The following is a 60,948-nucleotide window of genomic DNA, read 5'->3' on the forward strand; positions in this document are numbered from 1 at the left end:
TTGAATATAAAGCTGAACAATTTCAGCGCGTTCTTTTGGAGTGTACTGTTCCATGGTATAAATTGTCTTCGAATGACGCTTCTAACGCGGTATGACATTAGCCGATTTGTCAGCGCTGTTAAAAGTTACAGCGTTGCCAGATGGGTCAACTTTAAATGGCCTACCCTGTATTTCTGTTTATTTTATATTTCATCGAAAAATTTAGTAACAGCTAAAAAATGTATGGTACATTGTCGGCTGGAGCCGGAATTCGTTGCGGGAAGAGGAAGAAATCGGTTCGGCAAATTACTCGAAAAAATGGAAATGTGGACACGGAAATCACGCAATAGAAGGAAGTTCTCCAAATGAAATTTATAAACTTGCTTGCGTCGTACAAACTTGTGTGTGTTATACTTATTTAATATTCCTGAAATGACTGTGATTTTATTTATTAAATATTAACAGCATACACACATATTAGGTTTTTTTAATTTTTTTTTTTAACTCTTACCCCCTCAAATGTTAGTGTTTGACAAACAAAAAATCCTCCCTCAAGCCAGGCGCTGTAGCTTAATTCTAAGGGATCGCTATTTTTTTTTTTTTTTTGGTTCCCATACATTTTACATATGTTTTTGTTTTTTTATTCAAACTAAAATTTTACCAACTAATTTTCGTTTCTTTCAGAGGATCGAAGGTTGAGGTTTTGTTCTTTAAAGTATTTTTCTGTTTTTATTCGTGCAAGTTGCAAGAGTATAAAATGTTCGGTTGCGAACTTAGCCTTTCCTTACTTGTTTTGAATCGTTGATAATTGTAACTGTACACTAACTTTTCCGGGAAAGACGCAGTGAATTGCACGGAAATATCTTCTGGAGTTTACTTTAGTTAATATCAAAAGCGAAACATGAAATCATCTACGATTAGCCTCAACATATCCAGTGTAGTGACTTTCGACTTTCCGTTTGACATTATATGTATGACTGTCAATATTTTTAGTGATATTTATATGAAATTAAATGGATACGTTTTCTTCTCCACAATGTTATTTTATAATCAGTAAGATTTCACAATTGATATGTATTTTCTAACTTCCATTGAAAGTGATTTGCACATTTCCAAAATCTCGATACACAAAGAATTTAGGACAATAATACATGAGTAATGGATAATTAATGGCATTTTCACTTAATTTTTAAATGAAAACCTAATGCATTCAAAAATAGATTTTTTTTGAATAGGAATAACGGACATTTTCAAGATGAACGATAGTGAAAAGGAAAAACTCATTTGAGCGGTTAAAATTTTTTGTGATATACATATATGTACATATGTATTATATATCTATACTTACTCAATTATCGTCTTGGCGCCCGACGTTAGTAAATAAACCCCGCCAATGACTCCGATAACTGCGCTGATGCCTGCTAACAGGTTGTTGCATTTGTTGTGTGGTGAAATTTCCGCGACTTGCATTTGATGGCAGATTATATAAACTATTCGGATTCGTATGTTAACACACAGAGAGAGTGAGAGAAGTTACATACTATAAACATACATACTTTCACATTTACATATGTACATACATATATTATATACAGCTGATATTTTTGATGTAGTCAATTGTGCAGCACTTTTCTTTTAGCCGTTTTACGTAATATATAGATTTTTTTTAAATTTCTGATTTATAAATATTTTGTAATTTGACCTTTACAAAAATGGTAGCACTACCGCAAAAAGATTTTTGTGCTTTATCTATAACCTATTTAGCACATCTACCAAACAATTTGTTTTAAAAAAATATGATTATCCAAAAATACTTAAAACGGGAACATGTAACGTTTTCTATGTGTGCGATAAAATAGTAGGTAAGTTGGTAAGACCGCTGTAAGCGTCCCCACACTGCAACTGAACTAAGCAACATAACGTGTGCCGCGCTCTTTCTTAGTAGAGTGCATCTGCATTTTAGAAGCAGCTTTAGTAGATTAAAAATTAGGGAGTGGTAATAAACATAATCATTGCCTAAAATGTATGGTTTTCAATAACTTTTTACATTCGGGTTCATAATCTCATAATACTAAAATTTAGTCATAATGGAAAAACGCTAAGCTGTTTGAATGATTTATGCAAATATTTTAACTGTTGTTTTTTTTTATTTACTCCGTGTATCGTGTGTAAACAAAACTGTTCCAGTTTATTGGTCTATCTCATTTGCTGCTTTTAAATAATGGATATATTTTGTACGGTAACATATGTACATACATATGTATACGCCAGTTGAATGTGAGTACGTGAAATATTTTAACTAAATGACAGCGCTGTAAAAGTAAATAAACTATTGTACGAGGTCTGTTCGAAAAATAAGTGAATTTTCAAATTTCGCGGGCTACAAACATTCGTTTATCGATTTTTATTATGTTTTGTTGGCCACCCGTCTCGAACATATCGCTCATTTACATGAACAGTGTCATAACTCAAACAGGTTGATTTTGTAAGGTGATTGATTTAAAGTTTTCAATTATCTCTCATTTAGCAAAAATAGAAAAACACAATAAGTTTATTGAATAATAATATGTAATATATTAAATAAAATATATCAGAAGTGGACTAAAAAGGGCGTAAAAAACTTTTGTTTTGGCAAAAACGTCTTCTACTTTGATTTATGACGTTATTTGTGAAAAATACATTTTTGCAGAGAAAAGGTCATGAAAATTTACACACAAAATATCTCCAAACTTCATCCTGGCACAACTGAGATGTATGTTTGTTGTGGTTCAAAAATGATATGACATACGAAGAGGAATACGTCGCATTCTTAAGTATCTCGTCTGTTTATTTTTCTACGCATCATATCGTCACCTGAAATGCGAAATAACGTAACAACATTTTCGGAAATTCACAGTGGCATGAATGAAACCCGAAATAAAATGGAACATGAGTAAAAAAAATTTAATAGTGGTTAAAACTGGTTTATATCTGAGCGCAGATCCTAAAAATGTTGAACATATTTAATATTACGTATATAATTTGATGTAGTGAAGCGTAATCAATAAGACACTCAATTTCGAATTTTTTGATGATACGTTATTTTGCATTTCAGGTGACGAAATGTACTTATACGCAAAATGGACAATGACATTGTGCACATTTCTGCATACTCAACTTAAAAATCGTGTTTTTTGAGTTACTCGTATGATGGTTATAAACCACATTATGGATTAGTTATTTCTTCTTCAAATATTACTTTGTAGACATACGTCATATTATAAGCTTAACGTTTTATGTTTAATTGACTGATTACGGCGAGGAGTTTAGAAAATGTAATATTAGCGTAATTGCATAATTTTGAAATAGTTTCTATCGTCGTTTGCATTACTTTTTAGGTAATTATGTACATATGCATGAAAAGGTCTATGTATCTATGTATGTATATATGTATGTACCATATGAATGTATGTTTGTATATTATTACCAATTTTTCCCACACAATAGTTAAATATGCAATGTTTGAAGACACTTTATAAACATTTGTTGATTAATGGCCAGAGTAGAGTATTTAATTAAAATTATATTACATAACTACGCATGTTGAAAAATAAATTAAACGTGCTGATTTTACCGTCGAGAATATATGTACATATGTATGTATTTGAGCGCACATATACGCTTATCCCAATTTATTTATGTGTGTATATGTAGAATTGTATATAGGTACATATGCATATGTATGGATGTAGTATGTATATTCTTTCGAAATAATATTGGCTTATTACGTTAACACAAATTTTGAAACGCACTATAGCTTTAAAGAGGCTAATTGAAATCGAGCATAGACTTTCTTACCGCGAATATGTTATTTACGTAAGTTTAAAATAAAACCAAAAATATATCGCGGAGTTGTTCACCGTACTTATCGTGATTCACAACTAGTCCAGCAAGCCGTGTCTCGTTTATCACTAAGCACTGAATTTAGAAGCTTTTCTTTAAACTTTCATGTTTATTAATTTCTTATTCTTATTTGGATTATCTCTATTAGATTTTTTGTTCACTACTAATAAATTGCGGAAAGAGCGTCACACAAACACGAACACAACTTCATTAATGCGAATGCCCAGAAGCCGATTGCATTTCCACATAATACGTATACGTGCAGTTATTTGATAAACAATTAGTTTTTAAACATACATATATAGATCCTCATAAAGTTGATATATGAACAAATTCTGTAGATAAGAATAAAAGTTCCACAAAAAGTCAAATGACTGAGTAAGATAAGGAAAGCTTTTATTTCAATTAAGATTACCTGTAGAAAGCTCTCAATTGTAGCAATGAAGTTAAAGGTTTATTAATACCGTGTTGGCTTTAGCGGCGAGTTAATTTTGTTTCAAAATACTTTAAATGCTTCTTATTGAGAAGTAAATTTGTTAACAATTAAAACGACATCTTTTATATTATAGGTAATGAATTACATACTTATTTTCTTCTTTACAAGAATGAAATTACATTATAATCTATAGGTATGCTTTTCTTCTGTTTTATATTTTTTCAATAATGACACTCTTTTAATAAAAAAGGAGTATATATAGATTATACAACATATTTTTTTAACGTAATAAATAGTTCACGTTTTCGTTGAACTGCAAAAACCGAACTGTTTTAAATTGTCGATCTGACTTTTCAACCCTTTGAACTTTTACTATTCAAAATACATTTACATTGAATTGTTGGAAAAGTAAAGGTAAACTAAAGCCTACATACATATACATATATTATTAATAAGTGTAAACTGAAAGTGTAGTCGCGTGATTTGAAAAACAGTCGCTTGCTCATTTGAGAAACGTTTGTCTCACACATATTACTACATTATGTTTAATTTACATATTATAATGACAATCTGCTACTTTGAATGAATTGTATTGTTTAGATTTTGATATTCAACAGTCCCGAACTTCAAAAGATTTTCGTTCTTATGGAGTGTAGGCATTATCGAAGACTTATTTAAAGCATTTTCATCATATCCTAATACACTAACCTGCACTGTTAAGGGAAATTCTAAGTCTTCAAGAAAATCTAAGCATATAGACCAGGCAAGTTCAAAAGAGACAAAAAGTGGTTCCGAAATAATTTACTGCTGTGAATACATATGTACATATGTATTTTAAAATAATGAAATGGAATAAAGCCACACAAAAATGTCATCCATCACATCTTACTATTGCATAGCTAGACAAAAAATCGATAAGCAAAACCTTAAAGAGGCATTTTAACGCTTACCATATTAGTATCTCAAGTAACATTTTTGCAATTTATGTAGGTATAGATACATATATGTAAAGGGTGATTTTTTAAGAGCTTGATAACTTTTTTTTTAAAAAAAACGCATAAAATTTGCAAAATCTCATCGGTTCTTTATTTGAAACGTTAGATTGGTTCATGACATTTACTTTTTGAAGATAATTTCATTTAAATGTTGACCGCGGCTGCGTCTTAGGTGGTCCATTCGGAAAGTCCAATTTTGGGCAACTTTTTCGAGCATTTCGGCCGGAATAGCCCGAATTTCTTCGGAAATGTTGTCTTCCAAAGCTGGAATAGTTGCTGGCTTATTTCTGTAGACTTTAGACTTGACGTAGCCCCACAAAAAATAGTCTAAAGGCGTTAAATCGCATGATCTTGGTGGCCAACTTACGGGTCCATTTCTTGAGATGAATTGTTGTCCGAAGTTTTCCCTCAAAATGGCCATAGAATCGCGAGCTGTGTGGCATGTAGCGCCATCTTGTTGAAACCACATGTCAACCAAGTTCAGTTCTTCCATTTTTGGCAACAAAAAGTTTGTTAGCATCGAACGATAGCGATCGCCATTCACCGTAACGTTGCGTCCAACAGCATCTTTGAAAAAATACGGTCCAATGATTCCACCAGCGTACAAACCACACCAAACAGTGCATTTTTCGGGATGCATGGGCAGTTCTTGAACGGCTTCTGGTTGCTCTTCACCCCAAATGCGGCAATTTTGCTTATTTACGTAGCCATTCAACCAGAAATGAGCCTCATCGCTGAACAAAATTTGTCGATAAAAAAGCGGATTTTCTGCCACTGATTTTGGTAATAAAATTCAATGATTTGCAAGCGTTGCTCGTTAGTAAGTCTATTCATGATGAAATGTCAAAGCATACTGAGCATCTTTCTCTTTGACACCATGTCTGAAATCCCACGTGATCTGTCAAATACTAATGCATGAAAATCCTAACCTCAAAAAAATCACCCGTTATGTATACGATATTATCTTAAATTGCACACAGTAGGATTATGTACATGGTTTTTAAACTGATTATAATTTATTTAATAGTTGCATACTTGAAATATAGGTGTCAGAAATATATTGATCTTTAAATGTAATGATTGTAATTAAGAGGTAACTATAACTCACCTGAGACGTTCGCGCAACTGTCGGTATTGGGTTTGCTGCCGATCTAACGCGAATAGGATGAGACGACACTGTTGCAGCCGCTCGTATCTCAATTTCCAACTTATTTCTTCTTTAGAGTATTTGCTGATGCCATTGTCGATGCTAACGAAAGTGGCAAGTTTACCATTAAAGTCAACGGCATCATTGCCACTCACGCTATCAATATCTGTACCGATAATATCAGTGCCACTCTTAAGTGTTTTAATATTTTCTGTTTTAGAGGTTAATTTTTCATCCACTACTGAAACATTACCAGTAAAGCTGCTGGAGCCCATACCTATGCCGCTATCGAAGCTGTATTCAAGTAAAGCTGGACTGCATGATATTTTTCCTCTTTCCGTATCGATTTTCAGTTTTGAACTTCTACGGCTACGGATTTGACCGTTGAGCTCTGTGTTACAAGCTGTATCTGCACTAGTAGGATAACAGTTGGAGGTGTTGACAGTGATGTTGCTGTTACTAAATCCCCGCTGTGATGAAATGGTAGAGACTTTGTCTCTTGGAGCTATTGAAGATGTGACACCAACTATAAATCTCGCTAATGCAGACATTCCTTATTTTCACTTTCTAACAAAATTGTGCCATATGTACCCACATTTATTCATAATGATAGGCATTATCCCGTAGTGCTTTGTCTCACAAATTGCGAATAGTTTAATACTTGATTGGAAGATATAAATATCGTTTCACTTTCCTTAGTCATAATCAATAGTAAATTAATTGGAATTGGAAGTCTTCACTTTTTCACATAATTTCATTATACGGAAATTTCAGATGCGAGTGACCCATGTAATTAGTTGCGCCACTATGCCAAGACATCTTTGGTCTGTCTCAATTAAATACCTTCACACAATTATCTTACGCTCTCATACCAATGAATATATTGTACACACTTTTGTACACATACTATATTCAATTGAATCTATACAAATTGTCTGTTTTTTTTCATTCTTCACTGAATTTGTCTCTTACTTGTTTCGTTTACTTGCTTTTGTAGCATCCAGTATATATGTAAGTACATACATACATATGACTGTACTTATTATTTATATTTAACTTCTACATCTCTCCGTGATAAGGGAAAACTTGGTCAAAAGTACGTTAGTAAACAAGAAGATCTTATAAATACTTAACGTAATCGCTTACTATGCGTAATATCAAAAATGTACGCCCGCAAAATAATAATTTACTCTAAAAGGTTTTGATAACAGGTTTAAATGTGCGAGGAAAAGTCAAGTATGTACAAGTATGTATATGGATAAAGTACCGTCCTTCTGTAGTGGCAACGTAGTTGTTACTACAAGTATTCTCATTTGAGCAATGTTGCTGTTTCAATGTAAAAGAAAACTCACCACCGCTTCTAGCATCCGTAAATTGGATTTTTTCGGTAGAAACGAGTCAGCTCTCTCAAACGCAGGGTTGTCAGTCCCCATATTTTGTACTAATTAAAAAATAAACTTGAATATATCTGAAATATTCTTAAATAAACTCAAAATTACAGTAGAATACAATTATTTATAAATAGATAGATTATTTTTATACTCTGGCAACACGTTGCTACAATAATAAACAATAATAACTGATCAGGATGATGAGACGAGTTGAAATCCGTGCAATCTATATATGAATAAAAATTGAGATATGTCGATGAAAGTTGGAATAGGTAAAAACGTAAAAAACGTACGAGTTCGTAGATGGACGTAATCAGCCCATTGCCACGACTTTAAATTTTTGTCTGGTATTCAATTAATTAAATGCATTTGTAAAGTTAACAGAAACTAAATAAAATACTACTGTGACAGAAAAATTTGTACCAGACAGAAAAGTTGACATTTTTGTCGTACCAAGACCATACTCTCCCATTAGATTCTAAACGATTTATTTTATTTTATATAATTAGCCTATCTAATTGAGCCAATATCACATACAATTAGCATGTCACATTACAATTAAATGTTCTCTGAATTTTACTAAGGTTCTTCACATTCCACCACCAATTAACATGAGTAAAGTCAGCCAAATGTTTGAAAATTCGATTATAAGTTATGTACTTGTAGATATTAAGTCAAGTTTTCACCTGATTAGGCCCAAAACTTTTAGTAAAATACGTATTCTGTTTTCATTAAGATAATTCACAATTGACCGGTATGATATTATCCGAAAGTTCGAAAATCTTTATATAAGGAGTATGGGAGACCCGATTCAACCAATTTCTGACATTCAGACAAACTATTATCAGGAATGGACTTTCTCCAAATGTAAATTATATATCTCACATTTCACATATTTTCGGTAAACAAAGGCCCACATACTCGGTAACCAGGGGATTGAATAGTTTTGGTTAGATTTGGAAAACTTTTGGACATATAGTGGCACACTTGAAAGACATTATTTATGGAAAGTTTTATCTCGTTATATTAATTGGTGCTTTATTTGTATACCGAACGTGAAATAATTACAAATTGTATTATATGGGAAGAAAGAGTTGTTGAAGTCAGATTTTCGTAGTTGTTATCACACGATGACATAGGAATATCAAAAAAAAATGTACATATGTACCAACTTTGGTTGAAATCGGTCGGGTAGGTCTCGAGATATGGACTTACACCTAAATGTATGTAGGTATTTCTCATAGTCTAAATTTGATACCAGCTCGTATAAAGCCTTCTCATACCATCTCGAGTGTAAAATTGAATATCTCTGACGCAGTCATTTACTGATTTATCGCCCTTTTAGTAGTTTTTAAGAAACCCAATATGTGGGAAGTGGACAGGGCTATCACCCGGTTTAAATTTTCATATTATTGAAGAAGGGTTGCAAAGTTTTGTCCTATGTAAATTTAGGTGATATTGCTTATTGGTATTTATTGATAAATACCACTTTTCAAAGGTTTTTAAATCGCAGGTATCCCTCCTTTTTGTGATACAGTTTTCACGGACAGACAGTCTCTCGGATTTCAACTCGTCTCCTCATTGTGATCATTTAAGTATATATAACCATATATGTATATCTCCTTTAGTTTTAGGCGATACATACAACCATAAGGTGAAACAAGTAAGGAAGGGCTAAGTTCGGGTGTCACCGAACATTTTATACTCTCGCATGATGAAGTGATAATCGAGATTTCATTATCCGTCATTTACATATTTTTTTAAACGTGATACCTCAGCTCAAATACCGTATTTGTGTAAAGTTTTATTCCGCTATCATCATTGGTTCCTAATGTATATATTATACAGAGAAGACATCAGATGGAATTCAAAATAGCGTTATATTGGAAGAAGGCGTGGTTGTGAACCGATTGCACCCATATTTCGTACATATTATCAGGGTGCTAAGAAAATATTATGTACCGAATTTCATTGAAATCGGTTGAGTAGTTCCTGAGATATGGTTTTTGGTCCATAAGTGGGCGACGCCACACCCATTTTCAATTTTTAAAAAAAGCCTGGATGCAGCTTCCTTCTGCCAATTCTTCCGTAAAATTTTGTGTTTCTGACGTTTTTTGTTAGTCGGTTAACGCACTTTTAGTGATTTTCAACATAACCTTTGTATGAGAGGTGGGCGTGGTTATTATCCGATTTCTTCCATTTTTGAATTGTATATGGAAATGCTTAAAGAAAACGATTCTGTAGAGTTTGGTTGACATAGCTATAGTAGTTTCCGAGATATATACAAAAAACTTAGTAGGGGGCGGGGCCACGCCCACTTTTCCAAAAAAATTACGTCCAAATATGCCCCTCCCTAATGCGATCCTTTGTGCCAAATTTCACTTTAATATCTTTATTTATGGCTTAGTTATGACACTTTATAGGTTTTCGGTTTCCGCCATTTTGTGGGCGTGGCAGTGGGCCGATTTTGCCCATCTTCGAACTTAACCTTCTTATGGAGCCAAGAAATACGTGTACCAAGTTTCATTACGATATCTCAATTTTTACTCAAGTTACAGCTTGCACGGACGGACGGACAGACGGACGGACGGACAGACAGACATCCGGATTTCAACTCTACTCGTCATCCTGATCACTTTGGTATATATAACCCTATATCTAACTCTTTTAGTTTTAGGACTTACAAACAACCGTTATGTGAACAAAACTATAATACTCTCTTTAGCAACTTTGTTGCGAGAGTATAAAAAACTACTATACTTGTACTCTGTAGCAACATGTTGCAAGAATATAAAAATTTAATTTTAATTAACACTTTGGTGGCTCACTGTATATACATATACATATGTACATAACAATATTCATATTCAGTTTTGAAAGAATCTTTGGGGGATACTTGTTCTTCCGACAGTTCCAACACGTTCACAAAAGATGTGCAAATTTCATATTTTCTGCCAAATTAAATTGAAGCGCTTTAAATGAAGCGCTTATTTCAAAGGTACATTGTTTTTATTGATGTTAAGTTTGTTAAATGTTGTTTTCTTTTGATACATGACAACTAACTGTAAAATGTATAAATTAATGTGATGTTTTAACTATTTTAACTGTCATGGTTTCGTCGATACCCTTCTGGTAATTTTTATGTCAACAATGCACCACTTTCTTGTTTCTTTTTGTAACCAGAAGTTAACTGACAGATGGCTGTTAACCAGACATTCAGAAAACGGCTTAAATTGATTTCGCGATGTACGTCTGCTCTTTCGTCAGTTTATCTGTACATCCGATTACTCGTGTAAAAAAAGAACAGAATTATAATTAGGAAGCTCGCTATCTTAAATGAGCGGGATAGGGTGACTATCGCCCCACGAAATAATTTTTATTGAAATTCACTTAAACTGTAATGAAACTCAAATTTGACACAGAGAGTCACAGAATGAGATCGAACATATCGTTATGCACTTTTCGGATGGGAGCGTTCAAAAATATTGTACAATGGATATTGAACTCCATGTACCGAATTTATAGATTTCTTATTTCAGTTTTATTTAACTTAATAAGTGTATTGACAATACCTCTAATATTTAATAAATTTATGTAAGATTGTTGCATTTGGGTAATTTGGTACCATGAATGCATTCAATCCACTATTATCTTTCCTTAGTTACCATATGATGAAAACACCGATATCCATTTGTTCGTTTCAATATTTTTACATCGTATTGGAACTCCATTAGTATGAACATGATATATAAGTATATCATGTTAGTATACTATACATGTACATATGTATATATGTACATACATATGATATTTTATAACAATTGTCAAGTTTCCAAGATTGTCTTATACATACATACTTATGTACGTATCCATACCACCTTACCTAAAATCAAATGTATATACATATATCAAAAAGGAGTTCTTCGCGAAAAGAGTACAACCCGGTGTTGGATCGGCCAGGATTGAAATTGAGTAGAATTGAAATTTTATTTAATTTTACTGAAATTCTATGAAACAAGCCATTCCAATAATACAACATATAAATACATATGTATGCGGTCAAAAAGTAAGAACCATCGGATCCACCTAAAATACTTTCTTTTTATATACATACATGTATATACATATGTACAATGTACGTTGGGTAGTCGAAAAAGTATTTTCGTATATTGTCAATAGATGTCATTGCAGTCGTACATATGTACATATATCTCCAGGGCTGCTCACATTTTGTCATACCATATAGTGTTGGAAAGGTGAGATTTTAAGCTTCATTTTACCAAAAAAATAAATTCGGGGAAGTTAAAAAAAGTTACAGCTGTTCAAAAATGAGTGAAAATAATGAAGAAATTCGCAATATAATATAATATATAAAAATTAAATGAAAATGGTACATATTTGCTTATTTATTTATTATTAAAAATAAAAAAAAGTAAGTTTGATTAGAAATACGAAAAGACTTTTACACTACAAAATACATATATAGCTTATATCCTAACATGCAATATATACATATGTATGTACAGGTACATGGTTGTGCACACATAATTCAAATTAAACTGGTGTGTTTTCATAATACCCCACCCGTCCTCTTGGTACCAATTAGTTTATTTGCACTAATGGATTTACATATATCTTAAATTAACTAGTGAATTCAAGGTTCTGAGGTTTTCCTGAGGATCAGTAGTTTATGGCAAAGTAAATGAGAAAAAGAGAACGTTATTTACCATACGTTATTTTATTGAAATTATGTATGTACATATATAGCTTGCGTGGGCGTAGTGGCCAATTCACATACGACTTTCCTCGCTTTGCTTGACAACTCATATTTTAACAAAGAAGCGAAGAAAGCAAAGGGTATGTCAGAAAGAAAACTATACAGTCCGCGTTTCTCTCTAATAAAAATGGCTACTGTTTCTTGGCAAAGCGTAAAATGGTGAAAGTTTTGCTTCGCTTTGCTTCGTTTTGCCTCGATTTGAACGAATTCTTTCAAAAGCATATATCGAATTTAAGTATCAAAACAAACGTCTGAAACAAAGCCAAAGTTGTGTGTGAATAAACCTTAGTCGTAGTATTGCGCTTAATAAGCTTCAAAGAACACCATAGCATGAGTTTGATTACGTTGACAGTCCTCATCGTTTGTTGTGTTGTTTTGTCGGATAGAAGTAATTCAGCTAGCGTATTACTATGTACACTTACGCAAGTTGTGTAGTTTCAGCTTTAGTCACATTTAAGGCCTTATTCATATCGGGTATTTCTTAAAAATAAAATTAAATGTTTTCTAAAAACTTTCGTCGATGTTAAACAGCAATATTCATTATTGTATATTAAACGATTACTAGTGATTTTCATGTTAAAGCAACTGATGCTCTATGCTAAATACTTGTAGGCTCAAGTCATGTTGATCACTTATGCAAAATATAGTGTGCAGCATTATATTCCTCCCATCATTGAATTGATGTAAACCATTCCTATTGCTTATATACATACATACATATCTACTCAGTATGTGTGTATGTACATTCATGCTCACCTTTTTTATTCCCACAAATTTACATATAAGAGTTTGCGACAGTATTGTAATGCGAGGAATGTACTAACATAAATATGTACATTGTAACATATGTATGTTTTTATTAGTTTGTTCTCTGAATTTCATTACGTGCTATAGTCATTCTTTACATTTGACCGCAGTACATACTTAGTTTTTTTTTCATTTTCATGTATAAAGTTACTATGAGTATTTATATGAAATACCTAAAGCAAGCACAACAATGAGAAAATGCCAGAGAATCACAATGATATTATACGTGTCCGTAGCCGAAAATTACATCCCAAACAAGTTTTTCAATATTCAAAACCGTACGAACACTAAACGATCACACGAGCTTGTCTGACTTAACCAACAGACTGGTAGTGGCATACTAACCATAAAGCGCGGCAATGAGGACGGGAACTTTTGGAGTAATGGAGGTACTGCAAATGACATACCGGCGACGCGCAATCGCTATTGCTGGTGAAAAAGCAACTGGTAATGTAAATAGATCCGTTGTTGCTATTGTAATGTTGTCGTTAGTATTTTTGCCGCATCTGCTTTGGACGTATTTGTCGTCACTGCTAACTTCGTAGCCATAGCATGCTATACCCATTATTTTCATATACTGTTATCGTTTCTACTTATTTATCTTTACTTCCCTTTTCTGTTAGTTACGCCTTTAGGTATATACAACTGTAAAAAAACAGTGTTGCCGCAACGTCGAAAAGTATCTACATTTCATTTTCATAATCTCGCAACATGTTGCAATAGAGTATAATAGTTTTCTTCTCCTAACGGTACCTAAGGTCAAACGAAACCGTCATGTACTCGTATATGTATACAGCTGTATTCATTCAAATAGCAGTGCAGATGACCTGTATGTTTTAGAAGTGATAAATTATTTATTTTTACATTATTTAGAAATTCTTTTGTTACTTTTTTAATATTAAAATATTTAAAAAAATCAACATAACTCATTAATTAGCTCATTTATTCTAAATAACATTTTGGTATTGTTTGAATACTTTACTGTGTATCCTTTATTGACTATTACAGCCTCGCACCTACGTGGCATGGAGTCGACCAAATCGTGGCAGGCTTAAGGGAATCTACGTCCATGCCTCTCGAACAACCTGTCAAAACTGCGGCTTAGAAGATGGGGATTGCTTTGAAATAAAGCTCTTGACGTCTCCCCATAAGTTTTCTGTGAGGTTGAGATCCAGGGATTGAACTTGTCATGGCATCAAATTTCTTTTTTCTTGGCTGAGCCCATTTTGGGCCAATTTGCTGGTGTGCTTTGGATCGTTATCGTGCTGGAGTGTCCATTTTAAGGGCATATTCCAACTGGGATATGGCAGGATAGCGTTCCTTAATATCTCCATGTACACATTTTGATTCATGATCCCTACGATCATATGTATTGGGCCCACACCGCTATAGGAAAACAGGTCCATATCAAAATTTTAAAGCTACCGTGCTTTACAGTCTTGACCGTATACCGGTAGACCGGTCCTTGTCATTTAACTTACAATAGTAAACTTAATCGAACTCACTATTCAAAAATTAAAAATTTTTCTCAGCACTTTTCGTTGAGAAAAATTAAAAACTGCTATTTCAGTGAACAGCCAAAAAGTTGTGGATTTTCGCAAAAGATATTAAAAAAACCATCAAATACACCAAATCCAACGGGGTTTTTATTTTTTTTTTATTCTCTATATTCCATTTTACAAAAACAATGCGCAAGCCATCAACTAACAGATAGGAGTATGCAAAAAAACCGTTATATATTTTCGCATCTGCTATTTTAATATCTCCATGTACACATTTTGATTCATGATCCCTACGATCATATGTATTGGGCCCACACCGCTATAGGAAAACAGGTCCATATCAAAATTTTAAAGCTACCGTGCTTTACAGTCTTGACCGTATACCGGTAGACCGGTCCTTGTCATTTAACTTACAATAGTAAACTTAATCGAACTCACTATTCAAAAATTAAAAATTTTTCTCAGCACTTTTCGTTGAGAAAAATTAAAAACTGCTATTTCAGTGAACAGCCAAAAAGTTGTGGATTTTCGCAAAAGATATTAAAAAAACCATCAAATACACCAAATCCAACGGGGTTTTTATTTTTTTTTTATTCTCTATATTCCATTTTACAAAAACAATGCGCAAGCCATCAACTAACAGATAGGAGTATGCAAAAAACCGTTATATATTTTCGCATCTGCTATTTTAATGAACACAGCTGTACATACATATATATAAATGATCAGTATCCAGATGACTGGAATCGAACACTGTAATTTGGTACAAGAGATCGAAGTGTGGAGACCCATCTGCAGTTGAAAAGTTTTTAATTTGCAAAAATCACTTACATAATAACATTAATCGAGAACGTATAAATTGCGATAACTAAATCGTAAATTAAGAGACAATGTTGTAATCTCGTAGAATGAATCATTGAAATGAGACACTTTGGTTTTCAAATCTTTAAAAAATGGGTGCGACCCCGAAATAAAACAAGTTTAATGTACATACATACCTAACAAACTATTTTAAAAATTATTAAAAATGTTTCAATCTACTCTACAATATGAAGAACATTCTTATACAAAAAAATTGCAAACGAAAATTGTTTCATTACTTAAGAATTCTTCAATATATTTTTCAATACGAATAATATTCTTATCATAGATAAATCGTTTCAAACGAAAATAAGATGTGTATTTGCTATGACAGAAAAATCGGTTAATTAAAAAACTGGTCCTTTTCTTGTAACAATTTACTGAACGATAATGTACTGTGGTACAGTAACAAGCTGCTAACTATCAGGTCAAAAATTTGAGACAATATTTTGTGACTAAAAACTACAAATTAAGACATTACCTCAAAATGTCTTAAATAGGAATTTAAAATTGCAAAGAAATCCGTTACATAATTTTTGGATGGCGGTTGAATTATTTCTTCTTCAGAATCCTCATCGTACTCCATGGCGCTTAGTTGAGTCTGAAATAATCGGTTCTACAATATCATATGTCATAAAACCGGGTGAACAAATCTCATTGTCCCTTTTAATATAATCTGTAACAGTAACATGCCATCTCCAACGATTTTTCCAGTCCTCGAAGCACTTTTCATAAGCACTTTTTGGGATGGTCTTCAGCTCCTTCAACGAATTTTGTTTTATTTTATCGATCAACTGAAAATTAATGGATTCCATTCCTATGATTGTTGACTTTTAATAATGTGCTTCAAAAATGTGGGATTGGAACTCGCACGATCAATCATGCCCAAAGAGAGCAAGAATCCACCAAAATCATTCGAACGTACTCGCGAGAGATGTCTAGCTCTCTTGTTATCTCTCTTACACTTGCCTAAAGATTTTCAAGTACCAATTCCTTCACTTTTTTAATATTTTCATCAATTGAAGAGTTCGAAGGTCGTTCAGAACGAGGCATGTCTTCAACCATCTCTCGACAGTTTTTGAAGGCTTTGTACTACTCGTCGGTTTATGTTTTTGATCAAAGTGAAGCATCGTAAACCTTTTCCAATATTCGCAACAATTCCGCCCATGAAATTTGATTAGAAATACAAAACTCAAATCACCCGAGGAATTTAATTAAATTTGCGACGGTTTTTTTGTATATAATAATTTTGTTCATAAATTTACTAATTTTAATGAAGCAATTTTTCGATGTACATATTACAATATTCAATTCACTAATTATTATATACTTATATCACTACATGTTTTAGTAGTTATTGTAAAACTACAAAACAAAATTATTTTGATTCAATTCGATTTAATACTACTCGATGCAAACCCTGAATTCGGGAGTTCCTATACTCAAGTTTACCCACAATTCACACCTTTTAACAACAAAGCGAAAAAAGCAAATGCTATCTCAGAAATGAAAAATGCCTAAAGTTGAACATCTATTTATCACCAGAGTGTGTTTCGTCCTCGCTGTCAACGTCCTTTATGTTTCAATTAGTCACTGAGGTGCCGCCCTTCCGTAGTGACAACATAGTTGTTATTGTTTTCCACAAGTTGAAATCCGGGTGACTGTCTATATGTTCGTTCGTCCGTCCGTGCAAGCTGTAATTTGCATAAAAATTGAGATATCTTGATGAAACCTTGTTGATAAAGGGGATCGCAGTAGCAGGGCGCACCAGTGGGCAAACAATTTTGAGAAAGGGGGTGAGGCACCGCCATCTAATAACTTTAATGTACATTTCTCCTAAACTATTAGAACTACAAAAACTAAATTTGCCGAATGCAAATATAATAAGAGCTTCTACTGATAACTTCGCTCACTCTCAATATAGCGGTACGATTAAAACTTACTAACAGCTGGGCAAATTAATAACTAAATACCCCAGAGGCATTATAATTTACCTCCGAAATAATATGAGAAGGCTTTATGGGAGTTGGTGTCAAAAATGGACGATCTCGGGACCCGACCGACCAATCTCGATACGAAAAATTTAGTACGTAGCATTCTTCTTATAGTCCTATCCCCTATAAAAATATTTGAGTTATCTCAATGAAAATTTCAGAACTTGTTTTACTTATAACTGCACATTTTAATGCCTAAAATATATGCAATTGGGCGAAAACTTGACCTAGCCCCATATAACCAGGATTGTCGAACATACGGCTGACTTTACCCCATGTGATTGGTTACTGTATGTTAGGTACCTTAATGAAACCCAGGGAATATTTTTTAGTATGTAGCATGATAATAGTTAATTGATAAAATTGGGTCGGCACTACCCCAATTCTCATTATACGTACGAGTATACTACGTATAATGATTTTCGTTTTTCTAACAAATCACATGCCAAATTTTTCGGTCAGTGCATGAGTTATATAGAATATGTGTATACATATATAAAATTGCTTAGATTCTGATCTTCTGGTTGACATTCTACATTTTAAGGTATTTCCCAGGCTTTGATTCTTGCAAGTTGCAAGATTATAAAATGTTCGGTTGCACCCAAACTTAAACATTTCTTACTTGTTAATAATTGGATTTTAATTTTGATGTTTTACATTATGAAAAATTATAATTAAAAAGCTAGATGTATTCAATGGCAACACTGCCAAATGTGATCAAGAGGGAACAACAACAAATACGTTCTCACTACGAAAGGGCGCCACGTTGGTGACTAAATAAGCATTCGACTATGTTGTCCTCTTGTGAACAGAGTCTTATACAACCAAGGTAAAACACGAGCCATAAAATGTCAACATAAAAACCGCTTTCCCAATGTCTGGCTAGCTATTATCTACTAGTTAAATTGTGGTTAACTTAACCAAGATTTCTTCTTTCGGTAAAGAGTCTTGTTTTTTTAACCAGAACTTAACTGACAGACGGCTGTTTACCAGATATTGAGAAAACGTCCCTAAGTCAGTGTTGATACAACACACGAAAAAATGGTATAAGAGTCTTAAATGAACAAGTTGCATCCTTCGTTTCCCGATGTGTGTAAATACTTATGTATGTGTGTACAGATTTTTTTCGAAAAAATGTTTCGATGTCTCTTGAACTATTCAAGAAATTCACAAGGTTCACTGTCAAATTACAAACATTGAAGCTGCTATATACATATGTATGGGTATATATGTACATATGTACATATATATCGCGCTTAACCACCGACGCACCTCAACCCCAATTGAGTTATTTCAATTTGTTTGTACTTGCGCTGTGAACTTTTTGGCCGTGCAAATTTAGCTGTAGAAAATAATAATAGGGAAGGCTATCGTTCCTGCGAATGTACATTTAACTATTTTCATCATATTAACATTTTACAATCCCAAGTGTATTTTGAATTCTAGTTCGGTGTTTATATCAGAAAATAATAATATAGTATAGTTATATTCTTAGATAAACCAATTTAAATACATGTGTATTTTAAAGTATCATTTGCATATTTGGACTTAGTACATATCCGAAATTTTTGCCATATTTTCCATCAGCTTTACAGCGTTGTCGCGAAATGATAGACTGTCGAAATATAATGAGATTTAAAATTCATCTAAATATTCATTTTTAAATCTCAGAATAGGTAAACGAAGCCAAGAATGTAAACAAACAATTTGACAGAAGAATTATCGCTTTCACAATATTTTACTCTCACACTTATACAAATATTTCTTGTTTAGACAGAAAAGTTCACGAATAAAGCTTCGGAAAATCAACCCCTAAAAAGATGCTGCTCAACATGGTTTCGAGAGTGTCAAATTCGTTTTGTGCTTTTATTGACATTGCTGCTGGACCATAGAAAAGGTAATGTAACACAATTCTCTCATCTGTGGCCTTACGGTGAAATCAGTGGCTTCCGCTTGACAGCTCATTCCATTCACTCACATTAATTCTCGTTTTATAAGTTTATTTTAACAGATTTACCCGGTGCTCTGTAGGTGGCGCCAAAAGCATGAATACAAATAGTTAGGCTCATGCGAATAAATTTTAGTACGACTTCGACAATCGAGAATAATGTTGCACACTGTTAGTTACTTTTGCAGCAGCGACAAATTCTTCCAAATTCTAAGTATACTCTCTACAAATTTATAATTAACAAGTGTTAGTGATTTGGGCTACTATTTAAGTGATAATAGAAAGAATTAATAACACTAAGGGAGTAGTATCCGAAAACATTTGATATACACTCTGTGTTTCTTCGTCTTCAGATGCACAGAATTTGGTAGCTGTATACTACGTGCATTAGTAAAATCATTCACTAACAAAATATTTTCGCCAATAACCAAACGTCAACGTCTTGCCTGATAAGTTCGCTGAGGCAACGAAAGTCACCAAACTTATTGTTTTTTTTATATAATATCCATTACAATTGTCAGAGTCATAACACTCATAATTGATTGAATAAAATTTTGGCAGACTATCAAAACATAAATATATTAAATGATTACGTTTTTCATATTACTGTAAAAAATACATAAATCACTTAAATCAAATTTCGCAAGTTTCTAATTTACTTGTTCACACATCATAAACATTTCGAGATTTACTAGCGCTTCCGCACAATCATTCAATTTAATATTTAATTTTATAAACTGTGTACATATGTATGTATGCACATGCATACTTTGAATGTTCAACTGTAGATATTGAAGCGCATTATATCAATCCTACAGCTGATTTAAGCAACACACTATTTCATTACGCAACAAAAAATACATTTGTTTTCATGAAAATTTATTATTGAGTTTATACACAAACTTTAATGGCCGTAGGGGTAGCTTAAATCCGGTTAATGGAGACATTGAGTACTTTTCGGAAGCGTTCAAATTTTAAACGTAATATTCTGTTTGTAAAAATTCAGTTATGCAATGGAAGACTTAAAAATTTAAAATTTACCTCCCAGCTCAATTTTTATACTTTGCAACAGAGTATAATAGTTTTGTTCATCTAACGGATGTAGTATCACCTGAAACTAATAGAGATAGATATAAGGTTATATACATACTATAAACATGATTATGATTATGATGACAACACGTCAATAGTACCTCTGTGTATCAAAAATGGGTTGATACACAACCCCCTATATGCCTAATATAAAGATTTTACGACTTCCGAGTGGCTTTATATTGCATATGTACATATGTATATCGACCAATATGTGAGTTATCTTAATAAAGCTGAGATATTGTGTTTTTCTTATAACGGTGTTCATTTGTTCTTAGAATGAATAAAATCGGTAGAAAACTCTCCCTGAACCCCATATAAGAAAAAAAAATTTGTGATCGATGATTGGATAAATAGTTCCTTAATTAGCCTTATCTAGCTTTACAGGACGGCTGGAAAAATAATTGAAAAACATATACATATGGGTAAATATCCCATCGAGAAAGCAATATTTCTTTAAATTAATGTGTTATATAAAAACATACATAATAAAAAATCCTTGAAATTTAAATGCTAAATGGATAAGATAAGGAAACTTACATGTTAATCACCTGTGTTAATTGACTTGTATGTGCATGGTATTAAAAGAACCAGTGACAATTTTAACTTTTCGGGTGCAGAAATCCACTTCTGAAAGTAACTCGTACATGCGTAGTGCATTTGCTTCTGCAGACCTTCAGTTCTATGTTTTTGTCATTAGAAGTTAATAAAAAGTAAAAAGTCATTATGCAAAAACTTTAATAATTCACTTAATCGTTATTCATAACAACTAAAACTTATCGAATTAAAAATACCCAAAGACACAGATAGAGTAAAGACATTCTACATAGCACTAGCTTATTTTAAACAAATTTTTTTGAGCTTGGCAATATTAAGAGAAAGAATAAGTAAATTTATACATGTTCTTAATGATTCATATATGTACATATATATACATATAATCGTACTTGTCCTTTGTTCTCTTAAAAACTTTTCATTGTGCACTCTCGTATATGTTTGAAGTGGTCGCCACTTATCCTTCATAATGCAATTGAACAACACCTGCTTCCCTTACATATATTGATTAGTTAACATCCTCCATAAATGCATACATATGTAACAAAAAAACGGACAAAACATAGATACATTTAGTTTTTAGAATATGTGGATATTTGTACTTATTTTATAAAAATAATTGAATTAAAAAAATTAGACTGCGAAATGCAGACTTCCGTTATTTTATAAAAGCTGAAAGTTCTTCTGTGTATACCATAAGAAGGAACAGCCTGGGCCTCTGTTATGGTTACTTAGGCAGATAACAGGAGGTAAGGATTTATGAAATTCGTTAAACTATAAAGTTAAAAAAAATGTGCTTACCGTGTTAGATTAGGTGCTTTATTCCAAGATTTATCTAGCACGATCTATTGCGTTTTACTTAGCCTCTAAAGGTGGAATATTACTTACCGTATTATATTATACATATTTAGATTTATACATACTGAGATTTAATCACTTTCACTATTATTGTGAATTAGTTTTGTGTTTCGCCCCAAATTGTTGGTATACCAAGACCAGATGAGTTTCGGACTTAAGCTTTAAACTTAAAGTGAGTCACAAATTAAGTCGATTCATTTGACATACATACATTTTTTATATATATTATATCTATCGAAAGTTTATACAAAAAGTTAAATCAAAGTAACATTGGCGATGAAAAACAGATTTTAAAGTAGTTTCTGCGGTTTCGAATTGTTAAAAATAAAATAATGTGATCCAAAAATTACCGGTTAGCACATAAATAAATACTATATTCGTTTGCATATAAGCTTTTATAAAAACTCAGAGAATGTGACTCATTGAGAAAGAACGCAACCACACTTTTTTAAGGCCCTCATATGTTTATAAGCTGGAGTTTCGTATAAAAAACTGATTTCATTCCATTGTAATGTTCACATTGTATAGGAACTGAACATTTTATTAATAAAACTATAAACAATTAAACGTTCATATTTTATTTATTCTATTATCATAAGTTTCTCAAATTTGGATATATAACATCAGTTAGAATATTGGCAATTACTTCTCTGCTAGTTACTTAGCCAAACGTGCATGTATGTATATATGTATGACTTAATATTATCCGAAAAATCAAGGGCAACACAAGTTTTATGCCGCCAGACGGTAATTCTCATTTCCCTAAACCACGACCTACCTAGTCAAAATCTAAGCATTTCTTTCGAAATATTTAATATTTGTGTGTACGTTTGTTTTTTGTTTGCAAGATAAATATAATAATTTTTACATGCATATACAGGCAGTCTCTCTTTTCTCCATTGTAAGAATACACATTTACTCTGTTTTAATCTTTACACATGTATGCATGCACGTCTCATAAGTTTGTAATCGGCAATAAGACGTGTCGAAGCTGATTATATTTAATTTATATAGCCCGTTAAATAATGCTTATGTACCTTTTATTTAGTACGCTTTTAAACGTCTACCAGGTAACACCATTAAGTGATCGTGGATGAATCGGGTAACGTCGGACTGTAAATTATATCAATTATAACGAATTTTCATGTACAGATTTCAATTTCCATTAATGTCATTTCAAGCCATTCGTTGCAGAATTTAATTGAGCCACTTAGTAGATTATTTAATTAGATCCAATATCTTAGATCTAATTAATTTATGTAGTTTAGTTTTGTTTGATGTTTATACAATAACTTAAATAAAACAATTATAATTATGAACTATAATCTTGAAAATCACACACATATTCGTAAAACACAATTTAATAATGAACTATTTTTCTGAGGTGTTTTCCTTATGTGTTTAAATACGAATACATACATACATACATATGAAAGTAAGTGCCAGTATGTTTATATGTAAGAATGAATGCAGTAATAGATTGATGCATATCAAATCGGTAACTCACGTACATTTTGCGACATACATATGTATGTACTATATAACCGCAATAAAATCATTGTACACCTCCTCACACGAGAGAGGCTAAATTTAACGCCTATCAAAGATATGCATACTTACATATGTATGTATGTACATATTCTTCGCATTCCACATGTTCCTATATTGAGGGCTTATTTTATCGATAAGCTGTTGTACTAACTTATGTATTGAAATAATATGCTCATTTTATCGCTGTTAATGAAAATGTTTTGTTCAATATATGTATTATATATTTTTTCAATATATATATTTTTCAATATACATATGTATATTTTTTTCGAAAGGAGTGTCCTGCGTACCCTTATTCTTGTGAATTTTTAAGGGATATCAATTTAATTCTAGTAATGAAATATTTTGTGTATAAATACTAAATAAATAATGGATCCGGGCTCGCGTTGCTGTGACTATGGTATACATACATTAACTACTATTATAATAAACTATTCAAAGAAATTATTAATAGAGATGAAAGCGTTAATGTCGATATAAGAAGGCATTGCTCCTGAGGTTTAATTTTGAAAATGATTGGTACCAATATTTGCCAATAGTAAAAATAATGAATTTCCGAAATGTAAAGTAAATATATCTTGCAACATGTTACGACTGCGTATAATAGTTTTGTTCATAACCGTTATTTGTATCAACTAAGAATAATCGAGTAAATAGTATATAGCATTATACTTGTATATGTATACTTATATCAAGATGACGAGACGAGTTGAATTTTGTATGTCAGTCAGTCTGTCCAAGCAAGCTGTTACTCGAGCAAAAATTTATATATCTTAATGATCCGTAAATTATAAATTTATCTCACATATACCTAACAAAAGATTTTCAAATTTCCGGTTGGTAAGACCAATACCGTATATCGACTGATAATATATTGTATAAGATACCTTAGCAAAATTGACTGAACATATAATATTGGATATGTTTTAGTTTAACGCCGAAAATATGTGAAATTGTTTTATACCACATAAATAATTTCCGTTCTTTTAACAAACCTTAAAGTGAGTTATTAATGGCATAGGGCTGTACATGACTTTAAAGTAAATCTAGACTTTGACCTAACTCTCATTTTCGTAATATCATTTCGATCTTCTGGCGTCTATTGGGATTGGTTTATGGTCTATAAGGCTATTTAAGGCTATAATTTCTTCGTCGAATAATAAATGTTGAATTCTTTCGCAACATTTTTTAATATGAAGTTTTGCCAACACCTGAATACCCTGGCTTTAATCCTTGCAAAATGCAAAAGCATAACATGTTCGGTTATACCCGAACTTAGCCCTTCCTTACTTGTTTTATTTTTTATTTTGAACATAAGTATATTTATGTTTAGAAATATATTTTTATACCTTTGCAACATGTTGCTACAGAGTATAATAGTTTTGTTCAGTTAACGGTTGTCGTATCACCTAAAACTAATCGATATAGATATAGGGTTATATCAAGACTATAAGACGAGTTGAAATATATTTGACTTAGTCCCCATATAACTAATATTAGGATTTTTGAAAATCCGGCTGACTTTACTCCATATGATTGATGATTGTAAGTTAGGTGCCTTGGACATATACATATATTACAGTTAATAAATAAAATTATATATTACATTGTATAATGACTTTCGTTTTTACAACAAACCTTATGACCGACAGTCAGTGCATGAGTTACATATAATTATATACATTGTATACATAACTGAAGGTATATCCCTGGCTTTGATTAATGCAAATTGCAAGAGTTCATTACATGTTTATTAATTGTTGTTACCTTTCAAATAATTGGTTATAAACTATTCAATTTTTTAAGTTGGATCAAAGTGACACAGTGTGCTAATTTTTACTAACATCAGTTCTGTAGTTTAGTAGTTTACCCCGGATAAACAAAGGAACACGTGATTTTATGTAGATAATATTTTTAATTCGTTCCCTTTGCGTATCAACCGCACTCGTTTTGTTCCAATTTCATGCATGTTAATAGCGCTTTAATTGGCATTCAAATGTTTACTAATATTTCAATTTAAATTGAAGTTCAGGAGACTAATTTATTGTTACTACTTACATATTTATTATATATATTGGTATTGTACTCTTGACACTGAGTATGAACTCTTTTCAACAATATAAATGCATCTTAACATAGTCCCTTAGTAAGTGTTGCCACAGAAAAATTGATGTTTTTTCCAAAATCTTCTTTATAAATATCACACATCTTAATACGGTGCCTATGTACAATAATATGTAAATAACTACATAAGAATTCAACGATGAAATACAATCGTACGAGTACTTGATATATTATCTCCTCATAATTTTGATAATAGACACTCTTAGCTTTCTTACTACCAGTTTTGAAGGAAGGTACACAGATATCACCAAATTTTAATACTACTTGTATACCGGATGAAAATATAGCATCCCAAACTTTGCACGTTCGAACAAGAACTCTTTTGTCGCACTATTCGGTTTTTGTAAACGAGCGGACGCCATGGAAAGACAAAGGGGCCATACCGTTGTTGCTCAGGTGGCACGGATTATTTTCCTGCTTGTAGCAGTTGACTGCTACGCAATTTGGCTTTCGTTTTCATTTTGAAATTCTTTCCATGGTTGCAATTGTGCTCAGTTTCAAATGAATATTTATAATATGTTTGGAAATTTGAATTTTATTATCTATTTTTTTGAGTGTAATATGTAAATATGTGTGCAAGTACTCTATACTATGCGCATAATAGAAATACATATTTTAGACAAGGATGAATAAGGATATAAATTAGATAACAAAACTATTTTGTGAGCACCGCGTACATGACATGATGTGAACGCAATGTTGCCAACAATGAGCGACAAAAGAGTCCATGTGTAAAGCTTCATGCATGAACTTAGCCTAATGTTCAATCAGAATACGTTCCAGTATGTGCAACATTCAATTTAAAAAATTAACTAACGTGTATGTAAGTACATAATTTCGCGGTACTAAAGAATTGTTGAGAGGGTTCAGTAGGCCATAATCATAAAGCGTGATCTCTCACGCCAAATTATAGTTTAAAACTGCATTTCAATGTCTATATATGTATGAACATACTTACATATGTACATACACTTAATCATGTCAAGGCTCATGGCACAAATTTCATTTGCAATTCAATTCAATTAAATTACGGGTTTCGGAGCAAATTTCACATTCAAATAAAATTTTAAAACTTTTTTTCATTTCAGCCTGAATTTTCTCAAATAATTTATTAAACATTCACGAAGATAAAAATGATTTGAATCGCAAAGACATAACTAAAAGTAGGAGAAAGAGTGAAAACATATCTATTTAAAATTGGAATACCACCGACCAACGTTTAACCGTCCTTTCTTCAACAATCAATAAATGTTAAGCATAAGGGAACCATTGGTTAACAGCAACAAAAATCAATTAAATACATATCAAGTGTAAAACGTATCGAAACTAAAATGACCACAAATCAGACAGATTTGCATCTGAAAAAAATTTCTGGAAGTAAACATTCGGATGCAGGAAATGTGGAAGGTAATTTATAATATCAATTTATTTGGAATTACCAGGAACCTAAATGATGAAAATTTTACCAAAAGCCAAATATAGCATATGGCGTAATGTTAACTATATGGAGAGATTGAATATACTATATACTATTATATACTAATAGTATAATTAATTTAATTATTGTACTTCAACTCAATAATTTAATAGATTACATTCTGGCGGGGGTGAGGCGCTAACATTATTTCTTTTATGCGAACGTTACATGATTAAAAAATAATACACTCACACTTTTCTACCACCATACTATCACTTTTCGAACTTGAGTGGTCACTTAACGGTCAAGTTATGTAAACCAGCCAATCATAAAGTTTTGCAAACAAATGCCATGCAATTATCCGAGAATACAAATATTTCATTATTTTGATTGAGTGATCAACTTGAAGGTAATTTGTTGATCATATAACTACTACGTTAACCAACATTTGAAGAAGAAGATTGTAAAACTAGTTTCAAGACCAACTTGCCTGCTTTTAAATTATAAAGGGAAACTGAAAATAAAGTATCAGAAATTCAGAAAGCTAATGAACTTCCCGGTGAGTTGGCTGCCAGAATCGTCTTTAAAAGAGTAATGGAACTGTATTAACTAGTTTATCCCTAATATGCTCGTGCTTTTCGAATGCAAAACTGTCAGGGTTCTCTCCCTGTTTAATTGCTTTTTAGCAAAAATGATGACAAATCGATCTAAAACACTAGTCCGACTATCTATATCAAGGTTGCTCAGGCTCATTTGGCACACAAAAACATCACTTAGGAGTCGTTAAAGTATTTCGTAACGCTTTTTTAGGGGGAGGAAAGCTCGGAAAAATCGGCATTCATTCACTGCTGGCTCACGTTCACTAAGCTATAGTAATCACTGCTTTGATGTTAGTTCAGTTGAAATAGTTTTTGGGTCAAAGTGAGAAGTGTTTTGTAACTTATTTAAGAGTTCAATTTTTTTCGTCACCCTCGGGCCCTAGAGTAGCAAAAATATCGTCTATTCAAACTACTTTGAAGGCACTACTATGCATTTCTGAGGAAATAATAAACTTCTACCAATTACCTAGAGATGTTTATAAATATGTTATATATAATATGTATGTATGTAATGTACACACATACATATGTAAAGCTGCAATTAATATCTTCACATTTTTACTTATAGCGTATATTTATAGGAATAATTGCGGTTTAATATTAATATTAAATTAGAGATATAACTACATACATACATGTATTTTTAATTATTTAGTTCCAGAGATCAAACTTTATAAACGCCGCTGGGTCGTTTTATTCCTGTTTGTGTTTTACTCGGGTGCAAATGCGGCTCAATGGATCCAATACAGTATTATCAACAATATAATTGTCAAGTAAGTTTTCTTTTGTAAACGGTATATATTGTATATTAAATGGGTCTTTAATGTTCTACAATTTAAATTAATCGCTCATTCAATTAACACGAATTTTAAAAACATTTGCTTATTGATTAAACATACATACAAGGACTGTCGCAAAAGAAACAGAACTTTTTTAATTTAACTGTTTCTGGTGGCGCCACCTATTGGTGGGTATATGAAATAAAAAGTTTGATCTCTTGTTGACATTTCGTAAAAATTTTAAGACAAATGGATAACTACAATCGATATTATCGATCAAAAAGTAACAGCAGCTTTTGGTCATCGGTCGTAAAATGCATATAAAGACAATGCTGATTTGTTTTTACGATTCCGAGGGTATTGTACACCGAGAGCTCGTCCCACCTAGCCAAACGATTAATTCTGTGTTTTACCTTGGTGTTATGAAGCGTCTTTTGTCACGCATTCGCCGTGCTAGACCACAATACCGTGAGGCAGGGTCCTGGCGCCTGTTGCACGATAATGCGCCGTGTCATCGGTCGACGCTTGTCACTGATTTTTTGACAAAAAACTCCATATTAACCATTAATCACTCACCCTACTCACCTGATCTGGCACCCTGTGATTTTTATCTATTGACACTTCAGCTATCCAAAAAGCGAAGACCGATATTCTTTCCGAAAAATTACCTTAAACACTCATTTGAAATGCTAATTGACCGGGCTAAACGCTGTATCGCAGCACAAGGAAACTACTTTGAATAAAAAAATATAACTTTTGAAAAATATTAATATTTTATTATTATGTTTCTTTTGCGACAGACCTTGTATATATGCAAACCTCTTAAATAAAAGAATTACGAACTATGGAAATAAAGTTCATCTTATGTTATTGAAATGTAATTATTACATTCCATGGCATTTGATGAACAATCTTTCGGTTTGTATTGGCACATGCACCTGTGCCCAAAAAATAAGGTGACATTTGAATTTAAACTGCGCGCGTCGAAGGATTTGGAGAATTATTTTTTTTAGGTTGGTAGTACTTACTGTCAGTCACATTTATGTCAAATTTCATGTCAAAATATTCATTACTGTTTGAGATACGTGTCGTTTTGTGAGCTGCTAAAAGTGAGTTTTTCGTTTTTTACGATGTCGAAATTTGTTGAGCAAAGAATTTGCATTAAATTTTGTTTACGGAATCAATTTTCTGCGGCGGATACGTTGAGGATGGTGCGGGAAGCCTTTGGTGATGAAAATATGTCTAAAAAAATGTTTACAAGTGGTATAGTGAGTTCCAAGCCGGCCGTGAACGTGTCGAAGACGAAGAGCGTCCAGGGCGACCATCAACCTCAACCGACGAAGCTCACGTTCAACAAATCAAAGATTTGGTGTTGAAAAACCGTCGATTAACAATTAGAGTCCTTGCCGATGAAGTTGGCATGTCGAAAGACTCAGCCAATACCATTTTGAAAGATGTTTTGGGCCTCAAGCGCGTCAATTCTCGACTGGTACCGAAAACATTGAATTTTTTGGAAAAAATGCGTTGCATTGAAGTGTGTGAAACGATGCTTTCCGACTACCAGGGTGTCATGAAACGCATTATAACTGGCGATGAGACTTGAATCTATGCTTACGACACCGAAACAACCGATCAATCGAGCGAATAATGCACCATCCCATACTGCCCTCGTAATTCGTGATCATTTTGCCAAAAACTCAACCCATATCGTTCCGCAACCACCGTATTCACCTGATCTGGCGCCGTGCGACTTCTGGCTGTTCACCAAGCTCAAAAGACCGCTCCGGGGACACCATTTTATACGATAGAGGAGATTCAAGCCGCAGCGAAGACGGAACTGAAGGCCATCCCGGAAAGTGACTACAACCAGTGTTTCGAAGATTGGAAAATCCGTTGGCATAAGTGCATTGCATCGGGAGGGGATTACTTTGAAGGGGGTGAAAATGATTTGGAAGAATAAATAAATAATTTTCAAAATAAATACAATGTCACCTTATTTTTTGGACACAGAGTACATATTATGTGGATAAATAAATAGTACAATATTGAAACGCCTAATATTTTATACATACTGATGTATACTTGTTATTATACTTTCAGATATTATGGCATTAATGATAAGTGGGTGGATTGGACTTCAATGATATACATGATAGTTTATATACCTTTAATTTTTCCGGGAAGTTGGTTTCTTGATAAAATGGTAAGAGGAAATGAAACAGAAGTAGAAAAATATATAAGGGGTATTCAGACCAGCCTTGTTAATTCGTTAGTCGTTATTCGGTAGTTTTTTACATGTATTTTGTTTTTGTAAAATTATCAGACTATCGTTCTACCGAGTAACGAACTATCCATCTGGCAAGCTTGATAATTGTTTCGTTACTCGGTAATATTACATCAGCTGTTCTCCTGCTCCTCTGTACATCAATTTAAAGTACTTACCAGTAATAAATTTGAACTGCTCCACATAATTTTCAATTAAATGACCGACAATTTTTGATTTTGCACTTTGTTGAGGCATTTTTACTCTTTAATAAATTTAAATCAGCTGTTTCGGAATAAAATTTACCATACTACAGAGGTAGAACAAAAAGTATGTTCACAGTTAAGCCTTTTAACGAAGTATCAACTAACGATTAACAGGCTTCGGTCTGAATACCCCTATATTTTATTTGGTCCAAGCACGCATCACACTTCAAAAAGAGCAAATAAACAGTCATTAGTGACATATTCAAAAGTAACCGTGAAAAGCTAATTTAGCTTTATCTAATCTATCTATCTATCCAATTTTTTATTCAAAATAGATTTTAGATCCAACGTTAGACAATTTTACGTTTACCTTCAGTTTCATCCAAACCTAAAACACAAAACCATACTGCTGTTCAACAATGTAAAGGTTTCAAAATTTTTTTTATTATTTGCAATATTAACGCAAAATTTAACCAATAATTGCAATACTGATACAGTTTAAAATTATTGTGCAATATAAAATAATATAAAAACAATAATTTCCTAACTTTGTTTTATGTTGCGCATACTAAAAGGTTTTTTTTTGAATATCCGCTTAAATTTGCTCAAGTCACTTTTACTAATTGAATAAAAAGATTTTTCTATTTATAAAATAAAGACAAAATTAATTGTTGTAATTTAAATAAAAAATGAATTTAACTTTATAGTTAAATTAGGAATTTGTGTTTTTAGCTAAGAGTCCGTCTTTTTAATGAATGAGTCGTTCTTACGGCACACATCTTTAGTTTATCTCGTACCATAATATCTTAAAAGTTTGCGTTCATGCACGAAAAATTTTGTCGTAGGGCCAAGAGGAAAGACGAAGTGCTCCAAGTTGCTTATATTTTCATTCATATATTCGGAATATAGAATTTTAACATATATTCTTTGTATGTAATATTCTGTATTCATACTTGCATGTATGCATTATATTTCTTTATGTGTGTAATAATTTTAGAAAATGATGGATCAAAATTAGCTACTGAAAAATATGTTTGTACCCCACGTATATGATGCGTACAAAAATTTGAGGAGTGTGAACTCAATGGGCAACAGCAAAACATAATTTTCCAATAACGAGCAACAATAATCTTCGTATGTGACCTCTATCTAACTTGCTACTTTCAGGGGCTGCGGATAACAGCATTGGTCGGCATTGTTGGCACATGTATTGGCTCATGGATTAAAGTATTTTCTGTACAACCGGATCTCTTTTATGTCACATTTATTGGTCAGACTATTGTCGCGCTAGCCCAGGTTTGTATTAACATGACATGACAAAATATTATATCCATACATAATTTGTTACATTTATTGTCATATTCAAAATTTTTGAGATGATAGAGATTCTTTGCTAGGACAACGATATTTAATTTCCACTATTTTTATATTCTTGCAACATGTTGCTACAGATTAAAATAGTTTTGTTCACCTCACAGTTGTATCTATCACCTAAAACTAAGCGAGATGGATATAGGGATATATACATAGACATATACGTACGTATACACATGATTAGGATGACGAGACGAGTTGAAATCCCTGTAACTGTCTGTTGAGAAATCCAGATTAGGCTCCGAACACATAGAGAGCGACACGACATGAACATTTGTAAAAAGGCAGCGACATAACAATGGCCGGCATGTACACAAAACAACACAGTTGTCCATTTTGTATGTACACAATTTCGTTGTTGCCATACCAATACCTTTCACTACAATGAAATTTTAATATTTTTTTCAAAGTGAAATTTTTTATGCAAAAAATAAGTAAATAGGTAAATATTTTTTTTAAATTATCAATTATTTTATGTTTTTTTTTTTGTAAATTAACGTCAGGTTTGTTAGAGCTTTGAATAATTTTACATTTTACATATTAGTGGCATCACTCCTCTCTTCTGTCAAATCTACTGTCGTCTCTTCTGTCGTTGGCAAATATTTTTAAGTTAGCGAAAGCGACAACTGGTGGCCTGCAGTCGTTTAGTCGTGCAGCTGTCTAAATAACTGTGTCCTTAAGAACGTGTGTATTTTAATATTTGACAGATGTCGCTTGCAGTCTGTCGTGCTCTATGTGTTCAGCACTTGAAACTTAATATGAGCGTTCCCTGTCAAAAAATTACAAGTCCGCAGATGGGCGTTTTCGGACTACTGTCACGCCCACTATACGGCTTTAACCGAAACGCTATAAAGTGCCATAACTAAGCACGAATATCTGTGATCAAAAATTTTTTAAAAATTGGGCGTGGCCACGCCCTCTAATAAGGACTCTTACCGACAATATGAAAATGGATGAAATCTGAAGATAACCCTGTTCACTCCTCATATAAAGGTATTATTAAAAACTACTTAAAACGCGATAAATCAATAACTAAATACCCCGGAGACATTTAATTTTACCCGCGAGATGGTATAAAAGGCCTTTAATGGAGCTGAGGTTGAAATTGGACGATGAGTGTGCTAGACCAATTTACACCAAATTCGGTTCATGTCATTATTTTAAGATTTTTATGATACAGTGTTAAAATGGGCATAATCAGACTACAGCCACATCTACTTCCCATAAGCCACTCTGTGGCCAAAAATTGTCCGAATCGCACAAAAACTGTTGAAGCTCCTAGGTATCGACTCTTTGCACCCCAGTACCTATAGTTGACTTTTTACCAATTTGGTTAATGTGTCAGATTTATAACTGGAGGTCTGTGTACTACAATGGGTTGAATGGGCTAATACTTCCTTTAGCCCCCATATACCTAATATAAACATCTTCGTACTTCCGGGAGTTTATACCGCATATATCGGTCAATATGTGAATTATCTTAATAGAATTGAGATAGCGCGTTTTTGTTAAAACGGTATTTATTTGTGCTTAGAATGGATAAAATCGGGTAAAAACTCGCCCTAGCCCCATATAACTAAGAGAGTATAAAAAGTTCGGTAACGCACGAACTTAGCCCTTCCTTACTTGTAACTATTATTTTCCAAGTTAAAATGTGATCTTTTAAATTTTAGGTATGCATATTGTCATTACCAGCACGCATCGCCGCCGTTTGGTTTGGGCCTCATCAAGTATCATCAGCGTGTAGTGTGGGAGTATTTGGCAATCAAGTAAGTATTTACCTAACTCAATTATGACATAATGCGTATATTTAATTTATTTTAAAATGATTATTGCAATTTTAGTTGCGGAAGTGGTAGTGTAATGTTCTAGGAAAAAAATACGCAAAACTGATTATTGCAGTATGTTTCAAAATTGAAATGAAAGCTACTACACAGCTTTACAAAATCCCTGGATATCTTAGAAAATGATCTTTTTAAGTGTCAAGATTACGACCTTACTCATGAAAATGTTGAATATGCTCTAGATTTAAAGATAATTGTATATTTTTTATTTCGATATTTATTGGCTTGATAGTTATAAAAATATGCGAACAATTATGTGAAAAAAATAAAACGATGAATGTAGAATTACAGTCTCCGAATTACTTGACACTCTTATGTCACAGTACGAAAATGGGAGAAACCTAAAGCCACACAAGCCAAACAAATTTTAAATTTTAAAATTTTTTTCACCTTTCAGTATATCGTCACCTGAAATGCAAAATAACGTAACAACATTTTCGGAAATTTATAGTGGCATTAATGAAACTCGAAATAAAATGGAACATGAGTGAAAAAAAAATTTAATATTGGTTAAAACTGGTTTATATCTGAGCGCAGAACCTGATAATTTTGAACATATGTAATATTATGTATGTAATTTGAAGTAATGAAGCGTAATCAATAAGACACTCAATTTCGAATTTTTTGATGATACGTTATTTTGCATTTCAAGTGACGATATAAAGTTATAAGAATATATCGGGAAGAAACTTTACACAAATAGTACCTCTCTCGCGTCTAAAATTTGTTAAAATCGAACCAAAACTGTTCAAGCATTCATTTACCGAATATGTGGTAAAATATCGATTAATCTGTGACATATGTTATTGAAATCTGGGGGAATGTTTTTTGATATAAAAATATACCCTTGCGCCAAAAATCGGATCAATACTTCCTTAGCCCCCATATGCCTAATATCAAGACTTTCGAACTTAAAGTTGACTTTGTACCACATATGTATGTACATATATCGAAAAATATGTGAGTTGTTTTAAAGAAATTGAGAGGGAAAGTTTTTTCTAATAACAGTGTATCTTCGTGCCTGAAATATATAAAATCGAGAGAAAACTTGCCTTAGTCCTCATATAACTGATATCCATGATTTTGAAACGTCCCGCTTAACCGACACGAGAACAAAAAACAATCGGCGATGAATTTCCCGATAATAGTAGTAAAGCGTTAAGTTATTGGAATTAGAAATAAAGATAACTGTATAGCTATTAAATTTGGACTCTTATTTAACAATCCAGTGATCGAACTCAAGAACGAGTTACAAAATAGACGATTTATCCAGAAATCCGTTACAATATGTGTATTGGAGTCACCCTAAAATCCAAGGCTTTGATTTTTGCAAATTGCAAGAGCATGAAATGTTCTGTTACACCCGAACTTAGCCCTTCCTTACTTGTTATTTCAAAGCAGAATTCAAAAATTTAAACTTCAAAAAAATTCGCTACACCAATTTTAAAAAATTCAAATAACCTACGAAATATAAATGTTAATTTCTTCAATTGCATTTTCAAAGCACTTGAATTTTTTTTTAACTATTAAAAAAAAATCCATAATCTTACGACATTTGCGAAAAGAAAATGGTATTGAAAATAGATGTCTTCATATAGATATGTATATTTCCAGATAAAGGGATCACAGAGATGAATGTTATACCGGGTTACACAAATTACGCAGACACATTTAGAATGAGTGAACATAGTTAGTCGTATACATATGTATGTATGTACATAAGTATTAAAAGATTTGTACAGGTCTATAAACAATTATAAATATTTGTTTGAAAAATGCTGTTGAAATTTGTGTTTATTGAGTTTTATTCATATGAACAAACATGACATCCCATGCTGATAATAACAGGACAGTTTTAAGAGATAACCGATTAGTTTTGTATTTTTCACATCCAGGTAACTTTTTCTAAATCTAGAGCGAAGTTTAAAAAAAGGCTATAGGCCATTTAAAAACGGAAAGGCTAAGTGTATTATCATGTTCTCGCAATATGTTACACAGGGTAGGCGTTTTGATTAAAATTGTATTCCCTTCTACAGGTAGTAGATATCGCAAATGGGAGCAAGCGAACCATTGCTATTCCTTTAATAAAAAACTACATAAATTTTCATAATTTTATAACCACCTCATATTTGACACGTTGAGTCATAACGATGCAGCCTTTACAGTCTTAGAATAAAAAAAAAGTTAAATATCGGTTCCAACAAATTATTAGTTACGCATCGCCTATATAGTTTTAGATCGATATCTCAAAGCCTCATCGAAAGACGAACATTTCTATATTGACTCAGCTCGTTATGCTGAGCGTTTATATATGTATATATACACTTTATAGTATAAGACAAACTTAATATTCATTACGGATAGTCCTTATAACCGTTCACTTCCCATAGCCGGACAAGTTTCATGAACACAACGTTTTCACTAATATTTCCATACAAAATCAATTCCTATAATCGGACAAAAGTACTATTTAGGTAATATTTCGTTTTAATTATGTCTGATAAACAGACAAGACTTCATAAAATGTGTAAACAAAATTTTGTACAATTTGTTTTTTAATTCTTATTAATTTGTGAAGATATGCCACAGTTTTTTACGAACAACACGTAAAAGTATCACAGCAAACAAATTAACTTGCGCTGACGCCGTATTTTTTTTTTTTTGTTAGTGCAGTAGAAATATACATAGTTCGGAGTTCCAGCTCTTAGAGTCAGAGAATACATTTTAAACATAGTTTTTTGCCACTCTCCCATATGTGGACAGCTCCCATAGCCGGAAAAAAACCCTGTGACGGTGAGTGGCCGGATATGAGGAATTTCACTGTATACCCGCCTCTTTAAAAATTTAATACATCAAGTTCATTATGCTAACAGATTCAAATAGGAAATTTAAAACATTGGAAACAAAGTTTACCACTCATGCTGTCGATTAGCATTGTGAGACATAGTAACAGAAATTTATAAGTGCTAGCTCCTTAACCAAAATTTAATAATTAATGCTGATTTCTTAAGCACTATTTCTATAGTCTCGCGATGTGTGCAATTGGGATGTTTTCCAAACGGTTGCTTGTAATACACAATAAAACGAGTAAGGAAACGCTAAATTCCGCTGTAACAGCACATTTTATACTGTCACAATGTCACCATCAAAGCTGGCGAAATATATAATATCTTCATAGACTTACTTAGTTTCATTACTATATTTTGCTTTGTGACCGCGATTTTATATTACCATGAGACATACACACATACATAGTATTTTCATAGTACAAAGTCTATTAGAGGAATGAAGATCTAGATACTATCATATGCTATGTTATACTCAAATTACAATTAGGAATTATGTTTACACATTTAGAATCAATCATGTATTTATAATCACAGATACTGCTATAAAATATCGTATAATACTTATGTATATATGCGTCCTTATATTTTTATTTTGTTATTATATTTAGTAATATTATTTTCGTTAACTATTACTATTTATTTCCAGCTTGGCATTGCTGTTGGTTTTGTGCTCCCTCCAATTTTGGTAGGAAACTCGGATGATCTAGAAATAATCGGGAATGATTTATTATTTATGTTCTACTGTTTCGCAGGCTTTACAACCATTTTAATGGTGCTGATGATATTTTGTAAGATGATACTTCTATATACAAATATTTAATGAAATTAAACACTTTTTATTTATACAATTTTTTTTCCTGCATTATGCCCTAACCGGTATATTGTAGCATTTTTTAGATGAATACTGTAAACGATAATAAAAAACGGATATGAAATGTATACATTCTAAAGTCACATAAAGTTTTTGATAACGGAATAATTTTAAAATTTGGACAAGTCAAGGCATCAATTTGTCAGCTGAAATTAGCCGAAAAAATGTCTGTTGCCATTCTGTTGAGTTGCATTTAAAAAAATTCAAAGTTCGAAACTAACTTCAAGAAATCTTATTACGATAAGCCTACAACTCAAAGCCTCTGTGCTTAAAATTGAAATAAAAAAGCTTTATGCTCTCGCAATTTGTAAAGCTCCAAGATGGTGAATTATTTTCATTTTCAATATTATAGATCATAGGATTTACGCAATATAAACAACATCAAAATGATTGCAATTAAAATATTAATAATATCTTAATATTAATAATAAGAATGAAGTCAACAAAAATGGAAAATATTTGCATTGTGTTTAAGAAAACATATCCACTTTATTTCATTAAAATATCACACATTTTGATCGACATAAACCGTTTCAAGTCAGGTCGAAAGCTGGTAAACAGTGTTCGACAACATATTTCTACACAATTTTATGTAGATAACTATCCCAATGACCGAAATATTCAACATAATGTCTCCTAGAATTATATGTAGTAGGTGAAGACTAGGGTGATCAATTTCACAAATTTTGAGCATTAAACTGTAATATATCTTATATTAGACGTTTACTTAATTTTACTAAGGTATCTTACATATTGGCCGAAATTGAAATTCTTATATTAGGTATTTCCGGGCTAGGGAAAAGTTTGACTCGATTTTATCCATTTTTGGCATCACGATAAGTTATTAATACCTCACAAATTAACCGATATAGATACATTCGAACATTAAATCGGGTCGATTTTTTCCTATAAAATCGCATATGCGGGAAATGTTCTACGTATCATTTCAGTTTCATCAGTTTTCAAGATATCTCAATGATATTTAATAAGTAGGTGCATTTATCATTTGTCAGAAAAGGTAAGATCGAGCAACTATCACACATATCACCCTTACAACTGATTATTCAGATTTTTTTTATCTTCGGCTTAAAACTCTCTTACTCGAAACCGATTTTAGCCTCTTAGGCAAAGTTGTTCAAAATGACACTTAGAACATTTCCCGCATACGCGATTTTAAGGGAAAAAATTAAACCGCTCTAATGTACATGATACTAAGTCAACAACATATTGCCAGATTTTCATAGTTTTTAGATATGATATGGCATACCTTCGAGGAACTATTTGGACAAATTTTTATTCCCATATCCGAAAGTAGTCCCTGAGATATAAGCGTGGCACCACCCATCGTCCTATCATTATACTGATTTTTATGAAGCCTTCAAACACGAATACATAAGTACATTTCTTAGCAGTGAAATTTAATGCTTCTGAAGTATTTAATTAATGAGTTATCGCACTTTTAGTAACTTTTAACATAATCGTTATAAGCGGTGGGCGTGCATTCGATTTTACTTTAAAATTTTTCCATTGGCGGTATTTTGGGAGCGTGGTAATGATCAAGATCTCTTGATTCGCCTGCACGGAAAGACGGACAGACATACTGTCAATCGAAACACAACTCTTCTTGTCATACATATCATTGTGATGAATATATATGTATGTATAACTCTATTTCAAGATTAGTTTTACAAACTAAACTATTATACATATGTACCTTTGTCCAACATGTTTCGAGTTTATAAAACATTTGCATATGCATAGTGCACGTATGCCCTTTTTATTGTTTAATATTCTGTGCGAACACGAACCTTATGAATTTATATGAAAATACTTAAATTTTTCTTACTCCAAAACTTATTATAATAACACATATATTATACTGGAATAAGCTTATATTCTTAACTAAATTTTTTAACTATTCAGTTTTTAGAGATAAGCCGCCGACGCCGCCAAATCCAAAGCGATCTACAATTCCTGCAGTTGGTACAGAGTCTGAGGCATCTTTTAAGCGATCGTTGAAGAATTTGGCTATTAATCGTAATTATATACTGCTTTTAATTTCCTACGGTATGAATGTCGGCGTTTTCTATGCGATATCAACTTTACTTAATCCAGTAAGTTCAAATTTGATAATATTTATTACTTAGACAATATCCAAAGAAAACATTTAAACAAATAACAGTTACAGGGTTAGATGAGTTTAACGGTTTCAAAAAATCGAAATTTTTTTATTGTTATTGTTTATCTGAATTTTACAACACCTGTAGAATATTGTCCTAAAATTTTCAAGTTGAACCTATGTAGTTATAATTTCAGAGATACAGCCTTGAGAACTTGTGCGCAAGAGAACTACTTAACTGAATCTCGATCTTCATGAATTTTTATACAGGTCTTTAGATACAATTCTTAAAGTCTAGGATGAAGGATTTTTTTTCGATTACAACTATTTGAAAAAATGGCGAATAATTTTCACTGAAATTTTTGATTTTTTTTGTATAAATGTCTGTCAAAAATCCAATTTTTAGTTTTAGTAAGGAGTTATCCTGCCAACGGGGCGAGGGGTCACCGGAAATAGCGTCGCAATGGCCGAGTTTAAAATATTTTTTCCAAAAATTTCAGACTTTCTTTGTTAATAGTGTATGTTTGTACAACAATAAGTTTTATAGTTGACGATATCAGACTTTGAACATAAACCTTATAAACATTAGCAGCGTAATGGTTCCATTTACGAAGCATCGATTTTGAGTTTCTTTGTTCCATTTATTCACTAGTATTATCGGCTCGTTATTGTGTGTCTAACTTATGTTTGGCTTTGGGCACATATTTTTATTTTTAGTTATTTGGATTTGAATCTATAGTCTGTGCATTTAAAAAGTCGCACTTAATATTGTGTACATCAATCCCAGGTTATGTACTTATATAACCACCATATTCGCCCAGATTTGGTATACTATCACAAAAGGTTATGACTTCCCGACTCATTAGCAATTGCTTTTATTTATAACCGATAAAAAAGGCTTAAAGTACTTTTACAGCTCATCGTTCCATCGAATGCGATATTTGCCGTTCGTCCATAACTCTGCTACTTATAGCAAGGCGAAAGAGGACTTTACTTCTCAACTACCTACTCAGTCCGAAGTAACACCTGTTGGCAAGAGTTATTCTGTGTTGAATTTCGAGGCTGACATTGTTGTTGGCCCATTTGCTTCGGTTTCTTATCCAGTCTGGAGAAAGCAGAATTAACGGCGCGGTTGTTGTGGCCAATGATATCAATATCATCGGCGTACGCCATCAGCTGTACACTCTTATAGAATATTGTACCTGTTCGATTAAGCTCTGCAATAATTTTCTCCAACAGTAGATTAAAGAAGTCTCACGACAGGGAGTCGCCTTGTCTGACAGCTCTTTTGGTACCAAACGGTTTGAAGACGTATTTCCAAATCCTGTCTGAGCTTTTGGTATTGCTCAACATCTGTTTACACAGCCGTATTAGTTTTGCGGGGATACCGCAAAGGGCATAAAGGCAGCTTCTTTTCGTGCTGTTAAAAACAGATTTAAAATCTAAGAAGAGGTGCTGTGTGTCGATCCTTATTTCACAGGTACTTTCTAAGATTTGGCGCATGGGGAATATCTGGTCAGTGGTTGACTTCCCAGGCCAATCAGTTTGTTGATGGTGAGCTTTAACCTTTCACATAATACGCTCATAGAACCTTATACCCGTTGTTGCGGAGGCTTATCCCACGGTAGTTGGCGCAGATTGTAGAGTCTCCTTTTTTTGGGATTGGACAGAGCACATTTAAATTCCAATCGTCTAAATATTCCAAAAAAGTGTCAAAGCTATAGAGATGCATTTCTCCCAGCAACTACATATGTATATACTTGTAGGTACATATACACATACATATTAAATAAATCTGAAAACATAACCGGCCAACGATTTGCATCCAACGAAATGCGTTTTTCTAGTCCTAGTTTGATCAAGTCGAATTAAGGTTACTATTAAGGAAATAATATTTATCAAGATCTTTATCGTGATTTTTATAGGTCAGTTTTTATGACAGCTATGTTTAAGTTATAGTGTTTCAATCTAAACAATTAGTTAGGATATTGTCTTGAACTACTAGTACTTGATTTTGATCGACCAGTTTTTATGGCAGCTGTGTCGCATAGTTGGCCCACATCCGTGATTCCGAAAGCGTGTGCAGGTCGTTATCTTAAGAACTGAGGAACTAATTTGCTTGTATTTAGACTGATGCACAGACAGATGCAAGATGTTATATCGATTTTATAAGGCCTTCGAGGTATCAAATTTATATACATACATCAAAACAATATTAATTTTTTACAAAAATGTAAGCTTATATTTTTAATTTAAATAAGTAGTAATTTGATTAATTAGCCTTTCCTAAATTTTATATTATCGGGCTATGAAAAATAATTGATATATTATATATAATCGTTGATTTTTTTAAATTTGTATACAAATATATTTCTCTAGGTTGTGCTCAAATATTATCCGGGACATGAAGTGGATACCGGTCGCATTGGTTTGACTATTGTTCTTGCAGGCATGATCGGCTCTGTTGTAAGCGGTGTGGTCCTGGACCAAATGCGCAAATTTAAGTAATTACAAAATAATTGTTATTATTTTGCGAATTTATATTTATTTGATTATCTTGAAATTATTTTTACAGAGAAACCACCTTGGCTGTCTATGCCTTCTCTATGGTTGGCATGTGGGTATTTACATTTACCTTAGAAACGGGTAATATCGCTGTGGTCTATGTGACGGCTGGACTTTTGGGGTAAGTACTGGAGGAATAAAATCTTATAGAAATTCATTTTATGAATTTTGTATTCGAATATGTTCTTGATATCTTTTAGAGATCATTTTTTATGTTCTTTACAAATCCTCAGATCATTGCAATATTAAATATCATTTTTTATATTACTAGCACACCATTAAGATATCGGAAAACTACATACTTGCAGAGCAATAAATGTCAAATATCAGTGAATGTTTCTTTTTGAACGTACATTTATGATATATACATATGTACACAAGTACACAAGTACACCTGATTGTAGGAAATTCAGTTAATTCGATTCACTAATGTCCTTCCTATCATGGACATATTCCACAAAAAGTTCTTTAAAATTCACCCGAGAATTTTTGTCATTCATGCCTGCATCTAATAATACCAGGGCTTAAGATTTGCTTTGAGCTCTATTGATTCGTTTGGACCAATATTGCCTGTATACTTCTTTATATTGGACTTTTTTTACTTTAACCTTGAGCTTCTCATCCGGTTCGCATCCGGTGTTTGATTTGCCTATATGTTTCTTTGCACAGGACTTTTTGGCTCGAGCTTTTTATCCGGCTTGAAGAAATAATAATAATAAAATACAATTTCTATAAAGCTTACCGCGGATGGAGGATTGATTGTTTTTATGTAAACAACTCAATGCATGTGCGTTTGTGTATTCGAATCTTATTTGACATGGATTTTTCTAAGTGTATAAAGTTATGACAGCGGCAAATTACTGTCAAAAATTTCTCATGTCCGTAGATTTTGTATGGCGCATACTTAAATAAGCAACGCTGAGCGTCGAAAAATTCCAGTTTGACAGTGTATTAAGAAGTATAGTTGGCTGCAGAAAACGAAAAAATTGTAATCTTCTACCATATAAAAATAAGTCGTGTTTTCCTCCCTGACGCTATAACTCCAGAACGCACGAACCGATTTCCACCGTTTTGCATTCGTTGGAAAGGTCTCGAACTCCGTGAGGTTTACAGCAAAGAAAATTCAGGAAAAATTTCAACAGAAAAGCGAGAAAATCTTTTTTTACATACAGCGCCATCTCTGATACATAGCAATGTATGTACTACAAAACATTATTTTAAGTAGATGGTGCCGGTGCCTGATACATTCTTTGACAGCTACTCATTGTTCTCTGCACAGTTAATTTCATGTGACAAACCGGTATTGTGTTCACTGTGAAATTGTGAAAAAAATAAGTTATTCGTTTCCTACCATTTCAATTGGAAAACAAAAAAATAACGTGTATTGTGCAAATTTTTATTCAATTTCAACAGCAGGCATTTAAGGTGGTAAGTTGAACTGTGTAAATTATGTGGATCGTACATTTGAGGTTAAATTCACCATTCTGTCCATAGTCCAAAAGCCTAGAGGACGACGTGCGAATATCGGCCGCCGCACAAGATATGCAAGCCAGCAACAAGAATACACTTAAGCGAAGAAAGACAATGCCCGATTGAGACAACGCGTGAGGACACGAAGATCATTGGCATCATACAATCGCTTGGCATTCCATGATGTTCCCACTGCGAACTACAGTGATGATGAAAATTTAGATATTGGACCAATGACGACTATATGCCGATATTGCAATGCGTTAAAGTTCAAAAGATAAACGTCTGGATTGTGCTGCGCAAGTGGAAAAGTCAATTTGGATCCATTACATACACCACCACAGCCACTGAAACCATTATTCGATGGAAGTGATCCGGATTCCAGCCATTTTCCTCAATACATCCTTGAATACAATAACTGCTTTCGCATGACTTCCTTTGGAGCTAATGTCATTCGAAAAGGCGGCTTCATGTCGACTTGCAAGGTAAAAGATACAACACACATAACCAATCACTCACACCAACACAATGAATTGCAACACATAACAACTACATGTACACCACACACTACACCATCACACGATCAGAAGTTACACCGTATTCTTCAACAAATGATTGTTTGCAATTACAGATACAAGGATAAATACATATATAATTTGCATGGTTCAATGGTGCCAACACCAGATGAACCGCATTAATTTCTGCAAATATATATCATTTCGTCGATGGTGGATCAGCTGAATGTGCATTTTGGCCACTATTCGATCAAGATGTGACATAGCTTTGGCGTTAGCATCATCTGGAATTGCGGCGACTCTTTTAGATGGCGGTCGTACTGCACATTCTGCGCTTAAGTTCCCCCTAAATTTGAACACAATTGATACTCCAACATGCAATATTTCCCGATACAGTGCAATGGGAAAATTGTTGATGCAATGTAAGCTCATTGTTTGGGATGAGTGCACAATTGCACATAAGAAATCACTTGAAGCACTTAACTTCACACTGAAGGATCTTCGGCGAAATAACAACATCTTTGGCGGCTTGATGATATTGTTGGCAGGCGATTTCAGGCAGACATTGCCAGTAATTCCCCGTGGAACGCCTGCAGATGAATTGAATGCTTGCCTGAAGGCATCACCTTAATGGAATAACGTAAAAACATTATCGCTAACCACTAATATGAGAGTTCAACGTCAAAATGATCAAAGTGCCGCACAATTTTGCAAACAATTGTTAGCTGTTGGAAATGGAAAAGTCCCAGATGATGCGACATCTGGATTAATGACTCTTACCAACGACTTTTGCCGATTTGTAGACTCTCAATTAGCTCTTATTGAAAATGTTTTCCCAAACATTAGTGAGAATTATCAGAATTATGCTTGGTTAAGTCAACGGGCAATTCTTGCGGCAAAAAATAATGATGTACACACACTGAATTTCACCATTCAATTAAAAATTGCTGGCGATATGGTGACATATAAATCCGTTGATTCCATAACAAATCCCGATGATGTAGTAAATTATCCAACGGAGTTTTGGAGCTACCAGGATTTCCACTACATAACTTGCAACTCAAAGTCGGTACAGTTATTGTGATATTGTGTAATTTTAATCTAGCGCGACTTTGCAACGGTACTCGACTTTTGGTAAAAAGACTTATGCCGAATTTAATTGAGGCAACCATTATTAACGGAATACCGAATACCAATGATTCCGACTGATCTTCCGTTTGACTTCAAACGATTGCAATTTCCAGTTCGCCTTGCGTTCGCAATGACAATTAACAAGTCGCAAGGCCAATCGCTTAGTGTTTGCCGGATAAATTTAGAAAATCATTGTTTTTCACACGGGTAGTTATATAGTACGTTGCGTGTTCACGAGTTAGGAAACCATCCGTTTTGTTTGTGTTAACGTCAGACCAAAAAACAAAAAATGTGGTTTACCAAAGAGCACTTCAATGAAACGGATAATTTACGGACATGTATAACGCTTCGATTCAGTATTTACTTTGGATTCAATTTCATTTACTTAGAGAAGTTCAACTAAATAACACTTCATTTTTGTAATCGAAATGAATTCATTACTGTTGTGAAAAATTATCCTTTTCATAACATAAAACGAAGCCATCTTGTGGCGAAACGGAGTTGCTCCATAAAACAAATAGATAGAAATTAATTTGTTTTGCATTTATGTAATTTCTATTGTACTAATCATAGGATTTAAGTGAGAATTTGCCGTAAAGTTGCCGTTTATTTAGGGATATCACTTCGGCGTTAATGCTTAGTGGTAAAAAATGCACCGCTCAAAACTGGTGTATTTGGGTACTCCAATAATAGCGGCCATCACACATGTGCGTTCGATCGGTATGTGTAAACATGCGGTTTACTCGTGTATGGGCTTGTTCGCGTACCGATCCATGTTCGCGAAAATGTTTGATTCTTTACGATCGGTGCGCGAACATGTTTATCGTGTATGGCGTTGTGAGCGCACAAAATCTCATTTCTCTCGTGTCGCCGAGCAGTGAAGATCGCGGACAATTGCAAGTGTTAAGGGGAGAGACTGCTTTAGAAGCTTCAAAAAATCGATTTTTTTTGAGGATTTTTTTGGGAGGAAAAGAAATAATTGATTCAAGCGAAATTTCTAGGCTTTATAGTCATATATTTGAACATCTTTCACAAATTTTTTTAATACGAAATCTTTGATATTCTGCCTTTAGGAAGCAATTACCTGATGCATCTCGCATATGCATTTATCAGGAACAAAAAATTCAAAGAGATTCATGTTTTTTAATAACTTATCTTCTAGTTAAACTAAGAAAATTCCAAAAAAAATTTACTTTATTTTGTTTAAAAATATGTTTATATATATGTTGTAGTTTTTTTAGTTTAAATAGAAGATAATTTTATGCCAAAGATAATAAACTTTTTAAACCGAGAAATCGCGCTTTTCGCTTTTTGCCCAAGCGCTCATATACTTGTATGTACATATCTGTCTGACGCTCGGACACTATTTCCCTTCTAGCTTGGACAATATTTCGAGTTCCAATCTATAACTTTGTTTGTTGTTAGATAATTTTTAAAGAGATTTAAGCGATTGTTTGAATAATAATAAATAATAAAGATTTCGTATCTGAATTTATTGATCTTATAAAAAAATTAATTGGCAATTTGGCAAACGAAAAGTTTTAAATATAAAAATAAAATTGAGAAAAATAAAAGTTGGAATAACTTATTAATGAAATACAAAGAAATAGATAAAAGTGCTGCATTAGAAATAAATTCGAAGAAATGTTCCGCTTGCCTGTCGCACATGTTAACTGTGTGAAGAACGAACGCAAAATGGATTTGTGTGTCGTGTATGGGCAAACGAATTCACACAGATCGAACGCACAAGTATGCCCGTCTATGTCCTCTTTAAGTGTTGCCTTTGGCCCCTACGCTTATGTTGAAAACACCACATATGTACAATAATGTTGTTATATTGTATGTTGAATATTTGTACGGAGAATAGAAATTTGTTTCACAAAATCATCTAATTCTGATTATTGTCAAAAAGATATTATATATATTAAGATTGCGCCCTGAAATTAATATTTTAAATAACAAAATAATATAATAATAATAAATAAAAAAAGCTAAGATTTACAATAACTATAAGATATACTTGTGTTAAAAAGTACTTAATTTCGAATTTATTTATTTTATTTTATTTATTATTTTTATATATTTTACGTTCTACGTTTAGTTTTACTGAATATATGTATTACTCCATAATAATTCAATAAATATGGCTGCTATAATAATAGCAAATAACTATTTGATGGGTCACAATGAGTCATGTGAAGACTTACATATATAGTATAAATATCCTTTTTTTCGCATGCATGAATTTTGAAATTTAATAGTTTGTGTATATATAGTTAAAATATATTACTATCAACAATATATCGTCACCTGAAATGCAAAATAACGTATCATCAAAAAATTCGAAATTGAGTGTCTTATTGATTACGCTTCACTACATCAAATTATATACGTAATATTAAATATGTTCAACATTTTCTGGTTCTGCGGTCATATATAAACCAGTTTTTACCAATATTAATATTTTGTTTCACTCATGTTCCATTTTATTCCGTGTTTCATTCATGCCACTGTAAATTTCTGAAAATGTTGTTACGTTAATTTGCATTTCAAGTGACGATATGTATAAAAAAATTAACTTTCAAAATTCGTGCATACGAAAAAAGATAAAAAGCTAAAATAATACCGACTAAGGATTTTTTAATCTTGAAACTAAGATTTTTTGCTATTGGTTTTATTATTGACAATTGAATTTATTCGATTTTTTTTCAGCTTCTTCATGACCGGCTATTTGCCTGTTGGTTTCGAGTTCGCCGCAGAACTTACATATCCTGAACCAGAAGGTACTTCGTCGGGTTTGCTTAATGCAGCTGCCCAAGTATTTGGTATTGGATTCACGTCTCTATATTCAGAATTATTCTATACCTACGGAGATATTCCAGCCGATGTTTTTATGTCTATTATGTTAGTGTTAGGCACATTAATTACTGGGTTCATAAAACCGGATTTGAGAAGGCAAAATGCAAATCAAGAAAATGCAGCGCCAGAATTCACAGTTTCCGCCGAATCAGTGCAAGTGCAGTCTTCAGACGTTATCATCATCCCATCTGAGAAGCTAAAGGAAATTAGTACGTAGAAATATTTATTTGCTTTTATTATATAATGGTAAACCAGCACCTGAAGTTGATCTTCACATATTTGCAAGCTTTAACGTTATATTTGTTCGTCTTTCAAAAAGACAAATTTTAAATGAAAGGATATGTCTGTTCCGAAATATAAACGAGTAAAATGTATGTATATTTGTTTGTAGGTTTAATGCATATTTAAGTGTTAAATTAGTTTTAAAATAAAAATAATAGAACAGATTAAATATTGGTTGATAATGATATTATTAGTAAAACACCTTTGTTTTTTTTGGCAATTCGACGACATTTTCTCTTCAGCGAGCATACTTTTGAAATCTGAGAACAGGAAATAGTCGCTAAGGACCAGATCTGAAGAATATGATGGAAATTCATGGAATTTTTCCATCGTTTTCATAGACTTGTAACATGGTGCCTTGTCTTAGCGAAAGAGCACTTTCATTTTCTACAAATGCGTCCGTTTCTCGACGATTTTATCCTTCACACGGCCCAATAACGCTATGTAATAGTCGCTGTTGATGGTCTTACCTTTTTTGGTTTTTCGTCGATAACAAGCTCTTTTGGGCATTCAACGTTTTCGCTGTTCATTTCACCACGTCTGAACTTAGCATACCAACCCTTGATGGCTGATTTTTCTGGAGCAGTCTCTAGAAACTCGCCGTCAAGCCAAGTTTTTGCTTCAACTGTATCCCTTCATCATTATTTTATCAACACGAGAAATTTATTTTTGTCACTTTTTTTCACAATAACAAAAGTCGTTTTACGCAAAATGATATACATAATTTACAAACTAATAATCCGTCAGGTAACAAATTTTGCACCCGCCTTTAGAAGGTTAAGGCTGATATGGATTTAATTCTAGTAGCGCCAAGGAGAGGAGTTCATTAGTTCCTTAATGGGAAGCATGCGGACCTCCCTATGCAAATGTTTAACCGTTAACCGAAGACATCCAGAAATATCCTGTAATTGTCCGGAGTCTAATGTTTTAACACGACTGAAGCTTCTTCGTCTGCGTTTCACTACATCAAGGAGAACATACATAGTAAGGGTGCGGCATAGTTTATGACCGCTCGACTGATTACCTTGTGCCAACAACCTTACTTTGTCTTTTTCTCACGAGCTGCCCGCTGCCGACTTGAGGATATTGTTGCGGCTATGTACTTTGGCAGTTATCGCGAACGTATGAAGGGAATAGGAGCACACGTAGCGATAAAGTTCGGATATATAGCCGCTTATTTTTAGGCATATGTATGCAAAATGTGGAAGCTAAACAGCAATTAGAAGGGACACCACCCTTCTAAACCTAGCGGTTTAATTCTTCTTAATTTAGAATTTTGACCTAAAAATGAACAATTCGATAGCATCTAACTAGTAGCGTTGTATGATTGACTTTATCAAAAGCTTCTGACAAGTCCAACGTTACGAAGATCGTCCTCTCACAGGGTGGTTTTTAATTCATGTTATGAACTATCTAGCGTTGTATGATTGACTTTATCAAAAGCTTCTGACAAGTCCAACGTTACGAAGATCGTCCTCTCACAGGGTGGTTTTTAATTCATGTTATGAACTATCTAGGCGTTTATGACGCTAAATGCTGTGCACTTTGTGAAATCCATATTGAAGGTCTATTAGACTCAGGTGGTAAGTGAAGGCCTCAAGTACCATCACTACTGGGGCAATGCGAGTTATCGGACGATAAGACTCCCCTTGGTTGGCGCTTTTCCTAGATTTCATAAGATGGGCCACCAAAGGATTTTCATTAAGGTAGGTGCAATGTGAACTGCGGGTCAAAATAATTTGCGCACTTCTTTAGGAGGCATGGCCATCGGATAGAATTTCAAGCCAATCGACATAACTCTTCGAATAAGACAAGTACTTGACAGTAGTCCAAGTTGATATAAATTATTCGGGTTTCACAGGAATCGGCTTGACATAAGATGTCGCGTTCGTTTGCTAGAACAGCTGCTTCACGCGGCTGGGAAATTGATACGGAGGTCCACAATTCTTCCAGACGGAAAAAATAAGCGGTAACTTCTCCAATCACCTTGCGGATTTCATGTTTGCAAACGATTACGTCCGTAGGAATGCGTAGCGCGGTGAAAGTGTTCTCATTAAATTCTGTGAAGTCAACCCAGTTCGCTTTTGTTAAACAAGGTGCGGTTGTCCAGAGAGTCTGATGCGAAGGTTAGCATAGATCGCCAGGTTATGCTATTTATCAAACCACCTCTAGGGATGATAACATCCGGTGAGCTATTGCAAATGCCCATAATTCTGGTAAGGTCTTTGCATTTATTATGCAGAATTTCGAATGGTCTATCTATTCCGCAAACTCCGTCCCACTACGATCATAAAACATGCACGAATGCCAAAGATCGTGGTGCGAATTAAATTAGTACCAAACGGATTTCACCACTAAATACCTCTGTTCGGGTGATATCCTGATGGACAACAAGTTACTGGGGTATGAATATGTACATATACATATGTACGTATTAGATTTTTCGAACTCGACATAGCGACTACGACCGCCTTTATTCCAAAAAAATAAACAAAACAAGAAAACAAGTCGTGAGGAAAAAAATGTGTAATGATATGTATATATGTATGTATATGATATGCTTACATTATACAGTACAAGTGCATTTCAAGAAGTGTGACACTAACAAACGACGAAAAAGGTGTATTTTCGTTTTACTTTGTCTGCACAACGATTTGAAAGCATTCACTTTATATATATCCAAAAATGCATAAATTTACCGGAAGGAAAATGTGATCAATGATAAAGGTAACATCTCCAATAATATATCAACGTATGATTTTTGTTAATTAAAATATTTTTTATATAGTATGTTTTAAAAGGCATACGTTATTTTATAAACACTTTATATATAAGATAAAAAGAATTTATAGTTATAAACATTAATTTTATTAATTATTAATATAAATAAGTTCATACATATAAAATAGTGTAAGTTATACATATATCCGAATATGTGTGACAAATAATATACGATTCAATACTAAACGATTTAAAACAGCAAAGGACAAATAGCTATTTTCATAAAATTAAATGTAGATAATTTGTTAGTTTTTCGACATTTTTAGATAAGCAGTACGTAGCAGCAATATAAAAATTTTCTTTATACGAAATATAAAGATAGAAATATATAATCATAATATACTATACTATTTACCTATTCAAATAGTAGAAAACTTAACTGTGTGTTTAAAAAGTAAAAGTGCATAACACCATTTAAAATCCTCCGCAATATACATATTTTATATTTTTTATAATAATTGTAGCACTAGTATTACCAAATTGAATCCGATCTTTTCTATTTACTTTTGATTAAACATTTTAAAGTAGACCTCGGAAAAAGTAATAAAATAAAATATATGAACGAAAATTGATATCCTCAAAATTTATATTCTAATAAATATTTATGATTCGTAATTTGAAGTCAACAATTACTAGTTGATGATATATCATCACTGCGGCGGTCCCCAAGCGCGCAGCAATAGTAAGACTTTATTGAAGTAAGCACACCAAAGTTCTCGCTCTTCTTTCGTATCAGCTGAAAGCAGGTATCTTACAATTGTGTTGCGGCCATTTGGAACAATAATGAGTGATTCTACGTCTGTTTCTTTTGCGGGTCGCTCGAATTCGAGCATCATTGTGTTAAGACGGGCACATATGTCACGAGGCGCTACGGTTACTTTCTGTGTATGACAAGCATACAAATCGATGGTGCCGATAGGCGTTTTTTTACGCTCATCATCTGGGTACTTCCAATAATTAAGTACACTTCCATTTAAATAACACCAGCGTCGATGCCAAGCCCCGAAACCAGAAATGTCTTCAAACATCGTTAGAAAGCCGCGATGTTCAACCAAAACAGATAATTCACAATTAGCTTTCATATGCACAACTCCTTCCAATGGACTTACACCAAGAATCTATATTGTAATTTTAATAAAAGCAGAAATGAGAAAAATATTGCAACAATACAAATCAGACATACTTGTGTTAGGGTCCATGAGGTCCGCTGTATCTCACGTAAAGAAAATATGGCAAAACCATATTGCACCAATGCCGGCGTGCGCACGACGTTTGGCCCCGCAGGGCTTTGTACTGGAGGCATAACTAATCGATTTTCACTACCCTTCTTTTTAGGGGTTTTTATGCCACACTTTTTATTCAAATTAATATGATATTTTACTTCGTGAGGCAAAACTTCTCGCTGGGCAGTCATACCGTAAATTTCTAGGGTAATCTAGATGTTGACATAGCAAAGACATGGATAAAATAATTTACAATTTTAACAATGAATGCCAATCATACAACATACCCTAAAATCTGCATAAACGTTATTCATTATCAAAACATCAGGGAATTTAACGGCCAGCAGGCCAGGAAGAGTAGGTACTGTCTTTGTGGCCAAAACATATTCATTGTACTTTAGTAAACAAACCAAATGATGGCCGGAAATGGTATCCGCAGCTAGTTTGCGTATGTAGTCTTGTCGTAATGGTATAGTTATTTCTTTAACTGTAAGGCGTCCTTTATCTCGTAAAGAACCTGTTGGGCGCAAGCACTTCTCTACTCGTAAACGTTGTACTTCATCTAAACAGGCCTGACGGCGATGAGCTGTAAATGAGAACATTTTTAAATATTCTTAAAAATTACAAAATAAAAAATAGCTACAACAGCAACTAACTTACTTGCTACAAGTAAATGCCGCTCGCCCTCAACCGACTCAGTTGATCCCGAAAATTCAATAGTAGCAGCACATAAGTTCAATGCTTGACTTGTTTGTGCAATCACCGTCTGCTGTTTACATACTTCGTCCAGTAGTTTTTTGATTTTTTCTTCCACTAAGTGAGTATCATCTGTATCTATTTCGTCTTGTAAACTATTGACTTGTGTCTCAACTTCCTCAACAAGGTAGGTTTCATCGTTTTTGACTTCTTTTATATCATTTTTATGCTCAATTTTCAGTGCTGCAGGGGTAGCGTTACTGATGTCGGAGCGTAAGATCTTCCTTTCTTTACTCACCTTTCGAATTGGAGTAGAATTAGCGCTCTGTAAGGAAAGTAAATGGTAAGATTATGAATATATTTTAGTAAGTGTTCCTTGCCCATGCAAGAATGACCCTATATTTCTAGGAAAATAAAAAAATATATAATCACATTATCGCTCTGTTGGCGTCTGTAAAAACTGACTGTATGTACCAAGGTGACCATATTGTTCTCGTTTTCGCGATTGATACTCAATTCAGATTTCACCGGTTGTGTCGCGTACAAAGAGGTTGCTGAATTTGGAATTGGTGATATCTTATTTGCTTCTGTTGCAATTTTATAATTTTCGTCTTTTTTTGATGATTTATGAAAAGAAAAGCTATTGGAAGCAGTTGTCCCTTTGTTCTAAAGATTAAACAATTTATTAAATAAAAACGTTGATTATTGGAAAATACTTACTTCTTTTGACAGATGAATTATACTTTCAGATTCATTCGCATAATCACAGCTTCCCTGTGTATCGTCATCAATGCCATCTTCTTCCAAAGCCTCATCTAAGTAATCGTTAATACCCAATGAAGTGTCAGAAGAATTCAATGAGCTATCTTCACAGCCAAAATATTCGTTATCACCACAAGTTTTCTGCTATTTCAATAGACGAACTTTAACTTAAAGCTTTTATAATAATTTATTTTTGTCAAAATACAAACCTCCATTTGTTTGTTTTGTTGTTGTTTTTGTTGGTGATCGTCATTCTTTTGTACAGCATGCATTATCTCACGCCCCAAACTAATGTTGCAGATGTCTATGCTGCTGTCATCTGCCTCCTCTGAATACATGTCACTATAAGTAATAACATAATATTATGAATAGAAAAGAAATGCAAAATTTCAATTTAACTAAAGTTTATTAGTTGACAATTATATTGAGCCTATTTTGTATTAAATTATTAGCTAATCTTTGTAAAGATAACTTTTTAGTTATCTGATGTTCATTCAATACACATCAAACATAGCAAACATGAATAAAGACGATCAGCCCACCTTCCATCTCCATTCATACTATCTAAGTCGCTAGTTTCATGTTTTTTAGTTAGCATCTGACCATGTTCATCTGCGGTACTCTGGTCAGACATAATTGCAGTAGTGGCACCACTGCCTCTATTCGATTCCGATGCCAAGTTTCTCAATTCCAAATCTGATAGTGCCGGATACAAACTACTTACAGCAGTTTTGCGTGCGCGTTTGCTTTCCTCGTCAGTAACTTCGCTAGCTGCAAAAAAAAGAGGATAGCAATTTTCAGTTTTATAGAAATGAAATGAGATCAAAAATTAATGTTCTCACGAGAATGCCGTTTGTTTTTCATAGTTAAACTTTCTTTGGGCATCGGAGGTGGTGGTGGTGGTGACGTAGGATGTGCGATAGTGGTATTTTTCGTATTATCAAAATTAAGCGATGTTTCCTTAGTTCCAGATGACTCCAATATGTTCTCTTTGCTTTCATTTATATATTTTTGTTTGTGAAATCGATTTGCAATAACTTGCATATCATTTTTACGTTGCTTTTGTATATCAGATTTTATTTTGCTCTCTGCCATGGTACATGTGTTTGAAACAAGCGCAGCTACTTTTTCACGCAATTTACTTTCGTTGCTGGGTTTCGATGTTTTCAAATTTAAATTTCCATTAGTAAACAAAACGTCGGCATTAGTTGCTGTAACATATAAAATAATTATTATATATTATATATTATTATCTTCTTTTGTCACCTTTGGCACCATCTCCTTTATGTTGCACAGTGTGCTCATTCTGAATTTTGCTTATAGGCGGAGCCATTCCGAGAGCAGCTTTCGGAATAAGGGCTTCCCCTTTATTCCGTTCAAATAATTGCATACGTTCCTTGAGCGATAATTCTGTCGGATCTTTTTGTGGCTTTTGTGCTTCTTGACAAGCGCTAACTTTTTTCTCAAAAGCAGCCGTTCGTCCAGAAACTAAACCAATATTAACATTTGTGAATTTTCGTTCCTTATGGTCAATCATATTACATTTATCCTCCAAAATTTTTGAAAATGTGCTGGCCAACTTAGCCACTTTAGGCTGATGTGCAGCATTTTTTACATCATCATCTCCTTGTTTTTCTGTCGACTTACTTTTTTCATCTTTTGTGTAGTCATAAGCAAGTTTCACAACAGATGATTTACGTCTTTGAAATCCCTGGGCTTCAAGTGAATTAAACAGCAGGGGATCCCATGTCAATTGTTTTGTATTACAGGGCGGTTGTGTGGTATTCCCTGGTTTTTTTTCCTTCGTTGACAAATTCTCTGTTAGTGTGTTTTCGTGTCCCTCTTTATATGCATTGTTTGATAATTTCGTACCTTGTAAAGTAGCTATCGGTACATTTGAAATTTTTCTACTTGGTAAATCTGGCTTAGGTGGCGGTAGTGAACTAAGTGGATGCGGGTCGTGATGAGTGGTGTCATCTTCCCACTGATTGATAGAACTCGCAAGTTCGACTAATTTTCCTAAACGTTGTTTGGAACGTTTAGTACTTTTCCCATCACATTCATCAACAGGAGAATCAGAATGGAAATCCCCCTCGGTTCGGTGTATTGGCGATGAAAGGTCATTGGGGTTGGCATAAAGTGCACCAAGGCGCTGTAAACGACTTCGTGAAGTATCTCGTATTTTAGATGTCGTTTGTTCCAATGCTGTTTTAATGTGGCTGACATCATTATTGACAATATCTTGCTCTTCTACTTGAACTTCAACCTAATAAAAAAATTTCAATATTCAATAATTTTCGTAGATCTTTATCAAATTACCTCCATGTTTTTATTTGTCACTATATTGATTTCAATTCCTAAATCCATATTTTGCTTATTCACCGCCGAAAACTGACGATGAACTTTTTGCTCCGTATTCGACAAACTCGCAGTATTATTAACAACCTTTTCAATAACTTCCAACTTATTGCAATTTAAACCACTTTCATTTTTTGCGCTGGTTCCTTTACGTGATGTAGCTTGCAAAGATGCCGCTACAGCAGGCTGAACAGTTATCTGCTGTGTTTGGAATGTTTGTTTTTGTTGAGTTCTACTTTCCACATCACCGACTTCGACGGATTTGGCAATATTAAACTCTCTGGCACTCTCGATAAGAGGATGTTTACTTGCCTTACTTATACCTAAAAGTCTACTACGTTGTTCTGCCTTTTCAAGAATTCGCTAAAGTTGTGCATTTATGTACAATTTAAAATAATTAGTTATTGAAACTCTATACACACATACATTTTTACTTTAATACACACGAGTAACGTACCTGGGTAAAAGGATCCATTTCTCGTATAACTTTAATTATTCAAATCAAAATAATTGTTATTTCACAAATGCCACCAATTACAGTATCTTTGCTATCCACCACAAGTTTATTCCTGCTGATGATTCTTTGTTTGATTAAAATATCTTAGCAAACGTAATAAATCCAACCGAAGCTTATTAAAATCGACGTTGATGATTACTGCTGACGGCTTTTTGAATTATACCTATTCAGCAGAATTCAGCAAACCAACTTTCTTCTGAATTACAAAGGTTGCCAAGCGTGTCATTCAGAAAACTTTAGTGTTTTTTTAATGAAAATTATTTTTATGAAATAATATCAATTGAACACCAAAAGTCTCTTTATAGATAGCTTCTCACTTATCTATGAAACACGTTATCCTTTTGAATACGAAATAGTCTTTATATGCAGAGCACGTAATGATAATTGAAGTTAAAATTGAACAAACGTTCCTCAATATGCGTATCTTCCATTTTTAACTCTGCTTGCTCCGACTACTAGTTTTATTATTTTCATTATAATGGAACTATTAAACCACTTGTACGTATTATTAGGCGCTTAATAAACAAATTCACTGATGTCAGAACAAGAGTCGATTGAGAATTATAATCGTTTCACCAACAATAGTTATCGATATTTAATAAAAAATTACCCTGGACATCTGCAATAATCAGCTGTTTGATGCTAGTTTTAATAGGAAGGGTAACGAAATTAGATTAAAATTAAAAATGTGTTCGCCGTTTGTTCGTCGCTTTTCCATATTTGCATTGAGAAGGACTCAGCAAAAAAATGCACTAGGTGGGAATAGTTTGGTGAATAAGGTGGCAATTACGAACGACGGGGCCGTTTGTGTTGCATGGCATCCTGAGGCAGATTTTCCATATGAATGTTCCAAACCAATCCCATATGCCACCAATGACCAGAATAAAACATTAATCGCAGACAAACGCAATGAAAATACAATTAGTGCTTTCAAAACAAAAACACCGGAAATAGCTCGTCAGGAGCTTATGCAACTCACTTTTACTACAAAGCATCGTTGGTTCCCAAGATCACGCGATAAGCGTGCTAAACGTACACCAATGGACCGGCCTTATTTGTAATAAATCTTATAATTTAAGTTATTTGCTTTATTATTCAAATATATGGTACCAAAAATGTCTATTCTACACGACGTTTTTTTAATATGCTACCTAATATTGCCGATATGGTTGGCAGCTCAATATTAGTTTGCTGACCAGTTGTTTGTTTCGTTTGTGCGAGGTTGCGGTGTTGAGGGAATGTGGGCATCAATTTTGGGTCACACGCTGTAAACGAAATTTCGCATTTTATTTGATAAATAAACTCTTAAATCATAATTACGCAATGGTGGTTCCTTAAAATAGCTGCTCTGCAAACATTCTTCGGCCGTAGCACGTTTTTTGGGATCATACATGAATAGGAAGTTTAAGAGTCGTAATCCGGCTGCAGTCAAATATTGAAATTTTGGTTTTAAATTATTATAAGGTTGTTGTTTTAGTGTGAAATTTTCAAGTGCCGGCATTTTAAGAAATTCAGGCCAAATGTTTTCTGATGGAGTCCCAAGCAAATCTGTTATCAAATCTAATTGCCCAAGTTCTGTATTACCAGGTAGCAGCGGCTTATGAGACAATAGTTCACCTAGGATGCACCCGACAGCCCACATATCCACAGCTGTTGTTTGGATTGGCGATCCCAATAATAATTCTGGTGAACGGTACCACAGAGTTACTACTTGTGGTGTCATAGTTGTAGATGGTTCACCATAAAGCCTAGCAAGACCAAAGTCAGCTATGTAAATAATTTAAAATTATAATTTAGCGCGATTATAACGACATACATATATACCTATTTTAACACACCCCTTGTCAGTCATTAATAAGTTAGACACTTTTAAGTCACGATGGATTATATATCTGGAATGCATATACTCCAATCCATGCAAAACTTGTAAAATAATACATTTAACTTCCGACTCTGAAAAAGGCTGCACCATATTGTCGAGTAATGATGCCAAGTCCTGTTCACAGTACTCCATTACAAGAAATATGCTTTTCGAAAGTTTAATAAATAAGTATAATTTTAATATTTTAGAAAATATTTACCTTTCTAAGCTTTTGCCTACTACTACATCAATGAGATTTACAATATTTTCATGGTTACAAGCTTTCAGAATCATTATTTCTCGTAATCCGCTGATAGGTAAACCATCTTTTTCTTGATCCATTCGTACTTTTTTTAAAGCAACTATACTATTTGTTCGAGAATCTCTGGCCCGATCTGTGAATCAACATTCAAAGAGCACATTCTTCTATTTACATGTTTATTATACTTACAAACTATACCGTATGTGCCTTCTCCAATGCGATTTAATTTTTCAAAATCAGTAACTGCACGACATCGTCCATGCTGCATAAAAGATCGCGTTGTTATCATGCATAAATTAAAATAAAATATAAACAAACCACATCGCAATCCTTTATGTCAATCGGTTCCCCGCTTTTTATAGACATCAAGTAACCTTTTCTGGTTACCGGAGCTTGAGGATCTGAGGATTTTATGTGCTCGACAGCTTCTGACATCTTACTTGGTTTTGTAATTAAAGATAAATCTATTGACAATAAGTGTTTACAATAAAACAATATATATATATATATATTTATACTTTTTTGTTGACTACTTCCAAATAACTAAAGATCTACGTATGTACAAAAATTTACTCTTACAGGGCATCTCGGCAGTCAATATATGATTTCTAAAAGTCTGTATAGCTGGCAACATTGCTAACGGGGCATCTCGGCAAGCAAAAATTTATTGTATACTAACTGTATTGCTTTGCGTATTGCCTGTGGAGACTCCATATTGCTTATGGAATACATATAATTAAATAGGTTAACAATTAACATTAAAATATTAATCATACATATACATGAATATGTAGCTAATTACTATCTTTCATGGTTTGCCAAAATAAATTACAGTTTACGCAACAAAACATAAGACCCTGGCATTTCATCTTTCCTACATTTATACAACCAAAAATATGTTTATAAGTACATGTTGCCGCTCCGAATTTTCTGTAGAAATATTAAAATGACAGTTCAAGATAAATATTTAGACATTTATTGATAAATATTATGTAAATTACTATATACATCGGCAATATTGCTTCCAATACGGATATTTAGAAATCATATATGTATGCCTGTCGATATGCCCCGCTAAGGAACACAAAGAATTTAACCGAATCTCGGTTAATTAAAGGGTGATTTGATCGATAGTTAGCTTGCAGGGAATGTATGAAATCAAGACCTCATAAATAAGTTTTGTAGCATAGCATAAAGTTTAAACTATAAAATACACTGATTTTAATGCGGTGATGTAAACTATTTGATTATTTAGTTACATGTACATATGACTGTACAATGTATTGTAGTCTACAAAATCTTTACAGAAAGAATACTTTCTTTAATAAATTTGTACGTCTTACTTTAATTGATATTAACGCTAATATTGTGTATATTATTAACGACTTATAATTGCAAAATTTGTACAAAATACCTTATACATACATATACATATAAAAATAAATT

At 33.2% G+C, this 60,948-nt stretch overlaps 5 protein-coding genes across 15 annotated transcripts in view; 2 read left to right on the forward strand and 3 right to left on the reverse strand.

The window, feature by feature from the left end:
- The window catches only part of LOC105230684 (titin), a gene marked incomplete at its 3' end in the record, with an annotated part of 44,866 nt that extends 30,872 nt beyond the window's left edge, over positions 1-13,994 (reverse strand). Inside the window, 2 exon segments of the mRNA XM_049452769.1 lie at positions 6,401-6,944; positions 13,760-13,994. Coding sequence (XP_049308726.1) covers positions 6,401-6,944; positions 13,760-13,988 — 773 coding nt within the window.
- Positions 13,995-19,792: 5,798 nt separating this feature from the next.
- On the forward strand, positions 19,793-49,241 carry LOC105230685 (feline leukemia virus subgroup C receptor-related protein 2). 6 transcript variants are annotated; one of them, XM_049453102.1, is made up of 12 exons: positions 19,859-19,965; positions 22,004-22,115; positions 26,988-27,306; positions 28,571-28,688; positions 30,795-30,897; positions 32,331-32,459; positions 34,211-34,306; positions 37,877-38,018; positions 40,025-40,215; positions 42,600-42,724; positions 42,796-42,906; positions 48,614-49,241. In XM_049453102.1, the coding sequence occupies exons 3-12, from the start codon at positions 27,231-27,233 to the stop codon at positions 48,975-48,977; spliced, it is 1,455 nt and encodes a 484-aa protein (XP_049309059.1). In that variant the 5' UTR covers positions 19,859-19,965; positions 22,004-22,115; positions 26,988-27,230; the 3' UTR covers positions 48,978-49,241. The 6 variants fall into 6 exon arrangements, with proteins under 6 accessions (XP_049309057.1, XP_049309058.1, XP_049309059.1 ...); XM_049453100.1 differs by lacking the exon at positions 22,004-22,115 and having other exon boundaries at positions 19,793-19,933; XM_049453101.1 differs by lacking the exon at positions 22,004-22,115 and having other exon boundaries at positions 19,833-19,965.
- Positions 49,242-51,225: 1,984 nt separating this feature from the next.
- LOC105230686 (anillin) lies at positions 51,226-57,583 on the reverse strand. Of its 6 annotated transcripts, none has more exons than XM_011211631.4 (12): positions 57,320-57,583; positions 56,824-57,225; positions 55,771-56,770; positions 55,347-55,715; positions 55,047-55,275; positions 54,714-54,846; positions 54,463-54,648; positions 54,217-54,408; positions 53,707-54,067; positions 53,334-53,632; positions 53,007-53,258; positions 51,226-52,941 (listed from the first exon to the last, which is right to left on the reverse strand). In XM_011211631.4, the coding sequence occupies exons 1-12, from the start codon at positions 57,335-57,337 to the stop codon at positions 52,474-52,476; spliced, it is 3,909 nt and encodes a 1,302-aa protein (XP_011209933.2). In that variant the 5' UTR covers positions 57,338-57,583; the 3' UTR covers positions 51,226-52,473. The 6 variants fall into 6 exon arrangements, with proteins under 6 accessions (XP_011209933.2, XP_049309056.1, XP_029408020.2 ...); XM_049453099.1 differs by having other exon boundaries at positions 51,227-52,941; positions 54,463-54,645; positions 57,320-57,580; XM_029552160.2 differs by having other exon boundaries at positions 51,761-52,941; positions 54,208-54,408.
- Positions 57,584-58,002: 419 nt separating this feature from the next.
- Positions 58,003-58,506, forward strand: LOC105230688 (39S ribosomal protein L42, mitochondrial). The gene has a single exon (XM_011211636.4). The coding sequence runs from the start codon at positions 58,066-58,068 to the stop codon at positions 58,438-58,440; it is 375 nt and encodes a 124-aa protein (XP_011209938.1). The 5' UTR covers positions 58,003-58,065; the 3' UTR covers positions 58,441-58,506.
- Positions 58,431-60,066, reverse strand: LOC105230687 (cyclin-dependent kinase 10). Its single transcript, XM_011211633.4, has 7 exons — positions 60,021-60,066; positions 59,821-59,966; positions 59,692-59,764; positions 59,461-59,635; positions 59,204-59,406; positions 58,700-59,146; positions 58,431-58,644 (listed from the first exon to the last, which is right to left on the reverse strand). The coding sequence occupies exons 2-7, from the start codon at positions 59,935-59,937 to the stop codon at positions 58,499-58,501; spliced, it is 1,161 nt and encodes a 386-aa protein (XP_011209935.1). The 5' UTR covers positions 59,938-59,966; positions 60,021-60,066; the 3' UTR covers positions 58,431-58,498.
- Positions 60,067-60,948: the final 882 nt, after the last annotated feature.

Source organism: Bactrocera dorsalis, chromosome 3 (assembly GCF_023373825.1).
Source record: "Bactrocera dorsalis isolate Fly_Bdor chromosome 3, ASM2337382v1, whole genome shotgun sequence".
NCBI classification, from domain to species: Eukaryota; Metazoa; Arthropoda; class Insecta; order Diptera; family Tephritidae; genus Bactrocera; species Bactrocera dorsalis.

Excerpts from the sequence above, each read along its gene's own strand:
- LOC105230688 (XM_011211636.4), top strand. The coding sequence starts at position 58,066 with ATGTGTTCGCCGTTTGTTCGTCGCTTTTCCATATTTGCATTGAGAAGG.
- LOC105230686 (XM_011211629.4), bottom strand. Across the intron at positions 53,259-53,333 it reads ACGTTTATGCAGATTTTAGG|ATTACCCTAGAAATTTACGG; the intron begins GTATGTTGTATG and ends GTCAACATCTAG. Across the intron at positions 52,942-53,006 it reads CCTCATGGACCCTAACACAA|ATTCTTGGTGTAAGTCCATT; the intron begins GTATGTCTGATT and ends ATTACAATATAG.
- LOC105230685 (XM_049453100.1), top strand. The coding sequence starts at position 27,231 with ATGACCACAAATCAGACAGATTTGCATCTGAAAAAAATTTCTGGAAGT. Across the intron at positions 30,898-32,330 it reads GTTGGTTTCTTGATAAAATG|GGGCTGCGGATAACAGCATT; the intron begins GTAAGAGGAAAT and ends TGCTACTTTCAG. Across the intron at positions 42,725-42,795 it reads GACCAAATGCGCAAATTTAA|AGAAACCACCTTGGCTGTCT; the intron begins GTAATTACAAAA and ends TTATTTTTACAG.
- LOC105230687 (XM_011211633.4), bottom strand. The coding sequence starts at position 59,937 with ATGTCAGAAGCTGTCGAGCACATAAAATCCTCAGATCCTCAAGCTCCG. Across the intron at positions 59,765-59,820 it reads ACATAAAGGATTGCGATGTG|CATGGACGATGTCGTGCAGT; the intron begins GTTTGTTTATAT and ends TCTTTTATGCAG. Across the intron at positions 59,636-59,691 it reads AGGCACATACGGTATAGTTT|ATCGGGCCAGAGATTCTCGA; the intron begins GTAAGTATAATA and ends GTTGATTCACAG.